Genomic DNA, 72,089 nt, shown 5'->3' with positions numbered 1-72,089 from the left:
AATATAAAAAAACACCTGAGGGAAGTCGTCTGGATGTGACCATCACACAGCTGACCAAATCTGACTCCGGACGTTACGGGTGTGGTTTTGATATACGTGCAGCAATAGATCCATACTGGGAGTTTAAGATCAACGTCACAGATGGTGAGTTTCTACTGAAAGTCATGAAAATGTTTCTTCATGTTTCTGGAGGTCAGAGGAATTTTTTCACATTTTTCTGACTGCAGCTGATATTTTAATGACCTGGGGTCTCATTTATAACCGTTGTATATACACAAAATGGGGCTTGAAAGAGACGTACGCCACTTCCCACAAAAAAGTTGGGATTTATAAAAATACAAACTTGACGGGAGAATGTGTGCACCTGATGTAAACTCTGACTCATGAGTATGAACATTTTGGAGACGGGGGAAACTGGCAATGCAGATGGTGAGGTGGTGAATTGAAGCCAGATTGTATAATGATTTCTCTCACATTTCATTTCACTTCATATCACATGTTAATGATAGATCCACTTTATCATAAACATTCAAACCAGCAGTGTTATTTGTGATTGTGCTAGTGAGCCAAAACTATTCCATAAGCACCTTTCAATTTTAAAAGATATAATTGAACTCAAATCTCAAATGATACTCCGATCAATATTTCATCAGCGCTGTCTCACCGACACATTCCCCAACCCCAGAGCACAGAGGAGAGGGCTGGACTGTCTGCTAGGCCTACTTACACTCGCGGTCAGTTGTGGAGCAGCACGGTGCTGCTGAAATGCCAGGATGATGCCAGGATGTGGCAGGATCCTGGAAAGTCTGGGTTGCCTCTCCCCAATGTTAAGCGTGAATATAAATGTTTTATAAATGATGGCCCAGGTATTTGGTTTAACAAATCACTGGGAAGATTGATACAGTAAGTGTCCATTTACTGCATCAGTGTTTTTAGGAATAAAAGTAATAAACTGACTATTTCATTTGATTTTTTAAGCAGTTGATCAACTAAAGGAGGATTTCATTTCTCTCATCAGGATTTCTTTTCTATCACTGTGTTCTTGTTTCTTTTTTGTTGTTCACAGCTCCATCCACTTCAAAATCCAACGTGACTCTCAGACCTTCTTTAACATCAGTCCAATCAGCCTCCACACCAGCAACAACACAGAGTTTCAGAAGAAGCTCCACAACTTCATTTTCTGCTGAAACCACCAACCAGTCTGAAGAGCAGCAAACTGAGACAACAGCTGGAGGTTCAGGTACATTTACCTTTGGAACTTTACTTTTAAAGATAACCTCACAGAGACAGAGGACTCTCCTAGATGAGTTACAGGTGATTTTTTTCCAGCAGTACACACGTTGTGTGCAAAAATAAAACCCTCCAAAGCTGCTAAACCAGCCTAGTATGTCTAGGCCAGTGTGATGGTCAGTGTGTAAATCTGTCTCTTGTCCCCCTGCACGTACCACGTTGCCAAGCCTCCGCTTCACTCTCTACATCACATTTTTAAATATTCTGGCTTGAAGCAGCCAGACAGAAGTCGAGGGTGTACATACTCTTTAACCAACACCTGCCAGACAATCAGAAAGATTTCTATGACTAAGTATATTGTCATGTGTGCAAGTACATGAATGTGTTCGCATGTATGAATATTAATGTTTTTATTACAATGTTGTTCTAATGTCAGTAGTAAAGCTTGGTTGGTAATACTGCCGTTATCCAGTTGTTGCCTTCAGTTTAGAGTCCATTTATACATGCTGCTGGGTACTACAGTACAAGTCAAAAGTTTGGACACACCTACTCATTTAAGGGTTTTTCTTTATTTTACATCTTTTACAACTTTTACAAAATAATCATTGAATTCATCAGCAACCTCTTTTCTGTTATTTATAGTTACATTTTGATTATTAACAAAAAAACTAATCTGCTTTCCCAATACTTTTTTGATTATGTTGTTGAGCACTCTCCATGTTCCCTGAATATTACTTTTATTTTGTTGTTCCAACAACTTGCTATAATACTCCTTTATGTTACATCTCTTAATCTTTATTAGTTTATCTTTACATCTCATTTACTTACATTTTCTTTAGTTCTACATTTTAGGAATTCCTTGTAGAGTGTATTTTCCTTCTTGCATGCATTCTGCAGCCCCTTAGTAATAATCTATGGTTTATCCACATATTTATGCTTCCCTCTGGAAGCAATGGGCAATTTAATGGGCAGTTTTCTTCATAGAGTGCTGTTAATGTAGCCAGGAACACATTGAGGGCTTAGTCTGGTTCATCAACATAAACATCAATATTTCTCTGGGTCAATGCCATCTTCAATATCACTCAGTTTATGCTCTGTATAGTCAAAAGTCTTAAAGCTTAATTGTTCACATTTATGTGGGCTGTGCAAACTTTCCCCCACATCATTTGAATTTCATTTCTTCCTCCATGATCATTTTTGCCTCTTCCAGTGTTCAGTTCAGTCTTATCAATACTTTACAATTCTTTGTCCATGTTGCTTGTATCTTGTTTTGCTTTTTCAGGATGCATATCTGGAAGTATCAGCATTTTTCTTAGTAAGGTGCTCATTTAGGTATGCTTCAATAGTTGTTCAACTATTGTTCTTGTGTGAATAAAGAGTGAGAAGAACTATTGTTCTTCTCACTCTTTATTCTTATTCCGTCTACCGTACATTTTTGCCACGTTTCAACTGCTGCATACTTTGTGCTATAAAAACCATTCAAACGTCAATCTGTGCAGCTTATTCAGCAGATGTGTGCTTGTATTTTTCTGAGATGTAACATGTTTCAGCGATTTTATATAATTTTTTAAAACATTAAAATTTATAATGGCAGTCTATGGGACGAACCATCCAACCGAGTTGGAACTTTCGTCACTTTGACACTCAACTGCTCAGACGTCCCTTATCCTACAAATGCCATTCAAACTTTAAAATGTTCACAAAACTTTGAATTTTCAAAGTTATCAGATTGTTTAGTGATATCCATTGTATCCACTCTTCAGCTTCCAGTTATGCAATCTGAATCCGCTTTCAGCAATCACATGCAATTTCTACAAAAATTGCATTTTCTAGTTTTGGACCAGACATGTTTTTCTAAACTGCTGTCACTCCCACAATTTTAACTCCTCAAGCACATATCTGGCCTCAGTATGTTGCCACAAGCCTCCTCTCTCTCAAAATCTAAATACAATTCACATAGGACTTATAGTTTTTGAGATCGGAACCTTAATTGATAGAGAGTCCCTGTCATGTTCTCATTGACTGCAATAGAGTCTGAGACTCTGTGAGTCTCCTCTCACTCCAGTTTCTTAAACTTACAGATTCTCTCTTCCTTCAAACACATTTTACACATATCATTCATTCTCATGTTAAGGGCAGAACTCAGAGTCGAAGGATGCAGGTGTGCACAGCTGATGTCAATCTGCTTGTTGTGCTGAGCTGAGCTGAGCTGAGCTGAGCTGAGCTGAGCTGCTTTTTTGTCAATTTCATGCAATTGACAGACTAAATACCAAAATCTGGCCTGATGTTAGTGTGAGACATGTTATCTCAATGCATGGCATGTCTGTCTTACAACCATGAGGGTGTAGGTTCAATTCCACCTATTACTAATTTTAATCTTGGTAGATTTTTCAATATTCTTCAGCTTCCAGTTATGTAATCTGAATCCACTTTCAGCAATCACACGCAATTTCTACAGAAATTGCATTTTCTAGTTTTGGACCAGACATGTTTTTCTAAACTGCTGTCACTCCCACAATTTTAACTCCTCAAGCACATATCTTGCCTAAGTATGTTGCCACAAGCCTCCTCTCTCTCAAAATCTAAATACATTTCACATAGGACTTATAGTTTTTGAGATCGGAACCTTAATTGATAGAGAGTCCCTGTCGTGTTCTCATTGACTGCAATACAGTCTGCAGGATGTGTGTCTCCTCTCACTTCGGTTTCTTAAATTTACAGATTCTCTCTTCCTTCAAACACATTTTACACATATCATTCATTCTCATGTTAAACTAGTCTTGCTTTCACTAATGATGTACAAATCTCTGGGCTTCAAGCTCTACTTTAAGACAAATACATTTTCCTCATCAAAATGGAGATTTTTTCCTTTCATTTTTGTGAATGTCTGTTGGCTTAGTGGTTAAGAACACTGTTTTCTGATCAGATTCACCTTAGATGACAAGGTTGTGTGTTCAATACTTGCTCACTGCAGTGCTCCTTATAATATTGCTCTCATGTACAAAGTTGCTTTACATCTCTATCATGTACTGAAGGAATCCAGGTGATGTAAATCTGCTTAATGAGCTGAGCTGAACTGCTTTTTTGTCAATTTCATGCAATTGACAGGCTAAATACCAGAATCTGGCCTAACATTACTATGTGACATGTTAGCTCAATGCATAGCATGTCTGTGTTACAAACATGCGTATGTAGGTCCCATTCCACCCATTGCTGATTTTAATCTTGGTAGATTTTTCAATACTCTTCAGCTTCCAGTTATGCAATCTAAATTCGCTCTCAGCAATCACACGCAATTTCTACAGAAATTGCATATTCTGGTTTGGTTTTGTCCTCTTTATTCACAAACCAAATTATGATTGCTAGCTTCTATTTGATATTTTTCAAAGGAAGAATTTGACAGTCCCCAATATTTTTGCTTTGGATAGTCATGTCTTTCCTGCCAAAGAAATTAATGACCTGTTTTTCCACTGAGTGCAACTCACTTTATGGGGAATCCTCCCCGTCTTTGTTTCCAGCCATAGTCCTGGCATAGATTCGGAGTGTGGCTTCTAATCTACTAATGACCAATTTGTCTATGCGTGAATATTGTTCCATATCATCAATTCTCTGTTCCAGGTCTTTGATCCTCTTATCTTTCTCTTTGATTAGGATTTTCAGCTCATGCGCCTCTTCCACTGGTTCAAGTAAATTCGCTTGTTGTTCAGCCAGTTTGCTCATCTCCTCAAACATTAAATTTAGTCTATTTTTGATCTCCTCCATATCCTCCTCATTAATTGTGGCTGTTGTTTATTTAGGTGGCATTTTGCTCTCAAGTTATGAAACTGAGAAAAATGAATTGCAGTTAGTGAAATACAATGTGACTGCAGTGTCTCAGCTGACTCTCATAGTTGGTCATTTTTTGTACTGATGATTTAACTGGTAGAGTTTTAATGCTGATCTAAGCCGTAGAAGAGCTCAAACTATGAGTCACATAATGTTATCTAAGGGGAAAGAGAGATTTTTTTACTTCGGAACCAGGGGTGCCCGAAATAGCTCCTCCTACTTCACAACTCTGCCAAGACACAAGTTAACAAGACTGACTGGAGCCAAACACACTGCAATTCCTTTAAATGTAAATGAGTCAATGTTTTACTGCTGAAAAGAGGAAACACACTCTCAAGACTTTCATAACTGTTTTGCTCAGGACAAAGACAACCTGTTACCAATTTTGCTATTTAGGTTGCAACAAAAGAAAAGAAAAAAAAGATAAACCACTTGCTCCCTCCTTTTGTAAACTTTAGATCAGATATCTTCCTTGAGTAATTTCATTGCAAGAAATTGGTAACACAATTCACTGTTGTCTTTCTCATCTGAAGCTGATATAAGGCTTTAGCAACCTGAGTTAGACAAATCAAATGGGAACCCTCTGCATTTTCAGTCCGATCAGTACAAAATCTACTCTGTGTTTCTCTTGATAGTTTTCCGTGCTAAGGTATGAAGGAGGGACAGAAACACAAGAGGGAATTTGGCACTTAAAAAGACTGAACTTTGGAAAATATCCACTTGATTTTTCTAAATTAGATTGTTAAACCTCATATTAGCTTCAGCTGAACTTTAGATGGTATTTTCCACAGAAACAGTTGTTGTGATTGTATCTAGAAATGGTTTGCATCAATCAAATCACAAGAATCTTGGCTTTCCAAAGATGTGTCGCATGAGTACTCACTTGAAGACAAGGAGTTATGTTCTTACCATAGTTGTGTGGATTATATGCACAATATTATTATATGTGTATTATTAACATGATATCAATATTTCATTTTTTAAATACCACAGTTATATCAGTACCGGTAATACCGGTCAATACCGGTATATCGCGATACCCCTAATTGGGACATACATCCGGCCAAAGATGTCTACAGGCTGGTTAGAGTGTTTGATCCTAGGCAGGCTCCAGCCATGGAAAAGCAAATTGAAGTCTACACACTTGGTTTGGATCTTGTTGAATATTAGAGGGGCCTGAGTGTGAGATTCCAAGGGTTGCGGAGGTGGCAGTGCCCTACATCTACTCACCCAGTCAGCTCAGTCGACTGTTAGAGGAGTTTCAGCAAATACAAGACTCTACAAGCGAGAGGCACTCACTAAGCTGAACACAAAGAGGCTGACAATCATGTACTTCAATGGAGATGTCTGTGAAAGATGGAAGATTGCAGACAGACTTTTACTGTTTTTTAATTTATAATGTGAAGCTTAGATGCGAAGTACTTTATTTTACAAAAGGACGGAATATTTTGTTTTATAACTATATTGAAGCACTTTCTTTGATATTCATTAAATTTTGAATGTTTTCTCATTGAACGGTTAAAAATTGAAATTATTCACCCACCACATGATAAGACACTCTTTTTAATGACAAAATGTGTTTAAAAAATTCAGAAAAATTGAAACGGAAAACACGGAATTTGCAAAAAAATAAAATGGAACCTGAAAGAAGTTAAAATGGATTTCATATGGCCCTAATTTTAATTATACATTTTTATTTATATATCTATCTTTCGTGGTAGGACAACACCAAGGCAAATTCCTTGTATGTGTAAACCTACTTGGCAATAAACCTGTTTCTGATTCTGACTTAATAAACCGCAGCAACTCCCCTTCTACAGCAGTGTGAACTACTTTGAACACTGTGTGTCTCTCATCCAGGTCGCATCCTCATCATCTTTCCTCTGGTTGTTTCTGTGACTGTGGTTGTGGTGCTTTTGGCTGTTTTTCTACCGCTCCTACACAAGTGGAAGAAAAGAGGAAGCTCTAATAGTGAGTTACCTTCCTATTCTCACTCTTTCAATAATTACAAATGAAGAAGAATGAAAACACCTTTGTTGTACTTTGTCTTCCACAGATGTGAACAGCAGGGCCCCCTTAACCAGCACAAACATGGAGGTGACTTTTTTCAACTCTTTGTTTTCCTTTTTTACTTTACATCAAGGTATCTGTGCTCTAAATGTTTAGTTAACAGAAGAATATCTGGGCTGTTAAAATGGTTATGTATCTCATGTACATTATCATTCCTTGTCACCTTGGTAAATTGTACTGTTGTTTTTTCAGCCTGTCTATGAGAATTCTGCTCCAGTCTCCACATTGGAAGACTACGAGAACGTCAATCCATCCTCCACCTACGAGACCCTTAATCCAATCACTATGGATGACCAGACGTACAGCACACTCAATCGTGCCACACAGGAATAGTTGTGGTTTATTTTGAGGACATCTTCCTTCTGTGATCTAAAATATCTCAATCTATTATTTGCCTGTGCTCTGTACTGTTTTACATTTTTGTTAATACTTTTTCTGATTTACGCTGCATATTTTTTTAAATTTCTGTACTGTGTTCTTGTTGTTTCCGTTATTGATTTGTATTAACTGGCACATGCACCATTGTTTTAATGCTATGTTCTATACCTACTGCAAATTCATATATTACACTGCTGTTTATGTTATGGTTCTTTTTGCAGTCTGACTGTGTCCCTAGCTGCCGTTCTCCACCGGTCCTCCAGAGGCCCTCAGACTTTTCTCCCTTTTTGTTTGGACTGGACTGAGTGGGAGAAAGCTGATTTGAGTTGTGTCTTTAAAAGACTATCTTGCATGATGATTATTTGGGTTGTCTATACTGGTTGGTCTGTCTTTGTTTTCATTCTTGTCTGAACTTGCATATCATAAACCTTGCGTCTTAGTCCCTCCCACATGAGATGAGATATATATATATATATATATATATACATACATATATATATATATATATATATATATATATATATATATATATATATATATATATATATATATATATATATATATATATATATATATATATATATATATATATATATATATAAGGAAGTATTTTGGGGGCAACACCATAGATAGCAAGATTACCAACAAAGATAAAGCTGCTTGCCAACTTTGTAAAAAGCAGCTGTCTTACTCTACAATGATAACAAATCTGAGGACTCACCATTTAGTGTGGGAGGCAGCAGAGACATCAAACGAGCAGAACAACGTCAACCTTACAACCTGATCTGATAGTGCATCAGTTCAGTCATCTTAATGCCTTCTATGAATGTCAAGTCTGGCATGGTTTTGTCCCAGTCTGGTTTGGTGTCCCTCCACCAATACACCAGTTCTCATCCAGAGACTGACAGGTGTTTGTTCAATGGCTGGACTCTCTGTAATCAACACATTATGAAAAGAGTTTGATTGGCATTTGTTTCTGTAGATTTGAGTGATTTGCCTCTGTGCGCCATGTTTGAGGAGCTGCATCATTATAAGATTGTAGATAAGAGTTTGCAGGTTGTGGTGTGCCTGTGTTTAAGTTGTATTCATTTGTTCTTGGACAGGTTTATGTATGTTGGTTGATCATGATGAGGATTGTGTTTTCTGTTTTCTTGGTTTTCTTCTGCTTTGAGTTTTCCTACTGTGTCTTTTTTCTGCTTTTCCCTCCACACCTGCCCTGCTCCCTGGGTCTTCTCCAGCCAATCAGCTCCCAGCATGCGCTTATGTCTTGCTACCAGTTCCTTGTTGTTTCATTAATTCAGTTTGTATTTAAGACCTGTTTTCAGTTCAGTTTCAGTTCTGTCTCGTTAGGTTTCTCCAGTCCAGTTCTGCGTTCTGCATTTGAGTCCATCTCTTGTTACTCTACATGACAAAGTCAAGTCAAGCTTTATTGTCATTCCACAGTATGCACAGCACATACAGAGGAGTGAAATTTCATTTGGTGTAACATACTGCATACAGACCAGAGACAAGTGTGCACCATAAATACAGAGTATAGAATATACATAATATATATAAAAAATACAAAAATGTTCAAATTAAGGTATGTACCATTATACATAAAATGCAAGATGTAGGGTTTACTGTAAAGTCAGACTCTAGACTTCATTATCTGTATTTAGTGTAATTCATGCAACTGAGCTTTGATGTGAACACTGAGGCAATATGACCATGGCAATTAGAAATATTGTCAAGGCAGCAGGTAAATGTATAATTGGTGAAAAGCAGCCTTCTCTGTCAGACATGGATAACAGTCAAATCACATGGAAAGTTAAATCAAACATATCAAATTTGACAACTAAAATCAGATACATCAGGTTCAAGCTTTCATTTATCCCATGTGCAATAAGTGCTCTTAACTCTAATACATTATAAACTGATTTTTGGTTCTTCATATTGATTTTCATAACTTCATTCTCCTTTGCTGTTTTCCTTTGTTTCAAACATGCGTCCTATATTCTAATATGTGACTATAGCAGCACCACTTTGAATGTATTCAGTTGTCTTATTGTTTCATTATTGTGTTTGTGTTTTGATGCTGCCTTGCTGCAAATATCCTTTTGTGGGGCAATAAAGATCTGAACTGAACAGCATATTCAATACTATAAATAAAACAAAAGTTATTCTTATTCTACATCATTTGAAATACTAACATCTGCATAAATTGTACATCTTTGTCATTGTGAGCAGTATAACCTTGAGGAGATTACCACTGCAGGCTCTGCTTCGATGAAAATTAGTTAGTAGGAGAACAGCATACAACAGCAGTCATGGATTATTATCACATTTCATAATCACACATCCTGATCATGTCTTCATATTAGGAAATAGACACTATTTGCTGCTATGTGCATGTAAATCGTTTCTTGTCAGTTTCTCTTTCTATGATCATTTACCTTTGGGGGACACCAAATATTACAAGCAAAGCATTTCACCTATTAGCCATGGCAATAAAAACAATATGGTATCTGGCTACAACATGTCTCCATACACCACTGATGATCACTTCTGAGTTTTGCTCTATAAATACAGCTTCTCTTTTTCTGTTGTAACACCACAATAAGGAAGCAACTAATTGTGAAAGAGGCACCTGATCTGTGTTTCATCTCTTTTTAGATCACGGCCCTGAACAAGTTTGCAGTAACAGCCTGGAAAATGCTGCTGAAGGAGACTTTGGCACTGATGTTTGTCAGATGCATGTGAAAAAAATAAAGAAATTTCAAACTAAAGTGGTTGTAACAGTTGTCAGTGTCTTTAAAAATCCTTAAAAACCCTTTAAAATACTTTAAAATTACAAATCTTCAGTCATTTTAAAGTAAGAGAAGCAAAGTGAAAGTTCAGTAAATGTCAACAGCCTCGACCAATTTAGATTGAAAGCTGAGAAAATGCATCAGGCCATTAAAAGATGTCACTTTTGTGTAAAATGGTGTCCTGATTAAAAGGAAGTGACTTAAATCATATTTATTTCTTTAGCACCTCAATGCAGTTACAGTGTAACTGCACTTTCTCTGGAAGAAGAAAGTTCCTCTGTAAGGGGGAATGTAGAGATGAAGACGTTCTGGTTCAAACAGATGGTGACAGAGCTCAGAGGGGCAGATACAGCATCATATATAAAGAGGGAACTTTTCCAGTGTCTTCTTCAGTTCTGTTTGTGGGCATCACACAGCTGACCAAGTCGGACTCAGGACGGTACTGGTGCGTTTTGGAAAGACCTTTCTTTCCAGATTCATATAGCGAGTTTGAGATCAGAGTTACAGATGGTGAGTTTCTTTATAATCTGTGTACATTCTGTTCAGTCATCAGTTCACTGATAGCTGCTGTTGTTTTAAATATCCTATATTTAGTTTATATTTACCACAGCACACTTTAATTCCTGCAAATGTTTGCAAACGCCTAGTTATGACCAAATATGATGACCTAAATGGTTATTTCTACAGAAAAAATTAAGTTGAGCATGTTGCACATAATAATAATAATAATGATGATGATGATGATAATTATAAAAAATAATGATGATGACAACAACAACAACAACAATAATAATAATAATATAGTTGAATTAACTCAGTGTTGACAGTGTCAACAGAAACTGGACATTATAAGCTTCATAAAGGCAGGATTTGTTACAAGGTTGTTGTATTGGATTGTATAAAACACAGATCTTCATGATATTGTGTCCACCAAATAAACTGACTAAACTGTGACAACACACTGCAACTAATTTGAATATTATTGCTCAACAATGATTTACTGACTGTGTTAATTTTTATATTTCAGTTGAATATCATTGCTGTTTTAATATAAATTGCTTGTGTGCAACAAGATGAGCAGCATCTCGTTCTTTTCATCACTATTAGTGCATGTATGTGATTGATTTTCATTGTGTTTTTTTGTCAATCACAGCTCCGGCCACTTTCCCTGAAAACCTGAAGCTGCCTGAGCAGCAGCAGAATGAGGAGATAACAGCTGCAGCTGCAGCTCACAGAATTAAAGGTTCAAACACCAAAATCAGTGGGATTCATCTTCTGGACAATATGAATGTCTGAACAAAATTTCATATCAATGTTTCCAATAGTTGAGATGTAGTTCAGTCTGGACCAAAGTGGTGGACTGACAGACTGACATTTCCATCACCAGAGCCACGGCACTAGCTAAAAACTCAGCCATGAGACACTGTATGTTTACTTTATTAACATTTAACCAAAACCACAATCGTTCACTGAACCAAAGTGTTTCTGTAGCCTAAACCTGCAACCACACTTGGATCTCAGAATTCAAATCCTGGTCTCCTGTGTCAAAGTCCTGCTTATATGATGATCATCCACCCCGACCACCTCCCTATGACTTGCACAGAGTATAACAGTGTAGCACTTCTTTTTTTTTCTTTTTACAAGGAAAAACATTGCCAGCGGATATAATCAAATTTTTCCATTAAAGCATATCAAAGGAAAACAAATGTGTAGTATATAAACATAAAGTCCAGGAGCCAGGGTTGTTTAATTTAATCAAACCAATGTCAGTAACATTTTTCTCATTTATTACTATTGAGTTCAAGTACCATAAGTTCCTATTTTTGACCCTGTATACTCACATCTTCTCTTCTCCCTCTCTCTCTTTTTCCCCACTCTTGTTCAAAGTCTCTCATCCAGGTTACATCCTGCCTCTGGTTGTAAGTGTCACTATGGGTGTGCTATTTGCTTTTGTTGTCTTCTTGTTCCTGAACAAATGGAAGAAAAGGAAGGATGGTGAGTTATCCTACAGCCCAATATTAATAAATATTCAGTAGAACCAAAAACAGAAACATGATCATTGTACTTTGTGCTCCACAGGTTTGACCACCAGGGGGCAGTCTCACAACAGAAACATGAAGGTGAATCGGGACAAAATCTACTGTAACCTGTAATCTTTATTTTTTTTTAAGTCTTTAAATTTTAACTTTTACTTAAGTGTATTTTGCATAAATATACTTTGAAGTAAAGTATTTTAGTTATATTTTTAAATTATGGTAAAACAACAGCATATACTATAATTGGCAGCGTTTTTTGTTGTTGTTGTTGTTTTCTTTTCTTTTTTTTGTTTTGTTTTACATATGTTATTCTTCTGAAATGACTGCAAACATGAACTGTAAATTGTTAATTTACACCACATCTTAGAATTGAAAACCTTCTTGATTGTGTTTTATGATACAATCATATTTTTCCAGCATTTTTCTGATTATTTTTAAAAACACATTTAGTTTTCTCTCATTTTAATTTTGCATTTTAAACTTCTTAGAAGCATATTCATTAATATTCTTATCATGTTCTTATAATGTTCCCAATAGTACATATATTAAATATATTTGTATGATTTACTTTGTTTGTACTTTGAAAAGAACATTTTCTAATTTATATTTTATTTTCAAAAATAAACGTTTTCCATCATGATTAAACCATTTACAGTATTCGTACTTCTTTCTTATAAGAATTTATATTACAACTGCGTTAAATTTATGTTTTAACATGGTTATTGATTCATATTAAGAGTCTAGATTCAAAAAGAATATTTGCACTTATAAGTTAAGTCAAGTAAGTAGTCTGTAAGAGCAATTAACACTTTCTGTCTCTCTACCTCTGTTAAACCTCCTGTGGTGGCTCTGTGTAGGCAAGAGATTTGCATTTTTATTTTTATTTTTGTCTTGAGTAGGTCATCTTAGGTGGATTAATATAAACTTCTTTAAAGTATATTCATGAATATATGTTCCTAGCATATTCCCAGTAGTATATATTTAAATATATTCATATGATGTACTTTATTTGCACTTTGAAATTAACATTATATAATTTATATTTTATTTACAACAATAAATGAACTCCATCTTGATTAAACCATTTACAATATATGTACTTCTTTCTTACATATAATTTATTATATTGCATCTGCATTAAATTTGTTTAACATGTTATTGATGTGTATTAAGACAGTTTAGATTTTAAAAAGTCTACTTGCACTTTTTAAAAATATATATATTATGATAGTTATTTTAAAAAATGGTTTTCTTTTAGCTTAACTGAAATACTATTTGACATTATTTAATTTTTCAAGTATACTATTAATTGGAACAACTAGTAGTATTTGTATGAAGAGCTTATGTCATCATAAATTATCACAATTTCTTAATACTTTAATTCCAGCAGGTTTTATTTCAGTTATATTATATTATATACAGTATATTAGGTATACGTTATATTAGGTGTAATCTCCCCTCAGAAAGATGCTTAACAAGCTTTAGATAATACCCGGCCAGACTTTCACTTCCAGGATTTTGATTGCATTTAAGAGAATTACAATCAAGCATCTCAGTCCCTTTCAGTACAGATTGTGAGAGCAATTAACTAGGGGCGTGCCTGAATACAAATATGTTATTCGGCAAAGCACAAATAATGGGTTTTTTATTTCGTACAAATATTTTAAAAATAATCTGTTTTCGAGAAGAAAAATTACCTTGTGTCAAATACCAGCGCAGGTCAGTTACATCACTATCTCAGTCTCTCTCCTCTGCTCCGGTGTTATGTCTATCAGCAGGTCTCTCAGTTAGGGGAGTCTCATCCACCTGCTACATGACGCACATTTTCTCATTTGGACGTCACTCCCAGAGTTGGGGGTGTTCCCCAGAAATAACGCTGAGCTACTGACACAAGCGAAGTGCTCTCAAGGGACTCTCCATAACCTGCTGTTCCCCTTCTCCTTTCCACAAAGTTAAATTGTAAAAAATAGGCAATAAATGAAAAGTGCAAAACAAGAATCACCTTTGAAGTTCTTCTCTACACATTAAACACTGTGCTGTCTCTGTGTTATGGGTGTATAAATAAGTAGAGGTCTGTGTGCATGTTGGCAAGGCATTTGGTTTGAGCTCAGTAGTCAGCGCAGTCATCTATGATCTGGGAGACATGGGTTTGAGACCTGCTATGGGGACCTCTTTCGTAATATATTTTATTCATAAACACTTATGTTAACACTTTAATAATCTAAAATTAAAAGCATAAAAAACAGTATTTTATGCCTATTTCCACTTTTATTCAAATACAAATATGAATATAAATTTGCTGCCTCAATAAATATATACAAATACAAATACTGGGCTCTCTACACATCCCTAGTTTATACTAAAATGTTTTACAATGTAGTAGCTCATTGACATGTTTTTTGATAACAACAGGGGTCTACAGCAAAGAGGAATATGATATATCAGGCTTTGGATACACACACAATACTTGTAAGGTGATCAATTCATTGTTGGTTTGACTCTGCGCATATTGTTGACAATAGGAAAAGTATAAAAAAAAATCACCAGCCTTATCCTTTAACACCACTATAATATTTCATATTTTTATTATTATTGTTTTTTGTATGTATTAACTGTCATGCGGGACTTTATCCAACATTGTATGTTTACATCTATTAAAGTAACATACTCAACAGTGAGTTTATGAATTTTTTGATGGAGAAGAGGGAAGTATAGTTTATTCCTAACACTCGGATTTCTACACCACATGATAATAATGAAGGATAAAATAAAAAAGTTTGTCTATCAACATTAAAATCTTTTAACTCTCTAAGTAGATACAGTCTGTGTGGCTTTCTTAACAATGTAGTCATTATTCTCTGTGAAGTTAAGGTGGCCATTGATCATAGTTCTAAGATATTTAAAACTATTGGTCATTTCTACAGGGGATGAGTGATTGTCAAAGGTGGCAGTTTAACAGGAGTGTCTTGTATATTACTGGATAAGAAAACCTCAAACTGCTCCCATGACAATCTTACATTGGTGTGTAACGCCTCATAAACTCAACAACTAATGGAGTCAGTTGAGAGGCATTGCATTGCATTGTTCTTAACTATCCAACAGAGGGCGCTAAGGAATAAAAACAGAAAAAACAAGTAGATTTTGGTGTAGATGCAAATTATGTAAAGGTGTATGAGTAAAAGTTGATTTTGTTTTTTGAAGTTTAACATCAAAGTTTTCTAAGACCAAGCTGTGTTCAGTGATACTGTGTTTCATGAGGAGATTAAAGGTTGCCTTACAAACTGAAGGTGTGGAGTGAAAGATGTGGCTAGTCAGCTGGTTTCAATAACAATATCATCAGCCAGAATCCTGTTAGGAAATCCAGAGCCAAGTGTTATGGTCCAATGGAAATAATTGATTATGGATGAGCCTTTGTTTATTGAATTAATGTTACTTTCCCTTTTCTTTTCTAATATTTTGTTGTTGTTGATACTTAATATTTTCCTTTATATGTATGATTATGTATTGTATGTATTTCACTTTGCATTATTTGTAATTTATAATCAGCGTTCAGTGTGCACCCAGACATAAGGGCTCTATGGTGTGGTTCACACACACTGTGATGTTGTTCTATACAGTGTATATGTTGCAGTAGGAAATGTTCGGTTTGCATTAGCAGTAAATGTATATAGCTCTGATATGGCTGCAGGAGAGTGAAGAGAAAAAGAAACCTTGTAACTCTGGTTTTGAAAGGTGCTATTGAAATCAAGTTTACTTATTTACTTACTTACAATACATCTGCAAATCACCACATCAGTACTTACTGAGACACTGTTACAGCAAAGTTAAAGAGTGTGTTCTCTCAACAAGTGGTGAGGGGACTGATTGTTGCAGCACACAGAGCAAAAAAAGTTAATTCCCACGAGAACATTTTTATCAAGTGACTGTATTCAGGAAGCTGTGGCTGTGACTTGCGTCTGCTCATATTTCCTAATCATTACAATTCCTCTCTATAATGACTATGAGTGTGTGTGTGTGTGTGTGTGCGTGTGTGTGCGTGTGTGTGTGTGTGTGTGTGTGCAAGTATGTGTATGTCTATGCATATGTCTATACATTTGTGTACAAGTAATTTTACTTCTATTTGACTAAAATGTATTTGAAATAACTGTACTTTTCACTTGAGTACTTCCACTTTCTCCACCCTGTTGGTCTGTGGGAAAACCATGAGACTCCCAGGAACCACCAGCAACACGGAATTACAGCCCTTTAAATATGTATTTAATTTTTTGGGACATTATGGCTTCTGGGAGGGTTAACAGTGACTAAATTAATCAACATAAGATGACCTACTCAAAACAAAAATAAACAAAAGTGCAAATCTCTTGCCTATAAACTAAAGAGGTTGTGATATGTAGCACAAAAAGCCAGTGAAGCACTGACAACAGAATCACGTTCCAGCACATGCTTATACAGAACTACTCTCCAGAGACTGAAAATGTGATCGTCGTCTTTGGAGCCATTTCTAAACAAACTGCTGAGACCATAATATTCATGGAGAAAGAACATGTCACCCAGTGCAGCAGTGTGTCTCATTGTGGTGTTTTTTATAGTTTTTTGACAACAACAGAAGTCTTCAGCAGCAGTTCATTATTGGTTTGACTCTTCACATGGGATTTGTTGTTCGGATTTGTAATTTTTGGAATGACTGAGTTGCTCTACTTGTTGGTTCATTTTTGTTGGTTGTTCGCTGAACAATATGATGCATCTCCTGCTCTCTCATTTGTTTTTCTCACTTGTTTTCACCAAAATAAACTGTTACTTACTACATACAAACAAGAAGCAAGCCACGTAAATTACATTTTTGGGAAGCCCACCCCTAACCTCTTAATAGTGCGGCCTATGCACTACTTCAACAAGCCCTTTACCACTTAACATTGCTGCACTTATATGAACCAAAGAAGCAGCAGAGCCTGGAGACGCCCACGCAGTCCGTGCAGCTAAGACTCACCACTTCACACTTGTCATTGAACTTACACAGTTAAAATAGGTAAAATTTCCAGACACAACAAAAAGTCACCATTTTGCATTTACTGTTTACGAGAAAGAAGCAAGTTTTATCGCAACAAAATTATCAGTATATTGAGTATGTAACATTTATGTAGAGCTCAGTTCTGAGAATGAGAGCATCAGTTCGTGAGAGAGCAGGAAACCATGTTGAAATGAAAACTTGCATCTTCATAGAGTAATGCGGAACTTAAAGTGAGGAACTATACAAGACTGTATATGCTGTAAATTAGACAGAAGTTATTGAAGTCATAGTGGCAGTTTCCCCGTCGTTTAAAGATTTTTTCCTCATCAGAAACAAGTTCAGAATGAATATCCACCCTGTTCTGCTCTTCTGCTTCTTATCAGGTGAGGACTGATTACTCAACTGTCTCTTTAATGTTGCAGCACACACTGCTTTTTACACAATTTCTTGCTTACATTTGTTTTGCATACCGAAGTGAGTACCCCTTCCTGTTACAGTTCCTTAATAACTAAGTATATGGTAAATATACAGTATATTGTTGGGTAATTACCACTGGTAAATAAGTAGGTAAATACGGAGAAACTACAGCTGAAATAATAAGAAAAACTTCCACTATTACCCATCAACTCAACTAAGTACTGTGTTGTTGTGACTGGTTTAGGTTCGTAATAACTCTGATAAAATTGTGTACTTTTTTGGAAAGTAGGAAACCAATTCTTAGAAACACCTCCTCTATCAACCATCAATTCAAAATTTAAGTTTAATTATGTACTATCTAGACATCGAGATAGTACTTTCCAGTAAATTACTTTTTCTTTTACAGTTATTGTTCATGGCTTCATCCATTTATAAAGAGTTTATTAAAGCTGATTTATGGGGAGTCGTTCAATACTTGATAAGTGTCACTCAACAGAAATTAAAGAGTTGTGTAACATTTTCAATTTATGCTTCAGCGAAAGGTTTCAGTCGTCTCCACGATAACCAGACGCTATCCTCCAGCCGGCTTGTTTTAGATTATATCATCCTTGCCAGGACTAATTAAACAAGGATGTTACAAGTTATCTAAAGTTACAGACCAAAATGTCAATAAGGAAGTTCAGTGAAAACTACAATATCCATGGTGACATTAGTAACACTACCCAGTCACATTAGGCAACAAAATAGAACGGTAGCTGCAACATAACAAAATACTCCAGATGTGCAACATGAAAGGAAAGTGTCAAGCAACACTTTTTTCTGTCAAAAATGTGTCATTTCTGTCAAGTGACACATATCAAAAATGTTGAGAGACCTACCATAAATCAGCCTTTAGATTTATCTTAGAAACTATGAAATTGTTTTTATATAAGCTGAAAAATTACGTCAATACTTATCTGGTAACAACCTCCACAGGAACAGTTTTCTCTAGTGTCATGGTACATTTTCTTAAATACTAGGTACGTTCTTGCAGATGTTTTTACGATTTACTTAGTAAGTGAGCTGAAACTATAATGTAAAAGGAAGCCTTGTTTGTTTCAATGGTATTACCATGTTCTTACCATATCCTTTGTAACTGGTTATTCCCTTTTCCATGCAATACACAAATATTTACCATGTGTACTAAGTGTTACTAAGTAAGACATTACAATTTACAGAGTAAGTAAACTGAAACTTTACTGTAAAAGAAAGTAATGTTTAATCCGATGGTACCACAGAGTCCTTATCACATCCTGGCAGAGAATATTACACACAGTATTACACTGCCATACAGTCAAAATTTCTGTATATCACCAACCTTATGTTGAATGAATGTATATGTCTTCATAGTTAGTTTACTTGTTTTAGCAGTGGGGGCTTTAACTCATGACACACAAAAGATGCATGAGTGACGTACCTGCAAATTCCCTCCAGAAGTTTGATAGCTTTTGTGCTGATAAGATGTGTTGTGATGCTCTCTCTCCCTTGGTTAAGATATTTATTGAAAAGTCATTTATTCTGGTTTACCTGTATTTAAATGTCCTTTCATTGTATTTAAATGTCCTTTTATTGTATTTAAATGCCTTTTATAGTGTGCTTCTTTTGCACTTTATCTCGATGCTTTTAATGTTTTATGTAAAGCACCTTTAATTGCCTTGTTGCTGAAATTTGCTATATAAATAAACTTGCCTTTCCTTAAACTGCATGGAAATGTAACAATAGATAATTTCTAACTTGTCTCTGAGTTTTGCCATTGGTTTTGGTCAGCAAAAACAGCCGTTACATCTGTCAAATCTGTTGGAGATTCCCTCATTTGCATATTTTCTTACTCGGGACCCTGCCCCTGTGTGTGTGTGTGTGTGTGTGTGAGTGCTGACTGTGCCCCATGCTGATCTTATAGAGAATACATTTGCAGATCCTAAATCCTGGTGTGACTGGTGTTCTTCAGCCTGTGAGCAATCATCCTAAAACTGCTACACATAGTTACATTGTATTATGGTTATATTATATTATAGTATTATTACATTTATTTCATGATACTTATATCACAAACACACTTTTTTAATACATTGTAACTACCATGTCATTAAGCATTACTTTCTCGACAGTTCTCCTGTTTCAGCATACTTATTCAATAAAATGTCATATTTTAGTTAGTATAACTATGGAACTTATGGTACAAGTTTATCTATATTGCATGAGAAAGGAAACCATCCATTCTGATGAAAGGATGTGGTAAGGACTCTGTAATACCATGGTATTCGAATATTGGTTTCTTTTACAATACAGTTTCAGATCCCTTACTCTGTAAATTGTAATGTCTTACTCAGTAACATTGCAGAACATTTATGGTAAAGGTTTGTGGATATTGCATGGAAAAGGGAATAACCTAGCCTTGCATTGCCAGACCAATTCACAAAGGCGAATTATTCTGGAACTTGTCAGTTCATTTTTTATTTCCAAGGAGCTTTATCAACAGGCACAGACCAAAATGCCTCTGGTCGCAATTAGATAGACCTACAACCAATCAGAGCAATGAAACGTGTGACGTAGCGCTGAGTGATGGAAACATACTACGTACGTAAACGTACGTAATACGTAAACAGACTACTTACCAAATTCTGTTGGTACAGCAAACACATCTTTCTTATCAACAAAAGCTTTTAGTGCAGTTGTTTGTTCTTTTTTTAGAGAAAATATCGTCCACTTTGTTTAATACTGTTGCAATAGTGGATTCAACAGACCATTCCACATCAGCAGCAGCCATCTTTGTTTACAAAAATGCCTCAACGGCGCTCCTCTGTAGTCATCATATAGAACCTGACCCATATTAGATAAACAGTGTGATTAATGAGGACAAAGGAAACTATGTAATTTAAAAACATCAAATCAAATCATTGGAAAAATGTGAGAATTTTTGTTGCATCCATCGAGTCCTTCCTGACAGAGACTAAATCAAGTCAAATCACAGACTGGTTGAACTGGGCAGCTCCCAGCATGACTCTGTGGATCAGTGTAAATGTGAAATATTGATTATTGATTTTTTTTTTCAACAGCACTGCAGGATGGAAACATTGGTCTCATCAATGCAGAAATCCACAGTTTTACAGGAACTGAAGGACAAAATATCACAGTTGAATGTTCCTTTAAGAAGACTGGAAAAAGGACGTACTTCTGTAAGGACGAATGTGAAGAAGCCATTCTTAAAATGTATGATGTCAGAGCTCAAAGTGGCAGATACATCATGGAATATAAAAACACATCTGCAGGAAGTCGTCTGGATGTGACCATCACACAGCTGACCAAATCTGACTCTGGACGTTACGGGTGTGGTTTGGAAAAACTTTTAAAAGATCCGTACATGGAGTTTCAGATCATTGTCAAAGATGGTGAGTTTCTACTGAAAGTCATGAAAATGTTTCTTCATGTTTCTGGAGGTCAGAGGAAAATTTTCACATTTTTCTGACTGCAGCTGATATTTTAATAACCTGGGGTCTCATTTATAACCGTTGTATATACACAAAATGGGGCTTGAAAGAGGCGCACGCCACTTCCCATGAAAAAGTTGGGATTTATAAAAATACAAACTTGATGGGAGAATGTGTGCACCTGAATGTAAACTCTGACCCATGAGTATGAACATTTTGGAGACGGGGGAAACTGGCAATGCAGATGGTGAGGTGGGGAATGGAAGACAGATTGTATAATGATTTCTCTCACATTTCATTTCACTTCATATCAAATGTTAATGATAGATCCACTTTATCATAAACATTCAAACCAGCAGTGTTATTTGTGTTTGTGCTAGTGAGCCAAAACTATTCCATAAGCACCTTTCAATTTTAAAAGATATAATTCAAATGAAATTCCGATCAATATTTCATCAACGCTGTCTCACCGACACATTTCCCAACCCCAGAGCACAGAGGAGAGGGCTGGACTGTCTGCTAGGCCTACTTACACTCGCGGTCAGTTGTGGAGCAGCACAGTGCTGCTGAAATGCCAGGATGATGCCAGGATGTGGCAGGATCCTGGAAAGTCTGGGTTGCCTCTCCCCAATGTTAAGCGTGAATATAAATGTTTTAAAAATGAGGCCCCAGATATTTGGTCTAACAAATCATTGGGAAGATTGATACAGTAAGTGTCCATTTACTGCATCAGTGTTTTTAGGAGTAAAAGTAATAAACTGACCATTTCATTTAATTTTTTAAGCAGTTGATCAACTAAAGGAGGATTTTATTTCTCTCATCAGGATTTATTTTCTATCACTGTGTTCTTGTTTCTTTTTTGTTGTTCACAGCTCCATCCACTTCAAAACCAAACTTGACTCTCAGACCTTTGTTAACATCAGTCCAATCAGCCTCCACACCACCAACAACACAGAGTTTCAGAAGAAGCTCCACAACTTCATTTTCTGCTGAAACCACCAACCAGTCTGAAGAGCAGCAAACTGAGACAACAGCTGGAGGTTCAGGTACATTTACCTTTGGAATTTTACTTTTAAAGATAACCTCACAGAAACAGAGGACTCTCCTAGATAAGTTACAGATGATTTTTTCCAGCAGTACACACGTTGTGTGCAAAAATAAAACCCTCCAAAGCTGCTAAACCAGCCTAGTATGTCTAGGCCAGTGTGATGGTCAGTGTGTAAATCTGTCTCTTGTCCCCCTGCACGTACCACATTGCCAAGCCTCCGCTTCACTCTCTACATCACATTTTTAAATATTCTGGCTTGAAGCAGCCAGGCAGAAGTCGAGGGTGTACATACTCTTTAACCAACACCTGCCAGACAATCAGAAAGATTTCTATGACTAAGTATATTGTCATGTGTGCAAGTACATGAATGTGTTTGCATGTATGAATATTAATGTTTTTATTACAATGTTGTTATAATGTCAATGTTCAACATCAATGTTTTATTGCTGAAAAGAGGAAACACACTCTCAAGACTTTCATAACTGTTTTGCTCAGGACAAAGACAACCTGTTACCAATTTTGTTCTAATGTCAGTAGTAAAGCTTGGTTGGTAATACTGCCGTTATCCAGTTGTTGCCTTCAGTTTAGAGTCCATTTATACATGCTGCTGGGTACTACAATACAAGTCAAAAGTTTGGACACACCTACTCATTCAAGGGTTTTCTTTATTTTACATCTTTTACAACTTTTACAAAATAGTCATTGAATTCATCAGCAACCTCTTTTCTGTTATTTATAGTTACATTTTGATTATTAACAAAAAAACTAATGTGCTTTCCCAATACTTTTTTGATTATGTTGTTGAGTGCTTGCTATAATACTCCTTTATGTTACATCTCATAATCTTTATTAATTTATCTTTACATCTCATTTACTTACATTTTCTTTAGTTCTACATTTTAGGAATTCCTTGTAGAGTGTATTTTTCTTCTTGCATGTATTCTGCAGCCCCTCAGTAATCTATGGTTTATCCACATATTTATGCTTCCCTCTGGATTTTTTTAATTGGAAAATTTCCTCATAGAGTTCTGTTAATGTAGCCAGGAATGCATTGAGGGCTTTGTCTGGTTCATCAACATCAACCTCTTTTCAGTCTTGTTTCATTAAGTCTTCCTTAAATGCATTGATGAATGCATCAATGTTTTACTGCTGAAAAGAGGAAACACACTCTCAAGACTTTCATAACTGTTTTGCTCGGGACAAAGACAACCTGTTACCAATTTTGCTATTTAGGTTGCAACAAAAGAAAAGAAAAAAAAGATAAACCACTTCGTCCTTCCTTTTTTAAACTTTAGATCAGATATCTTCCTTGAGTAATTTTATTGCAAGAAATTGGTAACACAATTCACAGTTGTCTTTCTCATCTGAAGCTGATAGGCTTTAGTGACCTGAGTTAGACAAATCAAATGGGAACCCTCTGCATTTTCAGTCCGATCAGTACAAAATCTACTCTGTGTTTCTCTTGATGGTTTTCCGTGCTAAGGTATGAAGGAGGGACAGAAACACAAGAGGGAATTTGGCACTTAAAAAGACTGAACTTTGGAAAATATCCACTTGATTTTTCTAAATTAGATTGTTAAACCTCATATTAGCTTCAGCTGAACTTTAGATGGTATTTTCCACAGAAACAGTTGTTGTGATTGTATCTTGAAATGGTTTGCATCAATCAAATCACAAGAATCTTGGCTTTCCAAAGATGTGTCGCATGAGTACTCACTTAAAGACAAGGAGTTGTGTTCTTACCATAGTTGTGTGGATTATATGCACAATATTATTATATGTGTATTATTAACATGATATCAATATTTCATTTTTTAAATACCACAGTTATATCAGTACCGGTAATACCGGTCAATACCAGTATATCGCGATACCCCTAATTGGGACATACATCCAGCCAAAGATGTCTACAGGCTGGTTAGAGTGTTTGATCCTAGGCAGGCTCCAGCCATGGAAAAGCAAATTGAAGTCTACACACTTGGTTTGGATCTTGTTGAATACTAGAGGGGCCTGAGTGTGAGATTCCGAGGGTTGCGGAGGTGGCAGTGCCCTACATCTACTCACCCAGTCAGCTCAGTCGACTGTTAGAGGAGTTTCAGCAAATACAAGACTCTACAAGCGAGAGGCACCCACTAAGCTGAACACAAAGAGGCTGACAATCATGTACTTCAATGGAGATGTCTGTGAAAGATGGAAGATTGCAACAACAGACTTTTACTTTTTTTTAATTTATAATGTGAAGCTTAGATGCAAAGTACTTTATTTTACAAAAGGACGGAATATTTTGTTTTATAACTTTATTGAAGCACTTTCTTTGATATTCATTAAATTTTGAATGTTTTCTCATTGAACTGTTAAAAATTGAAATTATTCACCCACCACATGATAAGACACTCTTTTTGATGACAAAATGTGTTTAAATCGTAAAACACAAAATTCAGAAAAATTAAAACGGAAAACACGGAATTTGCAAAAAAATAAAATGGAACCTGAAAGAAATTAAAATGGATTTCATATGGCCCTAATTTTCATTATACATTTTTATTTATATATATCTATCTTTCGTGGTAGGACAACACCAAGGCAAATTCCTTGTATGTGTAAACCTACTTGGCAATAAACCTGTTTCTGATTCTGACTTAATAAACCGCAGCAACTCCCCTTCTACAGCAGTGTGAACTACTTTGAACACTGTGTGTCTCTCATCCAGGTAACATCCTCTTTCCTCTGATTTTTTCTGTGACTGCGGTTGTTGTGCTGTTGGCTGTTTTTCTACCGCTCCTACACAAGTGGAAGAAAAGAGGAAGCTCTAATAGTGAGTTACCTTCCTATTCTCACTCTTTCAATAATTACAAATGAAGAAGAATGAAAACACCTTTGTTGTACTTTGTCTTCCACAGATGTGAACAGCAGGGCCCCCTTAACCAGCACAAACATGGAGGTGACTTTTTTCAACTCTTTGTTTTCCTTTTTTACTTTACATCAAGGTATCTGTGCTCTAAATGTTTAGTTAACAGAAGAATATCTGGGCTGTTAAAATGGTTATGTATCTCATGTACATTATCATTCCTTGTCACCTTGGTAAATTGTACTGTTGTTTTTTCAGCCTGTCTATGAGAATTCTGCTCCAGTCTCCACATTGGAAGATTACGAGAACGTCAATCCATCCTCCACCTACGAGACCCTTAATCCAATCACTATGGATGACCAGACGTACAGCACACTCAATCGTGCCACACAGGAATAGTTGTGGTTTATTTTGAGGACATCTTCCTTCTGTGATCTAAAATATCTCAATCTATTATTTGCCTGTGCTCTGTACTGTTTTACATTTTTGTTAATACTTTTTCTGATTTACGCTGCATTTTTTTCTTTAATTTCTGTACTGTGTTCTTGTTGTTTCCGTTATTGATTTGTATTAACTGGCACATGCACCATTGTTTTAATGCTATGTTCTATACCTACTGCAAATTCATATATAGCACTGCTGTTAATGTTATGGTTCTGTTTGCAGTCTGACTGTGTCCCTTGCTGCCATTCTCCACCAGTCATCCAGAGGCCCTCAGACTTTTCTCCCTTTTTGTTTGGACTGGACTGAGTGGGAGAAAGCTGATTTGAGTTGGGTCTTTAAAAGACTATCTTGCATGATGATTATTTGGGTTGCCTTGGTCTGTCTTTGTTTTTACTCTGGTCTGAACTTTCACAGCATAAACTCTTTCTCAGTGATTAAGAGGATTGTGTGTGTTTTGAATGTGCTCTGGGTTACAAATTGTTTGTGATAACTGCATTTGCCATTTATGTTTCTTTGTGTAGTGCTTGAGTTTGATATTGTTTTTTTTTCCCTCTGAGTCCAGGGTTTTCTTTAGTTTTATCTCTGCCTTGCTTTGGTTTTATTCTTGTCTTGTCGGTAACCTCTTGTGTTCCTCATGTGTTCCTGTAGCCCTGCCCGGCCTGCTTTATCCTGCTCACCTGTCCTGTGTTAGCCTCATCAGCGTTGTCTTGTGTTTTGCCTGCCACACCCTTGTTATTCTGGTCCCTGCTTACCTCAGCTGTGCCCTGTTTTGTGATTAGTCCCCTGTATACATATTAGGGATGTGCAGAGGGCCCAGTATTTGTATTTGTATCTGTATCTATTGAGGCAGCAAAATTATTTGTATTTGAATAAAAGTGGAGAGAGGCTTAAAAATCATGTTTTTGTTTTTATTACGCTTTTAATTTTAGAAAATTAAATTGTTACAATAAGTGTTAATGAATAAACTACCTTATGAAGAAGGTCCCCACACCAGGTCTCGAACTGGAGTCTCCCAGATCATAGACAACTGCTCTGACTACTGAGTTAAAACACTCATCACTGCACATTAGGTGCATTAGCACCACCTTCTGCTCCAGACTGTGGACCTGTCTGTGAATAAACTCAAAGAAAACTCCATGAAAGCTCCACCCACTTGGCAGGTTCATTACATTTTTAATACTTTAATACTGTTTTTAATACTTTTTAATACTCCACACTTCACCTTCTGGATCTCTGCCTGGCTCAGCTCTGAACAAGTCCCTGGACCTCACCTGGCTAAACTTCTAAATTTGCAGTCCTGAAAATAAATACAGTTTTACTTTAATCCTTTCTCCAGCCCAGCCCATCTGTGTTTGCATGTTGTGTCATCCTCAGTGTAAAAAGACTGTTCTGTTCAAAAGGAAGTGACTGAAATCATGTTTATTTCTTTAGCACTTCAGTGCAGTTAGTTTCAAAGAGGCTTACAGCAATATCATGATGCTATTGATGTTCAAACAAGTTCACACACTTCCACCCCTCAAATTCATCATCATCATCATCATATTGTGGGTGTAGATAAAGCTAGGCACTGTCCAAACCACAGAGGGGGAGGGATACATTAAATTGGGCATCTTCAGCTTCCTGATTGATCAGACAGACAGAGGCAGTTCTCTTACAGTTTAATGGTTTTTCTCCATCAGAATCAAATCCAGTATGAATATCCACCATGCTTTCGTCTTCTGCTTCTTATCAGTTGAGGACTGATTACTGCACTGTCACAAATCTTTGAAGTGTTGATCCTGACTGTTCTGTTGCTTCCTGTTTAAATATCTGATTGTTTTCTGATGTTCTGTGTTACTATGCTGCAGGGGGAAAAACAAGGAAAAAAAGAAACATGATCATTGTAGTTTGTGCTTCACAGATTTGAACATAGGGGGGCAGTCTTACAACAGAAACATGAGGGCGACTTGCGTCAGGCCTTCACCTTTTGGATCCAGATTCATGTGTACTGTCTTTGTCTCCATGATAAAATACTTGACCCAGTTTTCCACCAATGATAAATGTGCAAACTCCACTTCTCCAGCTGTAGATGCATCCAGCAGGAATCAGGACAAAATCTACTGTAACCTCTAATCTTTTATTTTTTTGCAGTGAAAATCTTTAAATTTCATCTTTTACTTAAATGTATTTTGCAAAAATATACTTTGAACTTATGTTATTAAAATATTTTAATTATATTAAATTATGGTAAAACAACAGGATAAAAAGTTATAATTACAGGTGCAAAAGCAAAGAGAAAGGAAATTGCAGCCCAACTCAGTTCCTTTTCACTTGAGAGCAAAGAACATGCCAGAAATCTTGGTGTTATCATAGATGTTAATCTTAACTTTCACTGTAATATCAATAATGCCACAAGATCAGCTTTCTATCACCTCAAAAATATCTCAAAAATCAGAGGCTTTCTCTCAAATTCAGATGCTGAAAAACGAATACATGTATTTGTCACAAGCAGACTCAACTATTGCAATGGTCTTCTCTATTCTGGATGCCCCCCCTCAAAAAACTAAAGTGACTGCAGAATGCTGCTGTACGTATTTTTACCAGGACTAAGAAAAGTGCACATATCACACCTGTTCTTAAATCCTTGCATTGGCTCCCAGTAAGTACTAGAATAGACTTTAAAATCCTCCTACTCGTATACAAGGTGCTGAATGGCCCTGCTGCAAATTATATTAAGGAACTGATTGTGCCATATGAACCAACGAAAAGCCTCAGATCATCAGCCAGTGGTCTCCCTGTTGTCCCCCGTTTGTGTTCTAAAGTAGGGGAAGCTGCATTCAGTTATTATGCTCCAAACAGATTGAATACCCTTCCTAGTGACATTAGAGATGCTCCAACACTTATTTCCTTTAAAAGTAGACTCAAAATAGGTCTTTGTGCTGTTGTGTTTAGCTAGGTCGAGCAACTGTCTGCTCCTGTTTTTAGCTGAATTTATATGCACTTTGATGCATGAGTATGTTTGTCTGTGTTTATGTATGATGATATGTATGCTCGTCATTATACATGTAAGCTCTTGGCCTCGTGAAGCACATTATGTTTATAAATTAAATAAAATAAAGTTGAACTGAAAATAAAATTGGCAACTGTTTGGTTTTGTTTTTTTGTTTTTTTTTTACATGCGTTACTCTTCTTAAATGACTGAAAACATGAACTGTAATTGTGAAATTACATTATATTCACACTGAATATGTCTCAAAATATCTTATATTAGAATTGAAAATGTTCTTGATTGTGTTTTATGATACAAACATATTTTTTACAGCATGTTTCAGATTTTTTAAACACATTTAGTTTTGATGATTTTCCTTGATTAAACAATTTACAGTATTTTTACTTATTTCTTATCAATGAAGCATCTCAGTCCCTTTATAGTCTTTAAGAGCAATTAACCCCTTCTGTCTCTCTACCTCTGGTAAACCTGCTGTGGTGGCTCTGTGTAGGCAAAATATTTGCATTTATGTTTATTTTTGTTGTCATCATAGGTTGATTAATTTAGTCCCATTTTGTTTCCTGTTTTGCTGTGAACCCACCCTGAAGCCAAAATGTCCCCAAAAAATAAATACATTTTTAAAGAGCTGTAATTCCTTGTTGCTGATGGTTCTTCAGAGTCTCATGTCATAGTTTCACACAGTCCAGCAAGGGATGGAGAAAGAATATTTTACTCAAGTAAAGGTATGATTACTTCAAATATATTTTAATCAAGTAGAAGTAAAATTACTTGTTTAAAATGTTTGTTGATGGTATAATCCCTAACATTTTTCATGAAATCAAACCCCTAGCTTGATCTTGTTTATGATCAGCATTTTTCTGTAATAGCCATTCAATGTATTTATATTCAGTATAACTCTCTATATTGTAATAATGTTTTTTGTGTTTGTGGTAGGTCCTGCCATTCCCATGTTGGATTCAAATGACCTATCTATGCATGAAGGATTTACAGGAAACTTCGCAGCTCATAATCCACCGTTACTGTTACTGTTCACTCTCCTACAGCCATATCAGAGCTGTATTCATTTACTGCTAATGCAGTTGGGTAAATTGTTGCAAGTAATGTATGTACTGTTTTTTTTTTCTTTGTTGTGTGGGCAATGTTGAGTATTTTTTTAAATGAAACATATTTTTCTATGTGACTTTTTTTTAAAAGTCAACTGAGGCTGATGAGAATGTTGTTAGTTTTGCAGGTGTTTGGTTATAAACCAAAGTATAAGAAGAAATGAAATTTTGGCCTGATGATGGCGCTACATGAAAACAACATGGCAGGCAATGGGTATGCCAACAATGAACCGAAACACACAAAGATTGTGCTTTCACTTTCTGTTTCCTGTAATAGTCCACTGTTTACTGTGAAACAGTCAGTCCAGCAGTAACAAACCTTTGAAACATTTGCTAAACAGTTCAGTTTAAACCAACAACAGTTCCTCTACATCCATACTGCTTTTACTTATGTCTTTCTTTTGGGATTCTAATTTTATCCTGAGACACACAGCTGACCTGGTGACAGAAATCAGAGGACACACAACCAGAGGTAAAAGATTTATGAGTTGTAATGTTATTGGAAGTTAATAACAGTAGATATACTGAGGAAGTTAAGCCACAAAAAATAGATAATGACATAGCACTGTTGAAACAGACACACTATTAACATCACTGCCACAGATGTAACTGAGCATCTTGACTTTTTCTAACTGATTTACATTGTGTTGTGTCTGATAAACAGATTTAATAAGAAAACAGCGAACAGACATGTGCAGCAGCAAAAGCTTCTTTATTTTTCTCTAAAATATATTAAAAGCAGAAATCCACTAACAACAAGCCAAAGAGAAAAGATCACTTCACAGCAAACACATACAAGTCTGTCACATTAATGAATGTTTCATCTCAGGAAGCCCGTCCTTTGTGATGTGCTTGTCATCGTTATGTTTCTGCATCCTGGAGGCAAAAGTGAGGAAACGAAAACAAAGAAAAAAGTTGGATCAGCGTAGATAATGCCGACTTTACACTAAACGACTTTTCAAACGATTTCTCTGCCGCAGACAAATTTCCAATGTCAGAATAAAATCATGTGAGTTTTGCTAGAGTCGCGCGCTCCCGTCATCTCGATCATTTGGTGTAAAATGGTCATAAAACTCAGTCCGAGTTGTCTGAAGTCAGTCTTTGTCTTGTCTGGACGTTCCGATAAAATCAAACATGTTTAATATTATCATAAGTCTTTAGTCTTGGCTCATGCAAATAGTGAAGTTCAATGACATGAACACTGTCAAAAACCAGGTGCACTCTCTCTCTCTCTCTCCGACACAAAACAGGAAGCAGCAAACCAGGTAGTTACTGTAACGACCGAAAAAACTCCTCAAATACTGTCACACACACGACAGATGGTGAATTAAAAGTGTTTTGAGTCTGTGTTTAATTCGGCGTGTATCTGATCCACCAATCGACACGTATTTTAGTGAGAAATTAATTTTTTGAAACAGTTTGTCTCTCATTAACAACGTTCTCTCCCACTAAAATAGTGTAGCTAACCAAGTTTAGGCGACAAAATCCAAAATGTAGAGTTTGTACAGAAATATAGTTTGTCTTCATGGATTACATTGATGTCGAATTGACAACGAGACTGTCGACTTGTGACGCCTTTTATTTTGTGTTTCTAGAGTTAAGTTTTTGCTGACACTCATTTCCTAAAAGGAGTTTGGCGTAATATTTTCCCCAGAGAGCGCAGGGAGCTTCAGTTTAATTCAAATTGCTAATATGTATTTTTCACGTTTTGTCAGCAGGTAACTGCTAAAATATGATAAGGTTGTCTGATGTTGACTGCTATTAGTTATTGGTTTGATTAATGGTTTACAGTGTAATAATGCGAGTTTGTATTGATTACTGACGGTGGCTGATTGTACTCAGTTTCTAACAGACCAGCAGTATGCAGTAAATGTAAAAATACAAGTACAGGACGACACCTTTTTGAAATGTAATTTTCTCAGGTGATATTATCTAAAAAACGTTAACCCAAATATATATATTATTTGTAAAAAAAAAAAAAAAAAAAAAAAAATGTAATGTAATGTGTAATGTCTGTTGTTTCTCTTCACAGTTGTTGTTTAGTCATAACTGAATGAATGAATTTACATTTTCTTTTGGTTGGTTTTTCAGAACAAACCACTGCACACACAAGGACAGCTGTGGCAAAATGCTGCTTCTGTTTCTGCTCCATTTGTTTAACAGGTCTGTCTTGAAAATTTTCACCAGGAGCAGGATGGGAAAATGAGTTGAAAAGGAATCTAGTTGTAGTTTTGTAACTATAGTGACCCTGCAAGATCCCAAGTCTTTGCAAAAGAGTCTTAGTCCATGACTAAAAACTCTGTGACACATTTGAGAGGGTGTCAGACTTAAGTATTTTCAAAGTCTTCTAGTGTATGGAAAGCAAAGGTCATTATTTTGCAGGGCTGAAGAGTAAAAGGTTCATATTTCTAGAGGTGGAATGCAGCACATTTACTAAAGTGCTGTTACACAACTATTTCTTGTATTTAATGATCCTTTATACTTCTACTCAACTACATTTTGGAGGGAATTATTGTACTTTTTACATCATAACAATGATTTGACAGCTATGGTTACTGGTTACTTTGTAAATCAAGATTTTAATTATTAAAAATATGAGCAACTTTTAAATTATGTAGATTGTTGCAGATTAAAAAAAACAACAGTTTTAAAGTTATTGAAATTAGCTTAACATCGACTAGCTAACAGTAAAATGCTACTTATGAGTTTCAATGTCTTTATATTGTTATTTTCAGTTTCTAACTTTCTATTTTTATTTCTTTAATGTTTTTTTATTGTACACCACCTTGTAAATCTTTTTTTGAAGGCACTTGATAAATAAAATGTACTTTTTACTTACTTATTATGATGACTGTGTTATCAATATTTAACAAGCCAATTGTGGTAGGTTACATTTTCTGTCTTTAACAATATAGTTTTTTATACAAGAAAAATATACTGATTTATGACTGAAACCAAGTTTACATTTTTCATTTAAAGGTGCAATAAATGACATTGAGCCTCACTGAATGTCAGCAAACAACTATTTGATATGTAAGGATATAGTGGAGAAATAGCGACCTGAGCAGTGAATAAAGTCACACTCGTTCAGTGTGTGTTATTAACAGCTTCTCTGTTCTTTGTTTTGGGAGCTGGTCATGCATGTTAGTGCATTTGAGTCCCTCCATGTCCTCAACATCCATTTCCAAGATGGTGGCTGCGTAGGCGAGAGGCGAGAAATAGGCAATGCAGTAACAGAATCTTGATTCATATTTGATCAGGACTGCCTAGTTTGATCTGAGTTTCGTGAGTTGTCGGCTTTCTATCTTTTTTTTCCTCAATTTTATTGAAACGACACACATTTGTTTTGGTCTGAGATGGCAGTAGAGGTGCAGCAGATAGAGGTGAAGGTGCTGGGCACAGGCTTCTCCTTTGGTAATAAAATGAGTCTTTCTCTCTTTGGAAATGAGATTGAATTGAAGTTGTGGTGTGGGAGCCATGGTAAGAGTTTGTAATTTAGATAAGAAAAATCTGTAGGATGCAGTATTTTGAGTTTGATTTTGAATTGTGTTATTTTGTGCTCTGGCAGTCTATAAATAGGTCATTGATTTGTTGGCTGTCAGGTTAGATCACGGAGAGCAACGGTTTTCCATCTGCGCACATAAGCTGCAGTCATTTAAGAATCCTCTGGAGTATATCTTTTTATAAATATAATTTCAGTTATTGAAAAGTTTATATCTCCATGTGTGCTTTACAAGTGTTTGTGTCTGTTACTTCATCCGGTGGTTATAAGTTTATAAATAAATAAATAAGTTTGGTTGATTAGCCACTACATGTGGTATAGGAGGCTTCATACCAAATGCAGCTCTGTCTTACTGTGTCTTGTGCCTTCTATTCCAACAATGAATTTGCATTTGAACTTTGCCACTTTTATAAATAAAACATGACATTTTTAACCTCCAACAAGATATATCTTTTCTTTTCTCCAGTATTTATATGTGTCTAAGTACTGTGTCTACTGCTTTTAAACCATTTACAGTATTTGTACTTCTTTCTTATATATAGTTTATTATATTACAACTGCATTGAATTTATGTTTTAACATGGTTATTGATGCATATTAAGACATTCTAAAAGAAATTTGCACTTATAGGTTATTTTAAAAAATGTTTTTCTTCAGGCTTAACTGAAATAATATTTGACATCATTTACTTTTTCAAGTAAGTAGTCAGTAAGAGCAATTAACCCCTTCTGTCTCTCTACCTCTGGTAAACCTCCTGTGGTGTCTCTGTGTAGGCAAAATATTTGCATTTTTGTTTTCATTTTTGTTTTGAGTTGGTCATCTTAGGTTGATTCATTTAGTCTCATTTTGTTTCTTATTTTGCTGTAAACCCACCCTGAGGCCAAAATGTCCCCCAAAAAATAAATACATAGGATATTTACAGTTGCAATTCCTTGTTGCTGATGGTTCTTTGGAGCCTCATGTCATAGTTTCACACAGAACAGCAAGGGATGGAGAAAGAATATTTTACTCAAGTAAAAGTATGATTACTTCAAATTCATTTTACTCCAGTAAAAGTAAAATGATTTGTAAAAATTGTTTGTTGATGGTATAAACCTTAATATTTTCATGACATCAAACCCCTAGTTTGATCCTGTTTATGATCAGCATTTTTCTGAAATATCCATTCAATGTATTTATATTCAGTATAACTCTCTATATTGTGTGTTTTCGTGTTTCTGGCAGGGTCTGCCATTCCCAAGTGGGATTCAAATTACCTATCCATGCACGAGGGATTTACAGGAAACATTAGCATGTGTTACTGTTCACTCTCCTACAGTCATATCAGAGCTGTATCCATTTAGTGCTAATGGAAACCGAACATTTCCTACTGCAATGTACACTATACAGAACAACATCACAGCATATATGAACCACACCACCAAGCCCTTATGTCTGTGTGTAGAACTGATTATTAATTACAAATATACAACCACCTTCCTTAGTATGGCCTCACTGCAATTAACCAGAAAAGAGGACAAAACTCAGACAATGAAGCAAAACTGACAGATCATAACATGGATTGGGGGCTTGTCTGTTTTTCCTCATATTTAGTCTCATTGGATTAGTTATTACAGGTAATGTATGTGCTGTTTCTGGATGGCAGCTTTTTTCTTTGTTGTGTGGGCAATGTTGAGTATTTGTTTTAATAAAAAAATATCTTTCTATATAGATAAGGAAAAACATGAAAAGCATGTGACATTTTGTTTTTTAAAGTCAGCTGAGACCGATGAGAATGTTGTTAGTTTTTCAGGTGTTTGGTCATAAACCAAATTATTAGAAGAAATGATATTTTGGCCTGATGGCGCTACATGACAACTGCCTTTTGTCTTCTTTCTTCTTTTACACATAATCATTTCTCATCAATATTCTTCTGAAATCCTATTTAAATAGACTGACTGGCTTTAACATTTAAAAATAGTGGATTTGTAAGATATAAGATTTTGGCTTCTTGTACTCCCGTGTCAGTTTACTAAATCAGGCAGTTGAGTGGGTTCTGTGTGAGGGATTAGCACTTACTCCTGTAACAAGATACCAACACACACAAAGATTTATTGTAAGGCATAACACTTCCCAGAAGCTTTTACTTTCACTTTCTGTTTCCTGTGAGAGTCCACTGTTTACTGTGAAACAATCAGTCCAGCAGAAAAAAGCCTTTGAGACACCTGTTAATCAGTTCAGTTTATTCCAACAACAGTTCCTGTACATCTATACTGCTTTTATTTATGTCTTTTTCCTTTTTTTATTCTAATTTTATCCTGAGACACACAACTGACCTGTGTGGGTGACAAGCAAATCACAGACAGCGGCCAACCAGAGATAAAGGATTTATGGGTTTGTATTTTATTGGAAGTTAATAACAGTAGATATAATGAGGAGGCTAAGCCACAAAAACAGATAACAAAGACGCAGCACTATCAGCACCACGGCCTCAGATGTAACTGAGCATCTTGGCTTTTCCTAACTGATTTAGATTGTGTTGTGTCTGATAGGTTTAATAAGGAAACAGTGAACAGACATGGAGTAACATGTTCAGCAGCAAAAGCTTCTTTATTTTTCTCTAAAAATATTGTACTTTTTACTTCACCACAGTTGTTTGACAGCTATAGTTACTGGTTGCTTTGCAAATCAAGATTTTACCTATAAAAATATGAGCAGCTTTTAAGTTATGATGGATTGTTGTAGATATAAAAAAAACAGTTCATAAAGTAATTTAAATTAGTTCAACATCGACTAGCTAACATTAAAATCCTAGTTATGAGTTTAGATGTCTTCATATTGTTTTTTCGCTGTTTTTTTCTTTTTCTAAAATTCTTTTTTATTTTCTTTAATGTTTTTTATTGTACAGCACCTTATAACTCTTGTTTTGAAAGGCACTTATTTACTTTCTTACTATGATGACTGTTGTATCAGTATTTAACAAGACAGTTAATTGTGGCATGTTACATTTTCTGTCTTAAAGAATATAGTTTTTCATACAAGGAAAATATACTTTATGACTGAATTTATGACTGAAACCAAGTTTACGTTCTTTATTTAAAAATATACATTTTTATATTTTATGAGAAAAAAAGAGGCCACAAGAAAAACATGTGCACTGCATAAAGATACTGTATCAATAGCGAAGTTGTATTATTTGTGAATTTGTGTTTTTTGCTTGTTTTTGTGTTTTTGTTTTGTTGTTGTTACCATCAAACCTCCTCCTCCTCCTCCTCATCCATCTGCCTTTGTTTTAAAGTTGATATTTTGTGGCAGCTTGTTTCATGATTTTTCAACACTTTTGAAAGGAATGTGGTGATAATAATATGAAAAATAACTGACAATGGTATAAAATAAAATGTAATGAAATAAAAGACTCTCAACCTAGTTTATATATTTCAGAGGAAGAATTTAATGCTTTCTGTTCAACAGGGCGTCTCCACCCTGAATAAATTCAGTATACCAGTAGAATATCTATCTTTATCTTTGAACTTTAAACTATGTGGTGAGGAAACCTGACCACAACCACCACCCCCCTTTTTGTGCCCCTTTCTTCTTTGCAGTTACAGCTAGCTCATACTTTCAGTTTTTATTTTGCTTCATCTACTCTCACACACACACACACACTGGGTGGGGCACACTGGTACATATATACATGATGCCTCAGTGGATGAACGCCAGCAGTTATACTGAGAACATTCCACATATAACATCCACAAACAGCTATAAAAGTTTTTACTTTTGATTTCTGTTCAACAGGGTGGAGACGTGTGATTCAGTTTTCAGAATAGGTTAAACTGGAAGGCCAACAGGAACTTCACACAAACACACTGGGTGGCGAGAGTTTGGTATTCGTGCAGCCTCAGTAGATAAACTTGAGCAGTTGTACTGAGTGTGTTTCCACATATAACGTCTGCCACAAAGCAAGCAACTTCATTCAGGTAAGTACTCTATCATGTGTTTTAAATGCAAACAAAACTTTATACATGCCTTAAAGTACTAAATGATGCAGAATTGATCAGTAATTGAACTTTTTGAAGCTCAAAAGTCAGCCTTCAGCTCTAACTTTAAATAATCACTACTCTGTTTTTGTCACATCTCAGTATCAGTACAGAATAGTGAAATATTACTTGTATCTTGTCTTTGTCTTTTCTTCTAATGTTGTAAATCTGACTCACAGAAGCTGATGATGGAGGTTTTTTTTTATTTTTAACACAGTTATGCTGCTTTTATAATATGAATACTATAAAAGATCATTTGCAATAGATCTGTACAGTATATTTCCATCACCACAGTCATTTTCACCCTACTTGAGATGATTTATTATCAGTTCTGATCTGCTGGTTTCATTTCCTTTTTCTTTCAGACTGAACTATTTGTCCTGAAGATGGCAGGTTGGCAAACACCATCTAGAAGAACAATGTCCTGCAGCAGTTTACTTTCCTCATAGAAATATAGTATAATGAGGACGTCCTAGGAGACAGTTTACCTTTTTCATACACTTTTAGTAAATTTCTAACTTCAGTGATTGAGCATGAAACTAAGAGTTGCCTGATCTTATTTGAAGTAAAATTACACAAATGCCTGATTTTTGTATAGTACCTATACATTATATAAACGACATGTGCAGTGCACACTAGTCACTATAAAAAGTCTAAATGTTAATTGAGTCTTTTTAGTTCTGCTATATATTTTTATGAATTTTAGAAGAAAAAAAATACATAACCAACTGACATTTCCCTTTTCTTCTCTTTCTTTCAAATCCAAAAGCGGAAAGTAAGTACATACATTATTTTTTCAAATAGTTTTTTTGTCTTATTTATTTATTTATTTATTGTATTTAAAAGGGACAGTATGCAGCTCAAACAAAAGTTATGCAAAGTTATACGAAAAGAACATGCAAGACATGCAATACAAAACTATACACGTTAGTACATCACTAATGTATGCTAGTCATGAAGACCATAAGATAGAATATCAGAATCAGTGAGTGCAGAGCTGAGCAGCTTTTAAGAGATTTTTTTAAGTTGGTTTTAAAAGCCTTGATAGAGCTGCAGCTCTTCACATCGTCAGGCCGGATGTTCCATTGATTTGTGGCTGTTACAGAGAAAGCTGATCACCCAAATGCAGTACAGTAAAATGGTTTGGTTCAATCTCATATTCTGGAGGATCTAATAGAATTTACTGAGCGAGTGTACACAAAGTCATGTAGTGGAGGAAGGGCCAAACCATTCAAAATTTTATAAACTAGGCACAAATTTGAAAATATTCTAAAATTTTCAAAGATCAGTAAATTGTATTTCTTCAGTACCCTACAGTGATGGAAATGCATTGGCTTCTTATCCAGATTTTTTAGAGTTTGTTTAAGGACTCAAGAGGTCTTATGGCTTCTTATGGCTTATGGTATGATGCAATAAGACATATGGGAAAGAATCATAGCATGCATAAATATCTTGGCTGTGTCCATAGAGACAGTTTCTAACGCAGTGTGGTGCAGTGTTTGTTTTTATATTGGGATAGGTAATAATGAGGCGGGACAGAACATGATAAAGGTCTATGTTAGTACTGAAAACAAGTATAATATTATAATCATTATTTTAATAAGGCTGAAAACCAGGACATTTTAGTGTTTTACAGATATTTGTCGCTATGATGTGTATATGCAGGCTGCTGCTTTTCAATTCATAAAAGACACACCTTCAGGCAGGTAGCCTAGTATGGAGGACCACAAGTGTCACAAAAATAGTAATAAAGCTTTTCATTAATTAATAACTGTTCTACAATAAAAACAGGAATTAATAAATTGGTTTACAAATCAGTTAATCCAGAAAAAGACTAAATAACAAAGTAATTCATTATTTGATATTTTAATGGGCAATAAAAAGAGAAATATTATTATAAAAGAATTTAAAATTAAAATTGTTAAAATTAAAGTATTTACAAAAACAACTTTAATATAGTCAATAAGTACATCATTTAAATAATGAATTCCTGAATAAATATTGTAATTTCAAAATCAATTTGATAATGCAATTTTAAAAAGAAATAAATAACTGGATTCACAAATTGAATTAAGAATACATCTTTTAATCAGGCATTTAAAAGGGAAATTTCCTTTCCCATTTGCATTTACATTTCCTTGCTTCTTTTCCTTATCCTGTTAGCTATTGGATTTGCTGAGTCATTTAGACACTTTGGTCCCTACGCTGCTAAAACAAAGCAAATCGGTCTCCCCCTGATGCCCCCCTCCTGTGAGCAGCTCCATCTTTTCATAAGAAAAGCTTTGTTTTGTCTCATAAGCACAGGTTGTCACAATATGTCTGTGGTTTGATTGTTTGTAGTGATACTCAGGTTTTATTCCAACAAATGTGGGACATTTGAAGGGGATCTTTTAACAGCCAGTATGAACTGGAGGAAAGACTAGAGCGAGGAAAACCTCTTTCAGTGGTTAAATGAGCACCTGACTGTTGTTTTCAGACAGACTTGTGAACTTATCCTTTAATGTAGAATTTCTCTTTTACTGTTACCCCCACCTCAACTTCACAGAGCACAAAATTTGTTGTCACTATCACCGATTAAGGACATAATCTGCTCAACCATCACAAACTCCCTCAGAACAGAAACTTATCACAGCAGGACTGAAGCCCTTCAACAATAAACAACATTGTGTAAAACAAACTACTCAACTGAAACCCTCATTCCTTTATTTGTGTAACATGACTGATAAATTAACAGAAACATTGGATTGAAATTAGTAATTTAACACAAAAAAACACCAGTAATGTTAGGTGCCAGGGCCTAGTAGCAACCTTTTATGAATTCATGAAGTGGGATATTTTGGTAATTCATTTCTAAAAAAAAAAAAAAAAAAACATTTACTCAAAATAGTTCTTTTGAAACATGACTTTACAATATAATTCCCTTTTCCCCCAAATACTAACATGACATTCCTGAAATCTCCACACCACACGATCTTTTTTCTGGTTATTTCCCCTTCTTGTCATCTTTGAGATGAAATGCAATGTCTCATTGTATGCAGGCCGTGCAATTAAACTGGGAGGTACAGACGTCTCTGTTGATGCATCTGGGGTACTGGACATGATCGACACCTTTGACCGGCCTGGTGATGCTTTTGCTGCTGGTACCTATGCAGGCACCGGCACGTATGCAGAAGCATTTGAAGACAAACCTGGGAAGCGCATTCCCAAGGCAGGAGCGTACGCTACTGCAGGAGTGGGCCATGCTCGAGCTGAGTGGAGCGTGTTTGATGCTGAGGCCAAAGGGCCCAACGCCAGTGCAGGAGTTGGAGCCTCTTTGGTGTCTGGTGCCAAAGCCTATGCCAAAGCAGAGGTGGCCAGTGCTTCTGCCTCTGCTGGTCCGCTGAAGGCTACGGTCGGTCTGGCAGCAGACACCGGTGTCACCATTAGCCCAACTCAAATAGAGGCGAAGGTGCTGGGCACAGGCATCTCCATTGGTCGTAAAATGGGTGTTTCCCTGTTTGGCTCTGGGTTTGAATTTGAGTTGTGGTAGAGTGAGGCTTCAAGCCAAATGCAGCTCTCTCTTACTTTGTCTTGTTCCTTCTATTCCAACAATGACACCTTTTTAGTAGCGTTTGAAGTTTTCTGCATTTTAAATAAAACATGACATTTTAAACCTCCACTGAGATATATTTCTTTTCTCCAGTATTTATGGGTGTCTATGTTCTGTGTCTACTGCTTTTAAATAATGGAGAGTGAACATATTAATATATTAGAACCACATATACCAGCTTTTATCATATTGAGCAAAGTGCACGAATAAGACTGTACTTTTACTTGTCAGAGGCCAACATGTCCACCCAGAATGTTCCATCTCCTGCCAACAACTTCCTGTTCCACCCACTGGAACCTCATACTCAAGCGATGTTTACCTCTTATCGTCTCTATTTGACAAACATCTTGCAGCGTGCAGTAGCAGAAAAAGATTTATAGTTGACTTACCGCTAAATGTTTGCGGGACTCAAAACTCAACAACCTCAGTCTGCTGTCGACTTTGTTTACCTAGTTTCATACAGAGAACTGGCTCACAGCTGTTCATATATCCATTACCAACTTTATTTTAAGGTAGGGCCAAAACTGGTGTTTATTTTTAGATTAGAGGGGATTCATTTATAAATCAACCAATGAATTATTTATTTATTTGTTTATAAAATATATTAATCAATTTAAAGAATTAAAGTATTTTAGAAAATCCAAACATTAATTCTGTGACATGAATCCAGCTTCACACAATGCAATATTTAGGAAGCTCTAACCTGCAAAGACAAAAAACTACTCATTATGAAAACAAACTGTTGCTGATGAGTGTATTTCAAATTTAAAATGTTTTACTGACATTATACACTCTTTGCTGCAAGTCCTTATCAAAGCATTCAGTTTGTGTTCACCAGCATGTTCTCCAAGAAAGTTTCAGAGACCCAAGTGGCCAAAAAGCATAAAGAGAAGTAGTTGATTATTTTTCAATGATCAATGCGTGTGGAATCACATGTTTATGATATTTAATCCCATCGTTTTCACAGTTTCTTCATCACTGAGTCCTGGTTCGTCCCTCTTGATTCTCTCACATTCATCAGTCCAAGTGTTACGTCACCCTGGTGGAACCGGGGGAAACGGAGATGATAACACCAACCAAAAATTCTCAAAAGGTCATCTTAGGTTGATTAATTTAATCCCATTTTGTTATTTGCTGTAAACCCACCCTGAGGCCAAAATGTCCCCAGAAAATAAATACATAGGATATTTACAGTAAAGGGTTGTAATTCTTTGTTGCTGATGGTTCTTTGGAGCCTCATGTCATGGTTTCACACAGACCAGCAAGTGGTGGAGAAAGTGCAATATTTTACTCAAGTAAAATTACGGTTACTTCAAATTCAATTTACTCCAGTAAAAGTAAAATGATTTGTATAAAATGTTCATTGATGGTACAATCCTGAACATGTTCATGTTTATGTGTTGCACCCTTAAGTAGACAGGACTCCTTCTTCTTTTTTGCAACTTTATTCCCTGGTGTTGCATATATTCTTTTGCATTAGTTTTTTTTTCAAGCAACCGGAGCTCATACAGCAACCACGTCCACCAGCTAACACACTCTTTACACAACTGCCGCGAACAGACTGATAACGTAAGGTGTCACTGGAGACAAATTCCTTTTGTATAAACAATAACTAAAGCAGAATAATAAACAAAACAAAAAACAAAACAAGATATTCTTTATCTATAGCATCATAAAATTTAGTCTCCCAAACATTTCTAGGTCACAACATATGAACAAAGGATTTACAGGAAACATTGCAGCATGTAATCCACCGTTACTTTCACTGTTCACTCTCCTACAGCCATATCAGAGCTGTATTCATTTAGTGCTAATGCAAACTGAATATTTCCTATTGTAACATATACACTATACAGAACAACATCACAGCGTATATGAACCACACCACCAAGCCCTTATGTCTGTGTGTAGAACTGATTATTAATTACAAATATACAACCACCTTCCTCAGTATGGCCTCACTGCAATTAACTAGAAAAGAGGACAAAACTCAGACAGTGAAGCAAAAATGACAGATCATCATAGTCTCACTGGATAAGTTGTTGCAGGTAATGTATGTGCTGTTTCTGATTGACAGTGTTTTTCTTTGTCGTGTGGACAATGTTGAGTATTTGTTTTAATTAAAAATATCTTTCTATGTAGATAAAAAAAAAAAAGAATGAAAAGCCTGTGACATTTTGTTTTTACAGTCAGCTGAGACTGATGAGAATGTTAGTTTTGCAAGTATTTGGTCATAAAGCAAAGTATTAGAAGAAGTGAAATTTTGGCCTGATGATGGCGCTACATGAAGTTAGTGGGCTCTGTGTGAGAGATTAGCACTTACTCCAGTAACAAGATACCAACACACACAAAGATATACTGTAAAGCCTAAAACCTCTCAGATGCTTTTACTTTTGCTTTCTGTTTACTGTAACAGAGTGGAAATCTGAAACAGTCACACCAGCAGAAATAACCTTTGACAAACCCTTTTAACAGTTAAGTTTAAACCAGCAATTCATCTACAACTTATCTATTCTTCTTTTGCTTATGTCTTTGTTTCTGGCCAACCAGAGATAAGAAATGTATGAGTTTTTATTTTATATTTAAGTTATATTTAACACAAAATATACTGAGGATGCTAAGCCACAAAAACACAGATAAAGAGAACAAAGACTACACTATCATCACTACTTTCATAGATGTAACATCAGCGTAGATAAGTTGTACTTTTGACCTTAAAAGGTCATCAAAGGTCATTATTTTACAGGACTGAAGAAGCAAAAGAGTAAAAGGTTCCAATTTCCAGAAGTGGAATTTAGCACATTTACTAAAGTACTGTTGCACAACTATTTCTTGTATTTAATGTTGGGTTGACACCTGGTGACTGTGAAGGCCATAGCATATGATTCACATCATTTTCATACTCATCAAAGCATTCAGTGACCCTTCGTGCCCTGTGAGTTGGGGCATTGTCATCCTGGAAGAGACCACTCCCATCAGGATAGAAATGTTTTATCATAGGATAAAGATGATCAGTCAGAATAACTTTGTATTGATTTGCAGTGACCCTTCCCTTTAAGGGGACATGTGGACCCAAACCATGCCAGCAAAATGCCCCCCAAAGCATAACAGAGCCACCAGATCCCCTCACTGTAGGGGTCAAGCATTCAGACCTGTACCGGTTTTTCCTTTAATTTGTCACCCGGCAGTAGGAAACACAGACATTGCCATTGGAAAGACCTTTACTTTTTACTGATCAGTTTGACACATATTAAGCTATTATCATGACTGTATGCAGAGTGAATCATTGACTTGATTTAGTTTCACTAGTGCAGCTTGTGGGAGTGGTCTGGTGCATAGCGACACTTATAAGCAGCTGCAGCAGATACAATCTGAACTCTGCATCTTCACTTCAGCTGCAGCATCTACTTGAACCTAAACATGACCAGCAACTTAAGTAAGTCATAATACTACTGTATCCATGTTTTACATACTACCATTATTTGATGGTGGTATAACAGTGATCACTGCTGAATCTAATTTTATGTAGTGTACTATTGTAGCTCCAATACACTAATACCTCTGTAGACTTATACTGGATAGAACTGCAAAGACATTAAGACATTTATTAGTTTGTATTTCTGACCTAACCTCTAGTTCCTTGATTATAATCAGACTGAAAATTCTGGAGTACTTTTAGTTAGTTCAGTTAAAATAATTTTAACTATCAATTTCTTAGTCACTAGGAAAATTTATAGATGTGTGGCATTTTTCAGTCATATGACTGCCATTTCTGCTCTATGGAATCTGAGGAAACAGTTAATATTTTTTGGTATTGTCATGCTGTTTATGCCTTTTGGAGTGAGGTTAAAAAGATGTGCTTTAAAATGAAGTTGTGCTCTCAGCTTAACTTTTTCTCTGCTGTATTGGCTGATGTAACAGAAACTTACAATACTGTAACCGGTTAGTAAATATGGATGTTTACAAGAAAACTCCACAGGACATCTTTAAAGTAAAGCAGAGCATAAGGTGGCAAATACCATTTTTTTACTGATCATGTAAAACGTTCATAAACGTTGTAGTTAGTATCTAGTATAGTTGTGCTAACTAATAATATGACATAAAATATGCATATGAACATTATAAGTGTGCTCTTAATGACTCACTGAAAAAAATGTAGAAGAAAAATAGAAACAAACTTCCGTTTTTACATTTACGACTACAAATTGCATCTAACCTTTGCTGTTTTTGTAATCAAATATTTTTATTCAAATAAAAGAGGAAATAGGTGTAAAAATCCTGTTTTTGATTTTATCACACTTTTAATTTTAGAAAATGTACATGTTACAATAAGTGTTTACACAATCATCATAATGTCAGTTGCCCAAAAACAACATTTTTGAGTAAAAGATGCCATCTAGTGGCCAAAGTAGTTTTGAACCGGAGCAGTGATGAAGTTCAAATGATGTCAACATATATCAACAAATTTCTCTCATTGGGAGGAAGAGGGATGGTGAGAGGTATTAACCCAACAGCTTAAGAGGTTAAAAACACATTTTGTAACATTAGTTTTCTACCTGGGTGCCATTTAATAGTAGAATTATATGTCATATCTAATACATGACAAAATTTGATGAGGAAACTAATTTTGAGTTTTATTAGAGACGTTATTTCTTGATGGAGACTGACAGTATGTGTAACTTAGCTTTATGTTTTACACAATCAAACCTAAAAAATACTACAATAACTCACTACTACACTATATTCTTAGTGTAGATACATTACACCTCTCCAAAATTACACAAAATTGAACACCATGATTTAAAAAAAAACACAAAATGCACCTGCAAATTGACAAATAACTTAAGATTCATAGTGTGTAAAAATAGAATTATAAAGTATTTATATGAACTAACTTCACCCACTGCATCTAAGATAGATCATTATGAATTTGTGCACTTCCTTTTTAAGAGTGTAAGGTACTGTGCACAACAATATGCATTCAGTTACTGCTCCTGGGAAAAGTACCCATTACTTTTGAATTGAGAAACAGAGAGTTGAAGGAATATTTTGCCAACAATGTGTGAAATAATACATTCTTATTCACGGGCTGAAAACTGTAAAAAACCTGATGTTGATGCAGTTTACGGAAGCTTTGGAATACCTAGAATACCATTCTCATGTAATGTTATTTATTCTCCCATACAGTACACAATCATGAGGTGATGAGGATAGTGATGGTGGGAAGACAGGAATTGGAAAGAGTGCCACTGGAAACAGCATCCTGGGAAAAAAGTGCTTTGAATCAAAATGCAGTGCTCAGTCTATGACTGAATACTGTTCTAAGGCCAATGCTGTGGTGCACGGACAACAGGTTGCTGTTATCGACACCCCCGGCCTGTGTGACACCAGACACAGCAAGGATAAAACAACTAAAGACATAAGCCAGTGCATCTCTTATGCTGCTCCTGGACCCCATGTCTTCCTGGTGGTCATCGGGATAGGAAGATTCACAGAGGAAGAAATGAATACAGTGCAGAGGATTCAAGAAATCTTTGGCCAAGCTGCAGACAAATACAGCATGGTGCTCTTCACTCGTGGTGATGACCTTGACGATACTATTGAAAAGTTCTTGGATGAAAGTCCAGACCTGCAGGAACTCGTAGCCAGATGTAACGGCCAGTACCATGTCTTCAAAAACAAGGTGAAGGATGACGCTCAGGTCACCGAGCTGCTCCAGAAGATCAGAAATATAGTCCAGAAGAACGGAGGAAGCCACTACACCAACGAGATGTTCCAAGAGGCCGAGAGGGCAATCGAGGCAGAGAAACAACGCATCCTCAAAGAGAAAGAAGAACAAATACGCAGAGAACAAGAGGAACTGGAGAAAAAACAACAGGAAAAATTTGAAAAAGAGATGAAGAAAATGCTTGCCTTATTTGAGGCTGAGAGAGAGAGGGAGAGGAAACAGAGAGAAGAGGAGAGGAAGAGGGAGAGTAAACAGATAGAGGAGGAGAGGAAGGGGGAGAAGAAGGAGTGGAAGAGGGAGAAGAAGGAGATGGAAGAGCACAGGAAGAGGGAGAGTAAACAGAGAGAGGAGGAGAGGAAGAGAGAGACGGAGGAGATGGAAGTGCACAGGAAGAGGGAGAAGGAGGAGCTTGAGGAGGAGAGGAAGAGGGAGAAGGAGGAGATGGAAGAGCAAAGGAAGAGGGACAAGGAGGAGCTTGAGGAGGAGAGGAAGAGGGAGAAGGAGAAGATGGAGGCAGAGAAAAAGGGAGAAAAAGAAGAGAAAGAAAGGGAGATGAAGAAGATAAACGAATTACAGGAAAAGCTTGAAAGAGAAAACAAAGAGGAAAGAGAAAGGTTGCAGCAAAAGCATGAAGCTGAGGCCAGACAGGAAGCTGAGAGGTCTAATCCACTGTATCATCTGGGTAAAATTGTCCACCATGTTGGAGAGTTTTTTAAGAGCTTATTCTAATTTGGAGTGGTCCCATATTCAGGCAGTTAATCTAAACAAAAACTCCTGAAGCCCCTACACACTCATTTATCTATATGAATGATTAAGCTTATTGTATTTGTTGAGGTAGAGCTCTACTGTAGATTAGTAAGGCTTAGTCACTCATCATATCATGGTTGTACGTCTTCTTTCTCTCTTCACATATATTTTTGAAAATGGCCTTAAGAGATATTTAGTGTGCGTTAACATTTGACAGTATTAAATGCTGTCATTTAAGTGTGTCTTTACATTTATATTCTCATTTAACCACCGTACTTGTTGTGTTGTGTTCTGCAGAGATATCCATGAATAGAAAACGTTCTCACCCTCCTCTGATGGATGATTACTTTTGATGTGGCGCCACTTACTGGGTGTAGAATTAATATTTCCATCAGAATCTACTCATTTCTTCTCTGTGGTCACTCTGGTTTACTGGTTTGTATTATAACTTGTCTTTGATTTAGTTTTAATTTTTGTTTGTCATCAAAGCATTTATTTCATGAATGTATGTTTATGATTTATGCCACTCAAGAACAAAGATGTGATTCTGTACCAACTGAACTAAAAATAAAAGTGTCATATTAAGACTAAACCCAATAAAAAGATGGAAATCCTGACATGTTTCACTGTTCAATCAAGAGTTCAAAGGTCACAGTCAATGCTTTTTCGGGAACTTACATTGAACTAGATTTGGATACCCTGAAACAGTCCAATTCATTTTTAATGGCTGAAGAGCAGGAAATAATAAACTGATTTAATCTAAAATGTTTTTAAAAGTGCAGCTTTCTTCTCCTCACAAACTCCCTGTAGGGAGTATAAAAGTGGCAAAATGTTTGTTCCAAATGTGGTAGTTAAGAATTTGAAAATAATTAGATTTTTCAGAAACATGATTTTATTTCTTTTCAGAGCTATGCAATTATATGTCTTATATATTTTATTTCCTTAATACATAATTTTATTGTTATTTGGTTATTTTGTTAAGGTTATTACTGTGGAGAATATCCAGCCAGAATGTAAACCGTACAAATAGGTAATGTGTATTCTTTTTCTGGGTTGATTGTGCGTCGATCTATTGGTAATGCCTCATGACTCCAGTAGGGGGAATCGCGCTCTCTGCCTTACTCAATACAAACGAGTGAAAACGAGAGAAGTGTGCGGGTTTCTTCATCCCTCTTCCCTCACTATTTTCCCTGTTTTAAGGTAATTACCGTACTTAAAGCACTATAAACTTAGCGATACACATTGTTGATACTTATTTCGTCATTGTTGTTCATTGCGAGCGAAAGAGGTGAATTTTGTACTTTTATATTGTTAAAGAGTTTCGGGCTAACTCATTCACCGTGTAAGCTAGCTACTGCTATTGTCCCAATGTAGCATCCGACTGTTCCGCCATTTTCTGCATTAAAGTTTGTCTGTAAGGTTTAAAAACATTATTTTATTATGGTAAAAGGTCAGTTCATGTGTTAGGTACAATATGAAAGTTAAGAAGGTAAATGTATTTCATTTAAGTTACAGTTTATGTTGGTTCAAAATATAATTTACATTATTTAGAAAAAAACAGGATAACTTAGGAACTTGTGGAAACTGTGGTCCTGAGACTGAGTGTATTCCGACTGAGAAAATATGTGAATTTGGTTGTACTGTACATAATTAAGACTCAATACAAACGAGTGAAAACGAGAGAAGTGTGGGTTTCTTCATCCCTCTTCCCTCACTATTTTCCCTGTTTTAAGGGCACAACACAAACATGGATATGCACATGCATTTCATGGGACCGTTGCTTGGTATTAAAAAAATGTTTCCTTCACTCCTGTTCAGTGTTCCTACTCTTCATCCTGAGATTGATACACTGCTTTATATGAAAAAGTATTTCTTTACACACACACACACGCATATGCACATCATTTATGTTTTTTTAACTATTGCCTTGCATTTAAAACTATCAAAAGATGTTTGTTCTAGGACCCAAGCCAAGGAAGAAGTGACGTATTTATGGTCACCATGTGGCCATGTATAAATTACTTTATAGTTTTGCTCATCACTCCTGAACTGTGAGGTACAAAAGAAAAATTATATCCATTAATGGGGCCAATGTGAAACTGGAACTTCTTGGTTGTTCCAGAAATAAGAAAAAATAAATAAATACAGTAGATGTAGACGTTAATGTTGTCACAACACAACTAAAATCAAAGCCTTGGAACATGACCTCTGTCAACAACATGTAGTGTGGACGTCCAGTCTGAGTAGTACCGTGTAGAGACAGAAGACTTTTTTCTTTCTTTTTTTATTTTTTAAACTTTGGACTTCATTCCACGATGACCCATCAAGGAGGAATATGAATATAGTTACACATGAAAAAACAAAAGAAACAGACATAAAGTAAAATACCAGAAGAGGATTGGTCTACGAGATCAAATGCTTTTTTGTAATCTTCAAAAGCACATGTTCTTTTCCTCTGGTGAAGGTAAAAATCAACCAAAGACTTTGAAAAGATGTGCTATCGTTGAATAGTGCTGCCTACATCCATCCTGCTCTTCTCCCAGAATTCTGCACCTTTCTGTTTACACAAACAGCCTGCCGTTTATTGTAGCAGTGACGAGGTCACCAGGATAGATAGGCTACAGCTATGGAAATAGATTATTATTTACTTTTTAGGTGTTTGTTTATTTATTCTTATTTTTCCACATAGTTCTGGTTTATTATGAGGCACTGGCTATTTTTCTTGGATTAGCTGAAACACAATTTTAGGAGTAATAATCAGAAAATGATCATGAACACGTTAAATTTAAATTCATTTATTAAATTCAAATGCATTCTATGATTACATGTCGTTTGTCTAATACATCATAAGCAGTGATTTAGAACTGTGGTTAATAGGGTGTGCCTGAATACTAATACGTTATTCGGCAAAGCACATATAGTGGGTTTTTTATGAACATTTATTTCGTACAAATATTTACTTGTTTTCGAGTGAGAAAAAAAAAGTTAATTACCAGCACGCAAGTCGGTTAAATCGCTATCTCAGACTCTATCCTCTGCTCTGCTGTTACGTCTATCAGCAGGTCTCAACGAGGGGAGTCACATCCACCTGCTAGATGACCACATTTCATTATTTGGACATCACTCCCGGTGCTCCCCAGAGATAAAGCTGAGCTACTGACACACGCTTAGTGCTCCCAAGGGACTCTCCATAACCTGTTGTTCTTTCCACAAAGTTAGGTTGTAGAAAATAGGCAATAAATGACACGTACAAAGCAAGAATCGCCTTTGAAGTTCTTCTCTACATGTTACACACTGCGCTGTCTCTGTGTTATGGGTGTATAAATAAGTAAAGGTCTGTCTGCGCGTCTGTGATACACTCTGTTTTAGTTCAGTAGTCAGCGCAGTCATCTATGATCTGGGAGACTCCAGTTGGAGACCCGATGTGGGGACCTCCTTCGTAAGGTAGTTTATTCATAAACACTTATTGTAACACTTAAATTTTCTAAAATTAAAAGTGTGATCAAATCAAAAACAGGATTTTTACACCTATTTCCTCTTTTATTTGAATAAAAATACAAATATAAATAATTTTGCTGCCTCAACAAATATAGATACAAATACAAATACTGGGCTCATAGAGCATGTGCACCAGAGACTTCCACTGGCTGAGTTGGCTCACTCCCAGTTTAGCCTTGCACTAACATGAGTATTTAAGTATTTACTCTCACTGCAAGAAGGAGGAGACAAAAGCTCCAAACTGCAGGTTTAAATACCATATAAAAATATAATATAGAGTAAAATAAAAACAAAACTGAGAACAGAGACAAAGGTTATTGCTGTAACTGTATTTTGTATTGAATTTACACTGTACAATAACAGTAATATACTGTAATATAGAATATATAATTGTGCAAATCAAGTAGAAAAGCTGTTGGTTGGATTAGAGTCTGTCCTCCTAAGAAAAACAACACAATAGGTTATAATGTCAGTTGCCCAAAAACAATATTTTTGAGTAAAAGATGCCATCTAGTGGCCGAAGTAGTTTTGACCCGGAGCAGTGATGAAGTTCAAATGATGTCAACATATATCAACAAATTTCTCTCATTGGGAGGAAGAGGGATGGTGAGAGGTATTAACCCAACAGTGGAACGCGTTTCATTTCCCGTTTCTAACCACAAGTTGGGACAGTTTTTAAAACAACGTGACTACAATCTTCCCCTAACCTTAACCCCATGGTTATTATTGTAGCCATGACAACAAAGGTCACCTAATTTTAAGGACTTAGTAACTTTAAAGGCCCCCTCCACTCAAAAATGTTTTTCTTCTTGTTCCTACACTTGCATGTTTGAGCTTCACTGTGCAGAATGATGTATTTCCAGAGTTTGACACTAGAAGAATGTTTTGACATTCATCTGCTGAAAGAGGAAAGTTTCTGTGTGCTCATTGAAAGTCTGATTATAAGGAGCGGGCCTATGTGCAGGATTTGTGATACCACGACTAGTTTGGAAGCCAGTCCTGGTCCAATATTTAATTTATACAAGTGTGATGTGAAAACTTGAAGCCTCCAGTACACAAACACTGAGTGTGGACTTTACAGTGAAGTAGGAGACATCTTGTGTCCAGCAGTTACTTGTGAAATGAAATATATTTGCATATTCATAGATTCTGGATTTTTCATTGAGTGAGAAGGAGGAGATGTTATTTATTTTCATGTGGTAACTGAACATTTTTTAGTGGAAAAAAACGTGTCAGACACAAATTATTATTCCAAGCAGAGGATTTTTGTATGTTCTAAAACATATCTGGATGGGATCTTTAACAATGCAGTGTGATTAATACACTTGTTCTTTTATTTAATGTAACATTTTGAATGCAGGATTTTTACTTGTGACAAAGTACTTCTACACGGTGGTATTGCTACTTTTATTTAAGTAAAATATCTTTTATTTATCTAAAATACTTTCACCACTGACAAAACTGCTTGTACAAAACATGAAAGCATGTTGCAACTTTGTTAAGAAAATGAATATGAATAAAGTTCATTGTTATTATAAAAAAAACACATTATTTAAGAACTGCATTTTCTTGAATTATTTTTTGTTTTATATTTTTATTCTGTGTTGCAAACACATTTTGAAAGTCTTGTTGAACTACTTTATAGTATGTTAATCTGGCATTTTATATCTTTGTAACACACTTTGTAACCTGACAGGTGCTATATAATTTTTTTTTTTTTAAATATAAAATAACAAATAACTTTGAATGCCCTGTGAGGCACTTTGCAACGTTTGTTTTAAAAAATTCCCTATAAATAAAGATTGTGACTCGCGGAGCACATGTGCTTTTTTTTTCTTTTTGTGAAAATCTGCTCCAGGAGCTAAATTTGCTGATAAGACAGCAGCTAAACTTGTTTGTTCTAGCAACACTTTTGGTTGTCAAGACCATTTTGTTGAGTTGACTTCTTCTTCGTCTCATTTCATCAAAAGAAGATGTACAAATATGGAATAAAGTCCAGCTCCTGTGTGCTCGGGAGGCTGAAGAGGAGGAGAGAGGAGGAGTCAATAACAGTTTTTCAAACAACAAGGGAAGAATTAAAAAACATAGTTGGACAAGACACATCGAGGTAAGAATTATGCTTTTGTAAAGATGGAAAAAATATGAAGACTAACCCCTGCATCTCTATTTAAACCACTGGTTCACATTTTTTAACTCTTACATATTGTTCATATTCTGACCCTGCACAGAATCCCCTCATAATTAGTCTCTATACCAAACGTCTGAACCACAAATCTATTATTCTTTCACACATATCAGTCACCAATAAATGGCTGATCAGTCCTTAATGAAGCTTTTAGAGAGCAGCATTCTTTATGTGTTTATGGAGAAAAAACATTTACAATCGCACTACATTCTGGTTCTTCGTTACCTAAACAGGAGAACATATCAACTGTCATGTTTTTAATGAATGTTATTGTATGAATGCAACAGTGTTATTTAATGTTGATTTTGAATTTTTGTATAAATGTTCAGTAAAAAAAATGTGCATCAGATGCACAAAGATAAAAAGGTTTCTGGGTCACTTTAGGAAAACTCACAACATTTCAGGCTAAAATAAAAGGGTGTTTTTACTGCTCTCAAATGAAAAATGGGTCAAATGTGACCTGAACAGTATGTAAGGGCTGAAGGACGTGTTCACAGTTTTTCAAGTCAGCCTTAAAACAAGTCAGGTGTCAAATGAACATTGAAATATGTTTTTCTTGCTGTACTCATTCCTCCTGTTCATACTGGCCATTAGAAGATCCCTTCATAATGTTTCAATGTAAGTGATGGATGCATTTAAATTCCCTTTTATCTAAAGCTAATATGAAGCCTTAGTCATCCAAATGAGTCAAATCAAGTAGATATCTTTCAACGTTACAATCTTTTTAGTGCCAAAGTTCCTGTTTTTGTTACTACACTTCCGCCACAGCTCAACAGGGAAACATGTGGCTGTTGCTTTAAGACAGATAACAGGGTTTTTAGTCTGCTGGCTCAGAGTAAATCCTAGAGAATTACATTTTGTGACCAGTTCCTTCTCTGAGCCTTAGATACTATAACTAAAATTTCATGCTAAACAAAGGGTGTCATTTATGTGCTAACATGTCTTTATGGAAAAAGATATGTAGGAAAAACATTAAGATACACACTTCTACCCCTCAAATTCATCATCATCATCATCATCATCATCATCATCATCATCATCATCATATTGTGGGTGTAGATAAAGCTATGCACTGTCCAAACCACAGAGGGGGAGGGATACATTAAATTGGGCATCTTCAGCTTCCTGATTGATCAGACAGACAGAGGCAGTTCTCCTGCAGCTTATACAGAATGCTGCTGTATGTATTTTAACCAGGACTAAGAAAAGTGCACATATCACACCTGTTCTTAAATCCTTGCATTGGCTTCCATTAAATGCTAGAATAGACTTTAAATTCCTCCTATTTGTCTACAAGGTGTTGAATGGCCCTGCTGCAAATTATATTAAAGCATAATATTTGAATCTTAAAAATTGTAATGATGTAAAATGCAGATAAATTATGTAAAAAATGATACATGTAAGATGTGATATTAACATGACATCTTAGACACATCTAAAGTCATGTTTTAACAGGTTTTCAGTTCATTTGAGTCATGTTTTTATCAACATTATAAGGAAACGTATCAGGCAGGTTGCAAAATTTGTAAAATATTCACTGACAATGTACTGACATTTGTTTTCCCTACACTATCCGCTTGTAGTAACTTAAGTATGATTGAACTTTTGGTTATGGTTACGCACTTGCAGCACTTGGTTAAGATTAGAGAAAGATCCTGGTCTATAGGTTCAATACTGAACAAGACAAAGAGTCAACATCCCTGCTAGTGATTCTGTCTGACTGTACTTAGAGGAAAAGTTAAAGGATAAAGCTCATCCTACTCTACGTTTTTCCTATAATCAAAAAATCCCATGAAAATACCAAATCAATAATCAATCAATTCTACTAAGTGCTATGCCTATGGCTCCATGAGCTCTATACCACAGAACTGCATTGTTGTCCAAAGACTATTAAAAACACATCAGTGAGTCACAGCGTGTTCCTTCATCACCACAAATATGGGCACTGTAGTTTATTTGAATCAATCCCAGACACATCGTCCTGCTACTGTTATTACTCACTGCTACCACAGCATTGTTGATTTTGGTCTATTTATGGGATTTGTTGAAAATAATTAAGAATAACATCAGCCTTACACTTTAAGGGATCATCCAAGTTGTGACAATTCATCCTGTAGGTCACATGATTGTGTGCACCAAATTCCATGGCAATCCATCCAATAGCTGACGAGACATTTCACTCAAAACCTTTCATGTGAAATTCATGCTGGCACTGGAGGAAATGACAGGGTAGCACCAAAAGCAGTGGGATTCATCGTCTAGACACAACGAAAGTCTGAACAAAATTTCATATCAATGTTTCCAATAGTTGTTGAGATATTTCAGTCTGGTCTGACATCACCAGAGCCACGGCACTACCAAAAAACTCAGTCACGAGATGCAATATGTTTACTTTATTAACATTTCACCAAAACCACAATTTTTCACTGATGTAAACCAAAGTGTCTCTGTAGCCTAAACCTTTAACCACACTTGTGTGGTGGAAAAATCTTCAAATGGGCCAATAAATCTTCAAGTCACTCACAACTTAGCATTAAACTCAAAACTTATAAGAGAAAGACTAAAAAAAAATACACTTGAAGCTGGTAGAGTTCAGTGTGAAAAGGTTTACTGTGCATAAAGAGCAATACAAAGCAAAACGAGGCCTTTATCCTGGGATAAAAAACCTAATGCAAAATCATAAAACATGATATTATATACCCTTCATAACCCCTCATATTGTGTAGCTTATTTTTTAGACTCCACCTTGTTTTTTTCAATCATATTCAACCATTTGGTCATTATTGCTGAGTTCATGAGTGACCTTGACGCTTTGGTGATAATACAAGTATGATTTATGTTGGAAATAATACTGTCTCAGCATCTTTCGCCTTTTTCTCAAAATAAAAACGACCTGGCGGCCTTAAATCATCTCACACAGAAAACCAAAATGCTACACCACAAATTAGCCTTCTTGCTAACTCTCTGGGAACTTTCTCTTATTGACATAATGTTATCTTTGCACACTCACTGGCACATCCGTTTGATCATGGGAAGGTAGTTTCCATCACACTTGGATCTCAGAATGCAAATCTTGGTCTCCAGTGTCGGAGTCCTGCTTTGTGTGATCATGATCCACCCTGACCACCTTCCTATGACTTCCACAGAGTATAAAAACATAGCACTTTTTTTTACAAGAAAAAACATTGCCAGTGAAGATAGTCAAATGTTTCCCTATGTTAAATGTTAAACATATGAAAGGAAAACAAATTTATAGTATATAAATGTAATTTCTAGGAGCCAGAGTTGCTTCATTTCATCAAAACAATGTCAGTCAAATTTGAGACTTTTGATTCATATCTTATACTGCACTGTAACTTTTATTCTCCTGTTTTATCTGTCTTATTCTAATTTAGCTTATATTTATTTCCAATCTAATACTTTTTTAACTGTATTTAAATGCCTTTTTATATTGCCTTGTGTTGCTTTTAGTAAATGTCTAACTTCACTTGACTGTTTTTTAAAACAGACTGACAGCCACAATTACCTACCGAATTATACAGAATGTCATTTACTACAGAACGGTTTTATCCTTCCCACTTCAACTTCTCAGAAACTCATCATAGCAGGACTGAAGTCCTTCAACAATAATAACATTGTGAAAAAAAAACTACTCAACTGAAACCAATATTCCAATATTTGTGTAATACGACTGATAAATTAACAGAAACATTGGATTGAAATTAGTAATTGAACACAAAAAACACATGTAATGTTGGGTACCAGGGCCTAGTGAAAAAGGAGAGGAGCAACCTTTTATAAAGTCATAAAGTGGGATATTTTGGTAATTAATTTCTAAACAATAACATTCTCTCAAAATTTCACTTTTGAAACATGACTTTACAATGTAATTCTCTTTTCTCCAAAGGTTACATTTTCTGTCTTAAACAATATAGTTTTTTTTAATACAAAGAAAATATACTGATTTATGACTGAAAGTTTACATTTTGTATTTAAATATATACATTTTAATATTTTATGAGAAAAAACAGAGGCCACAAGAAAAACATGTGCACTGCATAAAAAATACTTTATCAATAGCAAAGTTGTATTAAATGAATTTGTGTTTTGTTCAGTTTTTTGCTTGTTTTTTTTATTTTTGTTTCATTGTTGTTGTTACCATCAAACTCCCTCCTCCTCCTTGACCTGCTTTTGTTTTAAAGTTGATATTTTGGGCAGATTGTTTCATGAGTTTTCAACACTTTTGAAAGGAATGTGGTGATAATAATATAAAATATAACTGACAATGGTATAAAATAAAAAATGTAATGAAATAAAAGTGTCTCAACCTAGTTTGTATATTTCAGAGGAAGAATAGAGTGTAATCAGCAGTTTTAACTTTTTCTCTCTGTTCAACAGGGTGAAGACGTGTGACTCAAATCGAAACTTTCCACTTCAGAAAACAACTTTCAGAGCAAGTTATAAAAACAGGAAGGCCAACAGGAATCCTGATTCCAGACAGGTACCGACCATCCCTGTGGGACTTTTGGCACCTGTTCTACTTGCATTTAAGTCATGTTGAAGTGTTTAAACAAACATACAGACATGTGTATATTACTGTCATACAGTGTAGGTGAAAAGAAAAGTTCTGCTTAAATTGAAACTTATAAATGTGTGATGTGAAAACCTAAAGCCCCCAGTGCACAAACACTGAGAATGGACTTCACAGTGAAGTAGGGGACATCTTCCATCCCTCGTCCAGGCGAGGTATTATTATTTAACGTAATGTGTTACTTGTGCAAATTCCTGATTGGGTTTCAATTTGAGTTGTGGTAGAGTGAGGCTTCATTCCAAATGCAGCTCTCTCTTACTTTGTCTTGTTCCTTCTATTCCAACGATGACACCTTTTTAGTAGCGTTTGAAGTTTTCTGCATTATAAATAAAACATGACATTTTAAACCTCCACTGAGATATATTTCTTTTCTCCAGTATTTATGTGTGTCTATGTTCTGTGTCTACTGCTTTTAAATAATGGAGAGTGAACATATTAATATGTTAGAACCACATATACCAGCTTTTATCATATTGAGCAAAGTGCACAAATAAAGACTGTACTTTTACTTGTCAGAGGCCAACATGTCCACCATGATTGCTCCATTTCCTGCCAACAACTTCCTGTTCCACCCACTGAAACCTCATACTCAAGTGATGTTTACCTCTCCGAACATTTCCTACTGCAACATGTACACTATAAAGAACAACATCACAGCGTATATGAACCACACCACCAAGCCCTTATGTCTGTGTGTAGAACTGATTATTAATTACAAATATACAACTGCCTCCCTCAGTATGGCCTCACTGCAATTAACTAGAAAAGAGGACAAAACTCAGACAATGAAGCAAAACTGACGGATCATAACATGGATTGGGGGCTCGTCCGTTTTTCCTCATATTTAGTCTCATTGGATTAGTTGTTACAGGTAATGTATGTGCTATTTCTGATCAACAGTTTTTTTCTTTGTTGTGTGGGCAATGTTGAGTATTTGTTTTAATGAAAAATATCTTTCTATGTAGATAAGAAAAAGAATGAAAAGCATGTGACATTTTGTTATTTGAAGTCAGTTGAGACTGATGAGAATGTTGTTTTTCATGACAATTCATCTAATGTTAGTTGAGATATGACAAAGGCATACCAAACTAAAAAAACCATGTCAACCTTTTGTTGGCACAATGGGGCAGATTGTTTCATGATTTTTCAACACTTTTGAAAGGAATGTGGTGATAATAATATAAAATATAACTGACAATGGTATAAAATAAAAAATGTAATGAAATAAAAGTGTCTCAACCTAGTTTGTATATTTCAGAGGAAGAATAGAGTGTAATCAGCAGTTTTAACTTTTTCTCTCTGTTCAACAGGGTGAAGACGTGTGACTCAAATCGAAACTTTCCACTTCAGAAAACAACTTTCAGAGCAAGTTATAAAAACAGGAAGGCCAACAGGAATCCTGATGCCAGACAGGCGCTGACCATGTCTGTGGGACTTTTGGCACCTGTTCTACTTGCATTTAAGTCATGTTGAAGTGTTTAAACAAACATACAGACATGTGTGTATTACTGTCATACAGTGTAGGAGAAAAGAAAAGTTCTGCTTAAATTGAAACTTATAAATGTGTGATGTGAAAACTTAAAGCCCCCAGTGCACAAACACTGAGAATGGACTTCACAGTGAAGTAGGGGACATCTTCCATCCCATGTCCAGGCGAGGTATTATTATTTATCGTAATGTGTTACTTGTGCAAATTCCTGATTGGGTTTCAATTTGAGTTGTGGTAGAGTGAGGCTTCATTCCAAATGCAGCTCTCTCTTACTTTGTCTTGTTCCTTCTATTCCAACAATGACACCTTTTTAGTAGCGTTTGAAGTTTTCTGCATTATAAATAAAACATGACATTTTAAACCTCCACTGAGATATATTTCTTTTCTCCAGTATTTATGTGTGTCTATGTTCTGTGTCTACTGCTTTTAAATAATGGAGAGTGAACATATTAATATGTTAGAACCACATATACCAGCTTTTATCATATTGAGCAAAGTGCACAAATAAAGACTGTACTTTTACTTGTCAGAGGCCAACATGTCCACCATGATTGCTCCATTTCCTGCCAACAACTTCCTGTTCCACCCACTGAAACCTCATACTCAAGTGATGTTTACCTCTCCGAACATTTCCTTCTGCAACATGTACACTATAAAGAACAACATCACAGCGTATATGAACCACACCACCAAGCCCTTATGTCTGTGTGTAGAACTGATTATTAATTACAAATATACAACTGCCTCCCTCAGTATGGCCTCACTGCAATTAACTAGAAAAGAGGACAAAACTCAGACAATGAAGCAAAACTGACAGATCATAACATGGATTGGGGGCTCGTCCATTTTTCCTCATATTTAGTCTCATTGGATTAGTTGTTACAGGTAATGTATGTGCTATTTCTGATTAACAGTTTTTTTTCTTTGTTGTGTGGGCAATGTTGAGTATTTGTTTTAATGAAAAAATATCTTTCTATGTAGATAAGAAAAAGAATGAAAAGCACGGGACATTTTGTTATTTGAAGTCAGTTGAGATTGATGAGAATGTTGTTTTTCATGACAATTCATCTAATGTTAGTTGAGAGATATGACAAAAGCATACCAAACTAAAAAAAACCATGTCAACCTTTTGTTGGCACAATGGGGCAGATTGTTTCATGATTTTTCAACACTTTTGAAAGGAATGTGGTGATAATAATATAAAATATAACTGACAATGGTATAAAATAAAACATGTAATGAAATAAAAGAGTCTCAACCTGGTTTGTATATGTCAGAGGAAGAATAAAATGTTATTAGAAGTTTTTACTTGACCTCTTCAATGACCTCTTCAGTGAACAACTTTCAGAACAGGTTATAATAAACAGGGAGGCCAACAGGAATCCTAATTTCAGAAACAGGTACCATATTTCTTTGGGAATTAGACATTCAGACATTGATGCCCCCCATAGAATGAATTGTAACTTTGTTGATCCCTTAACCGTATGGCTAAATACCTGCAAAACAAATGACATCCCCATCAGCCTCAGCTGTACTAAATTAGCAAATGTTAGCATTCTAAAACACTAAACTTAGATGGTGAACTTGGTAAGCATTATATTGCTAAAGATTAGCATGTTAACATGCTGACATTATCATTTAGCTCAATGTCCCTGAGTACAGACTCACAGAGTGTGTGAGCAGCATGGCTGTAGACTCTTTTAGTCTTGTTTTAATCTCACCAGAACCATCTTTTTTATTATTTAACGTAATGTGTTACTTGTGCAAATTCCTGACAAACTAAGTCTCTAGTTTATAATAAAGTCAGTATAACAGTAGAAAATCTGCATCTTTGAACGTTAAACTATGTGGTGAGGAAATCCACCTTTTTCTGTGACACTCTGGTCTTTGTTCTTACAGTTGGTTTCATACTTTCAGTTTTTACTTTGCACTCACACACACTCACACTCACACACACACACTGGCTGGGGGACAGTTTCATATATATGCCACCTCAGTAAAAGTTCTCCAGCAGAATATATCAGTAATTGAACTTTTTGAGGCTCAACAGTCAGCCTTCAGCCTTATGCTCACAATGAGGTTGCTGATGTTAAAGCTGAGGTGAAAGGGTCCAATGTAGGATTCGCAGCCTCTGGGTCGTCTGACAGTGCCAGAGTGTTTGCCAAAGCAGAGCTGGTCAGAGCTTCAGCCTCTAAAGGTCCGGCAAAGGCTAAAGTCGCTCTGGCAGCAGACACCGGCTATGAAATTAGCCCGACTCAAGTAGAGGCAAAGGTTCTGGGCCTAGGCATTATTGCCCATGTGAGCATTGAAGTTCCCCAGCAGAACTGTGGACTCACCAGACCACACCCCATCCAGTAGCCGCAAGGAGGTGACCCTCTCATTCCGCGGTGAGAACGCCAACACTGTGGTGCTCAGCTGGGGTCTCGTGAGTATCCCCACCCCTGCCCAGCAGCAGGAGTTTGGTTCCAGAGCTGGTGCTGTGCATAGAGGTGAGCCCAACTATATCTAGTTGGTCCCTCCTTCCCTACCAGTGAGATGATGTTCCACGTCCCTAGAACCAGTTTTCAATGTTTAACAAACTGATTATTTTAACCCAACCCATCATCTTTCCCTAAACCTTACCAGACCTTGACCATAGTGTTGTCACATCATAAAACATCACTATATTAACAGTGATGTGTAACGGTTCTGGAAAGAACAGACAATGTAAAGAACTTGAAATGGGTGTGGTGTGCAGAATAGTGAAATATTACTTGTATCTTGTCTTTGTCTTTTGCTTTAATGTTGCAAATCTGACTCATAGATGTGGATGATGGAGGTTTTTTATTTCATTAATACAATTATCCTGCTTATATAATGCAAATGATATTTAAAAAAAAGAATTTGCAATAGATCTATACAGTATATTTCCATTACCGCAGTTATTTTTACTCCACTTGAGACGGTTTATTATCAGTCCTAATCTGCTGGTTACATTTCCTTTTTCTTTCAGATTGCACCAGTTGGCCTGAAGATGTCAGGTAGGCAAACACCATCTAGAGGAATAATGTCCTGCAGCAGTTAATATTTTCCTCAAATAAAAATTGTATATTGAGGATGTCCTAGGAGACAGTTTACCTTTTTCATAAACTTTTAGTAAATTTCTAACTTCAGTGACTGAATGTGAAACTAAAAGCTGTCAGATGAAACAAAAACGCCTGATTTTGTGTTTTATCTAACAAAGTATGTGGAGCGTTAAAGTAACTTTGTGTTATACAAACCACATGTGTAGTGCACACTATAAAAAGCCTAAATGTTTATGGAGTAATTGTGATTTTGACATGTTTCATAGGAATTTTATGAATTTTAAAAGAAAATTAAAGCTGCAAGCAGCGATGAACAGACCCTCGCACCTCACAGGCTTCAAAGGGAGCAGCAGCCATGGAATCACTACTGTAGGTCGGTTGACATGGCTTTTTTGAACATCCTAAGACCCTCAAAAATGCAATGGTGTGGGGAAATAATATTGGTCCCTGGCACTTTCATGCTCGGGCCCTAATAAGGTGTTTCACTGTGTTTCCAATGAGAGGCTTGACTTATTTGTTAATTGGGACCATGAACAGTGGTAAACATAAATGTTATCATTTGATGGACTTTGACCAACCCAGTCGCCAGAAGAAAACGTTGGCATTGAATGTTTCTGCAAACCACAGAAACGTTGAATATATACGTTTCAACACATTAATTATGTATCATATCAACATTTCTACAAACGTAGCATATTAACATTTCTACCTGTTGAATAATGATGTTTTATGGTGTGACAATGCCGTGGTGAAGGTCTAGTTAGGTTTGGGCACAAAGACCACTTGGTGAGGATTAGGAAAAGATCATGGTTTGGGTTAAAATAAAAGTAAAAAATAAAATTAAAGCTGCAAGCAGCGTTGGTTTTGAATACACCCACGTTTTAACAGGTAATTTGTTAGTCTGTCCCTCCCGCCGCAGGGAATAATGGATTAATCCTGGAAGGCTAATGATGTAGCGCTTCTCTCCTCAAGAAAGTAACACGGAGATTATTCGACCAATGAGAATTTAGTCAGACGAGAGCATATCGACCAACTAATCGACCAGGAGACTACAGCCTAACTTATATTGTGTGAAAGAGGTAAAAAAAAAAAAAAATTATGCATGAAGAGTGAAAATTGAAAAAAAAAAAAATAATAAACATTTCACAACAAGTTGAGTTTTAGCAAGCGATTGAATTGTTTTCAATTTCTGGTGCATTTATATATTTTATTCTATTTACTCATTTATTCAAATAGTCATTGTCTGCAGTTTTGAAAAAGTGCTGCCATTTCTTGTAAGTGGTCGGGGGGAGAGCAAGGTTTGAGGTTTACAGTTAATATATGGAGTATCTGGAAATGAAGGGGAGTGGTTACAGAAGACATACATGTAACAAAGGACAAACGTTAATGCTGGTAAGCTCTACACAAACTGATGTCAACTGACAGTGCTGAACAGGCAGACTATTTTACCTCAGGGCTGTATTTAAACAGAAACTAAAAGTAAAACAGCAGTGGGAACTTACACAAGAAAGCTCAGAAGATTAAAATTAACACAATGAAATACAGATGGATGACAAATTAAAGGATAAAACCAACATTAAGTGTCTCAGTAAGGTGTTGGGCCACCATGTGCCACCAGAACAGCTTCAACACTCAAGTCTCTTAACTTTTCTGGAGGGATGAACACCATTCTTCAAAAAGATATTCCCTCATTTGGTGTTTTGATGGTGGAGAGTGTTAAATTGGGTTGACATCTGGTGACTGTGAAGGCCATAGCATATGATTCACATCATTTTCATACTCATCAAAGCATTCAGTGACCCCTCGTGCCCTGTGAGTTGGGGCATTGTCATCCTGGAAGAGACCACTCCCATCAGGATAGAAATGTTTTATCATAGGATAAAGATGATCAGTCACAATAACTTTGTATTGATTTGCAGTGACCCTTCCCTTTAAGGGGACATGTGGACCCAAACCATGCCAGCAAAATGCCCCTCAAAGCATAACAGAGCCACCAGATCCCCTCACTGTAGGGGTCAAGCATTCAGACCTGTACCGGTTTTTCCTTTAATTTGTCACCCGGCAGTAGGAAACACAGACATTGCCATTGGAAAGACCTTTACTTTTACTGATCAGTTTGACACATATTAAGCTATTATCATGACTGTATGCAGAGTGAATCATTGACTTGATTTAGTTTCACTAGTGCAGCTTGTGGGAGTGGTCTGGTGCATAGCGACACTTATAAGCAGCTGCAGCAGATACAATCTGAACTCTGCATCTTCACTTCAGCTGCAGCATCTACTTGAACCTAAACATGACCAGCAACTTAAGTAAGTCATAACACTACTGTATCCATGTTTTACATACTACCATTATTTGATGGTGGTATAACAGTGATCACTGCTGAATCTAATTTTATGTAGTGTACTATTGTAGCTCCAATACACTAATACCTCTGTAGACTTATACTGGATAGAACTGCAAAGACATTAAGACATTTATTAGTTTGTATTTCTGACCTAACCTCTAGTTCCTTGATTATAATCAGACTGAAAATTCTGGAGTACTTTTAGTTCAGTTAAAATAATTTTAACTATCAATTTCTTAGTCACTAGGAAAATTTATAGATGTGTGGCATTTTTCAGTCATATGACTGCCATTTGAGCTCTATGGAATCTGAGGAAACAGTTAATATTTTTTGGTATTGTCATGCTGTTTATGCCTTTTGGAGTGAGGTTAAAAAAGATGTGCTTTAAAATGAAGTTGTGCTCTCAGCTTAACTTTTTCTCTGCTGTATTGGCTGATGTAACAGAAACTTACAATACTGTAACCGGTTAGTAAATATGGATGTTTACAAGAAAACTCCACAGGGCATCTTTAAAGTAAAGCAGAGCATAAGGTGGCAAATACCATTTTTTACTGATCATGTAAAACGTTTATAAACGTTGCAGTTAGTATCTAGTATAGTTGTGCTAACTAATAATATGACATAAAATATGGATATGAACATTATAAGTGTGCTCTCAATGACTCACTGAAAAAAATGTAGAAGAAAAATAGAAACAAACTTCCGTTTTTACATTTACAACTACAAATTGCATCTGACCTTTGCTGTTTTTGTAATCAAAAGTTGCATCTGACCACATATAACCACTAGTAATGGCTGGTCCAATGTCTCTGGGTCATTTTGAGTCAATTACAGCCTTTCTGTATCCACTTTCACGTTAAAGAGGACAGATTGAAGTCAGCCATGGTCTAAGCCTTCCATGCAAATCGTAGTACTGACCCAGATTTAGTCAAAAGCAATCAATAGCAGAGTTTGTGAGCTTTGATTAGAGGCCTGAAGCATCCAAATCGACCAATGGTTTCCAGAGATATTATTTCTCAGGTTAGCTGAGATCGTTACTCAGATTACATTAGGATTACATAACGTTTGATGTAATTACAAATAGCTAATTCAGAATTTTTTCTCCACTAAAACTTCTCTAACTTTGCACTGCTTCACTTTGTTAGAATAATTTTTGGGACAAGTAATGTTCAGATGTCATTTTATGGTTTGCTAGAGGTTTTGGGCTGCAACTGCATAATTTCAAAGGGGATATTTATATAATAATACTGTTAAGTTTTTTTTAGGCTCAAATGAAATCTTTCATTTATGCTACGTTCCATCTTCATTTACTCTGACCCAGTAACATCTATACTGATGATTACACCTCTGCAGAAATCTCATAAGTGTTACCTTTATTATGATATAGAAAGTGTTCATATAAACCTTGTAGTTGCAGGGATATACTGTATTCATTATGAGTATGCCATTTACAAGCAGGGGTTTGAGCCAGAGGCCTAGGGCTTAAGAGGTTAAAAACATATTTTGTAACATCAGTTTTCTGCCTGGGTGCCATTTAATAGTAGAATTATATGTCATATCTAATACATGACGAAATTTGATGAGGAAACTAATTTTGAGTTTTATTAGAGACGTTATTTCTTGATGGAGACTGACAGTATGTGTAACTTAGCTTTATGTTTTACACAATCAAACCTAGGAAATACTACAATAACTCACTACTACACTATATTCTTTGTGTAGATACATTACACCTCTCCAAAATTACACAAAATTGACAACCATGATTTTAAAAAAACACAAAATGTACCTGCAAAGTGACAAATAACTTAAGATTCATAGTGTATAAGAATAGAATTATAAAGTATTTATATGAACTAACTTCACCCACTGCACCTAAGATAGATCATTATGAATTTGTGCACTTCCTTTTTAAGAGTGTAAGGTACTGTGCACAACAATATGCATTCAGTTACTGCTCCTGGGAAAAGTACCCATTACTTTTGAATTGAGAAACAGAGAGTTGAAGGAATATTTTGCCAACAATGTGTGAAATAATACATTCTTATTCACGGGCTGAAAGCTGTAAAAAACCTGATGTTGATGCAGTTTACGAAAGCTTTGGAATACCTAGAATACCATTCTCATGTAATGTTATTTATTCTCCCATACAGTACACAATCATGAGGTGATGAGGATAGTGATTGTGGGAAAGACTGGAATTGGAAAGAGTGCCACTGGAAACACCATCCTGGGAAAAAAGTGCTTTGAATCAAAATGCAGTGCTCAGTCTATGACTGAATACTGTTCTAAGGTCACTGCTGTGGTGCACGGACAACAGGTTGCTGTTATCGACACCCCCGGCCTGTGTGACACCAGACACAGCAAGGATAAAACAACTAAAGACATAAGCCAGTGCATCTCTTATGCTGCTCCTGGACCCCATGTCTTCCTGGTGGTCATTGGGATAGGAAGATTCACAGAGGAAGAAATGAATACAGTGCAGAGGATTCAAGAAATCTTTGGCCAAGCTGCAGACAAATACAGCATGGTGCTCTTCACTCGTGGTGATGACCTTGACGATACTATTGAAAAGTTCTTGGATGAAAGTCCAGACCTGCAGGAACTCGTAGCCAGATGTAACGGCCAGTACCATGTCTTCAAAAACAAGGTGAAGGATGATGCTCAGGTCACCGAGCTGCTCAAGAAGATCAGAGATATAGTCCAGAAGAACGGAGGAAGCCACTACACCAACGAGATGTTCCAAGAGGCCGAGAGGGCAGTCGAGGCAGAGAAACAACGCATCCTCAAAGAGAAAGAAGAACAAATACGCAGAGAACAAGAGGAACTGGAGAAAAAACAACAGGAAAAACTTGAAAAAGAGATGAAGAAATTGCTTGCCTTATTTGAGGCTGAGAGAGAGAGGGAGAGGAAACAGAGAGAGGAGGAGAGGAAGAGAGAGAGGGAGGAGATGGAAGAGCAGAGGAAGAGGGAGAGTAAACAGAGAGAGGAGGAGAGGAAGAGAGAGAGGGAGGAGATGGAAGAGCAGAGGAAGAGGGAGAGTAAACAGAGAGAGGAGGAGAGGAAGAGAGAGAAGGAGGAGATGGAAGAGCAGAGGAAGAGGGAGAGTAAACAGAGAGAGGAGGAGAGGAAGAGGGAGAAGGAGGAGATGGAAGAGCAGAGGAAGAGGGAGAAGGAGGAGATGAAAGAGCAGAGGATGAGGGAGAAGGAGGAGATTGAGGAAGACAGGAAGAGGGAGAAGGAGGAGCTTGAGGAGGAGAGGAAGAGGGAGAAGGAGGAGATGGAAGAACAGAAGAAGAGGGAGAAGGAGGAGCTTGAGGAGGAGAGGAAGAGGGAGAAGAAGGAGCTTGAGGAGGAGAAGAAGAGAGAGAAGGAGGAGATGGAAGAGCAGAGGAAGAGGGAGAAGGAGGAGCTTGAGGAGGAGAGAAAGAGGGAGAAGGAGGCGACTGAGGCAGAGAGGAAAAGGGAGAGGGAGGAGAGGAAGAGGGAGAAGGAGGAGATGAAGAGGGTTAAGGAGGAGATGGAAGAGCAGAAGCAGAGGGAGAGTAAACAGAGAGAGGAGGAGAGGAAGAGGGAGAAGGAGAAGCTTGAGGAGGAGAGGAAGAGGGATAGGGAGGAGATGGAGGCAGAGAAAAAGAGAGAAAAAGAAGAGAAAGAAAGGGAGTTGAAGAAGATAAAGGAATTACAGGAAAAGCTTGAAAGAGAAAACAAAGAGGAAAGAGAAAGGTTTCAGCAAAAGCATGAAGCTGAGTCCAGACAGGAAGCTGAGAGGTCTAATCTACTGTATAATCTGGGTAAAATTGTCCGCAATGTTGGAGAGTTTTTTAAGAGCTTATTCTAATTTGGAGTGGTCCCATATTCAGGCAGTTAATCTAAAGAAAAACTCCTGAAGCCCCTACACACTCATTTATCTATATGAATGATTAAGCTTATTGTATTTGTTGAGGTAGAGCTCTACTGTAGATTAGTAAGGCTTAGTCACTCATCATATCATGGTTGTACGTCTTCTTTCTCTCTTCACATATATTTTTGAAAATGGCCTTAAGAGATATTTAGTGTGCGTTAACATTTGACAGTATTAAATGCTGTCATTTAAGTGTGTCTTTACATTTATATTCTCATTTAACCACCGTACTTGTTGTGTTTTGTTCTGCAGAGATATCCATGAATAGAAAACATTCTCACCCTCCTCTGATGGATGATTACTTTTGATGTGGCGCCACTTAGTGGGTGTAGAATTAATATTTCCATCAGAATCTACTCATTTCTTCTCTGTGGTCACTCTGGTTTACTGGTTTGTATTATAACTTGTCTTTGATTTAGTTTTAATTTTTGTTTGTCATCAAAGCATTTATTTCATGAATGTATGTTTATGATTTATGCCACTCAAGAACAAAGATGTGATTCTGTACCAACTGAACTAAAAATAAAAGTGTCATATTAAGACTAAACCCAATAAAAAGATGGAAATCCTGACATGTTTCACTGTTCAATCAAGAGTTCAAAGGTCACAGTCAATGCTTTTTCGGGAACTTACATTGAACTAGATTTGGATACCCTGAAACAGTCCAATTCATTTTTAATGGCTGAAGAGCAGGAAATAATAAACTGATTTAATCTAAAATGTTTTTAAAAGTGCAGCTTTCTTCTCCTCACAAACTCCCTGTAGGGAGTATAAAAGTGGCAAAATGTTTGTTCCAAATGTGGTAGTTAAGAATTTGAAAATAATTAGATTTTTCAGAAACATGATTTTATTTCTTTTCAGAGCTATGCAATTATATGTCTTATATATTTTATTTCCTTAATACATAATTTTATTGTTATTTGGTTATTTTGTTAAGGTTATTACTGTGGAGAATATCCAGCCAGAATGTAAACCGTACAAGTAGGTAATGTGTATTCTTTTTCTGGGTTGATTGTGCGAGTGAAAACGAGAGAAGTGTGCGGGTTTCTTCATCCCTCTTCCCTCACTATTTTCCCTGTTTTAAGGTAATTACCGTACTTAAAGCACTATAAACTTAGCGATACACATTGTTGATACTTATTTCGTCATTGTTGTTCATTGCGAGCGAAAGAGGTGAATTTTGTACTTTTATATTGTTAAAGAGTTTCGGGCTAACTCATTCACCGTGTAAGCTAGCTACTGCTATTGTCCCAATGTAGCATCCGACTGTTCCGCCATTTTCTGCATTAAAGTTTGTCTGTAAGGTTTAAAAACATTATTTTATTATGGTAAAAGGTCAGTTCATGTGTTAGGTACAATATGAAAGTTAAGAAGGTAAATGTATTTCATTTAAGTTACAGTTTATGTTGGTTCAAAATATAATTTACATTATTTAGAAAAAAACAGGATAACTTAGGAACTTGTGGAAACTGTGGTCCTGAGACTGAGTGTATTCCGACTGAGAAAATATGTGAATTTGGTTGTACTGTACATAATTAAGACTCAATACAAACAAGTGAAAACGAGAGAAGTGTGCGGGTTTCTTCATCCCTCTTCCCTCACTATTTTCCCTGTTTTAAGGGCACAACACAAACATGGATATGCACATGCATTTCATGGGACCGTTGCTTGGTATTAAAAAAATGTTTCCTTCACTCCTGTTCAGTGTTCCTACTCTTCATCCTGAGATTGATACACTGCTTTATATGAAAAAGTATTTCTTTACACACACACACATGCATATGCACATCATTTATGTTTTTTTAACTATTGCCTTGCATTTAAAACTATCAAAAGATGTTTGTTCTAGGACGCAAGCCAAGGAAGAAGTGACGTATTTATGGTCACCATGTGGCCATGTATAAATTACTTTATAGTTTTTCTCATCACTCCTGAACTGTGAGGTACAAAAGAAAAATTATATCCATTAATGGGGCCAATGTGAAACTGGAACTTCTTGGTTGTTCCAGAAATAAGAAAAAATAAATAAATACAGTAGATGTAGACGTTAATGTTGTCACAACACAACTAAAATCAAAGCCTTGGAACATGACCTCTGTCAACAACATGTAGTGTGGACGTCCAGTCTGAGTAGTACCGTGTAGAGACAGAAGACTTTTTTCTTTCTTTTTTTATTTTTTAAACTTTGGACTTCATTCCACGATGACCCATCAAGGAGGAATATGAATATAGTTACACATGAAAAAACAAAAGAAACAGACATAAAGTAAAATACCAGAAGAGGATTGGTCTACGAGATCAAATGCTTTTTTGTAATCTACAAAAGCACACGTTCTTTTCCTCTGGTGAAGGTAAAAATCAACCAAAGATTTTGAAAAGATGTGCTATCGTTGAATAGTGCGGCCTACATCCATCCTGCTCTTCTCCCAGAATTCTGCACCTTTCTGTTTACACAAACAGCCTGCCGTTTATTGTAGCAGGGACGAGGTCACCAGGATAGATAGGCTACAGCTATGGAAATAGATTATTATTTACTTTTTAGGTGTTTGTTTATTTATTCTTATTTTTCCACATAGTTCTGGTTTATTATGAGGCACTGGCTATTTTTCTTGGATTAGCTGAAACACAATTTAAGGAGTAATAATCAGAAAATGATCATGAACACGTTAAATTTAAATTCATTTATTAAATTCAAATGCATTCTATGATTACATGTCGTTTGTCTAATACATCATAAGCAGTGATTTAGAACTGTGGTTAATAGGGTGTGCCTGAATACTAATACGTTATTCGGCAAAGCACATATAGTGGGTTTTTTATGAACATTTATTTCGTACAAATATTTACTTGTTTTCGAGTGAGGAAAAAAAAGTTAATTACCAGCACGCAAGTCGGTTAAATCGCTATCTCAGACTCTCTCCTCTGCTCTGCTGTTACGTCTATCAGCAGGTCTCAACGAGGGGAGTCACATCCACCTGCTAGATGACCACATTTCATTATTTGGACATCACTCCCGGTGCTCTCCAGAGATAAAGCTGAGCTACTGACACACGCTAAGTGCTCCCAAGGGACTCTCCATAACCTGTTGTTCTTTCCACAAAGTTAGGTTGTAGAAAATAGGCAATAAATGACACGTACAAAGCAAGAATCGCCTTTGAAGTTCTTCTCTACATGTTACACACTGTGCTGTCTCTGTGTTATGGGTGTATAAATAAGTAAAGGTCTGTCTGCGCGTCTGTGATACACTCTGTTTTAGTTCAGTAGTCAGCGCAGTCATCTATGATCTGGGAGACTCCAGTTGGAGACCCGATGTGGGGACCTCCTTCGTAAGGTAGTTTATTCATAAACACTTATTGTAACACTAAAATTTTCTAAAATTAAAAGTGTGATAAAATCAAAAACAGGATTTTTACACCTATTTCCTCTTTTATTTGAATAAAAATACAAATATAAATAATTTTGCTGCCTCAACAAATATAGATACAAATACAAATACTGGGCTCATAGAGCATGTGCACCAGAGACTTCCACTGGCTGAGTTGGCTCACTCCCAGTTTAGCCTTGCACTAACATGAGTATTTAAGTATTTACTCTCACTGCAAGAAGGAGGAGACAAAAGCTCCACACTGCAGGTTTAAATATCAATTATTCAATCAATTTTTATTTATATAGCGCCATATCACAACAGAAGTCATCTCAAGGCACTTTTCACATAGAGCAGGTCAAGACCGTACTCTTTAATATACAGAGACCCAACAATTCCCCCATGA

General features: G+C 36.1%; 2 protein-coding genes and 1 long non-coding RNA gene across 3 annotated transcripts; all 3 read left to right on the top strand.

The window, feature by feature from the left end:
* Positions 1-6,955: 6,955 nt before the first annotated feature.
* LOC121895117 lies at positions 6,956-7,559 on the top strand. Its single transcript, XR_006095682.1, has 3 exons — positions 6,956-7,026; positions 7,112-7,152; positions 7,318-7,559. It is a non-coding gene; the product is annotated as an uncharacterized LOC121895117 (long non-coding RNA).
* A 36,623-nt stretch (positions 7,560-44,182) lies between these two features.
* Positions 44,183-57,333, top strand: LOC121895739 (GTPase IMAP family member 9-like). Its single transcript, XM_042409161.1, has 3 exons — positions 44,183-44,198; positions 45,964-46,871; positions 57,319-57,333. The coding sequence occupies exons 1-3, from the start codon at positions 44,183-44,185 to the stop codon at positions 57,331-57,333; spliced, it is 939 nt and encodes a 312-aa protein (XP_042265095.1).
* A 2,205-nt stretch (positions 57,334-59,538) lies between these two features.
* On the top strand, positions 59,539-68,256 carry LOC121895738 (immune-associated nucleotide-binding protein 13-like). The gene is made up of 6 exons (XM_042409160.1): positions 59,539-59,701; positions 61,051-61,259; positions 61,312-61,489; positions 66,569-67,456; positions 67,802-67,923; positions 68,053-68,256. The coding sequence occupies exons 1-6, from the start codon at positions 59,539-59,541 to the stop codon at positions 68,254-68,256; spliced, it is 1,764 nt and encodes a 587-aa protein (XP_042265094.1).
* Positions 68,257-72,089: the final 3,833 nt, after the last annotated feature.

This window comes from Thunnus maccoyii, chromosome 4 (genome assembly GCF_910596095.1).
Source record: "Thunnus maccoyii chromosome 4, fThuMac1.1, whole genome shotgun sequence".
NCBI classification, from domain to species: domain Eukaryota; kingdom Metazoa; phylum Chordata; class Actinopteri; order Scombriformes; family Scombridae; genus Thunnus; species Thunnus maccoyii.
Note: the sequence above shows the minus strand (reverse complement) of the source record. Positions and strands in the feature narration are given on the sequence as shown.

Excerpts from the sequence above, each read along its gene's own strand:
- LOC121895738 (XM_042409160.1), top strand. The coding sequence starts at position 59,539 with ATGTCCACCATGATTGCTCCATTTCCTGCCAACAACTTCCTGTTCCAC. Across the intron at positions 61,260-61,311 it reads ATGAAATTAGCCCGACTCAA|TTCCCCAGCAGAACTGTGGA; the intron begins GTAGAGGCAAAG and ends TGAGCATTGAAG. Across the intron at positions 67,924-68,052 it reads AGAAGGAGGAGATGAAGAGG|AGAGAAAAAGAAGAGAAAGA; the intron begins GTTAAGGAGGAG and ends GCAGAGAAAAAG.